The sequence below is a fragment of the Cyanistes caeruleus genome, unplaced genomic scaffold (genome assembly GCF_971803275.1).
Source record: "Cyanistes caeruleus unplaced genomic scaffold, bCyaCae1.hap1.1 HAP1_SCAFFOLD_105, whole genome shotgun sequence".
Classification (NCBI taxonomy): Eukaryota; Metazoa; Chordata; class Aves; order Passeriformes; family Paridae; genus Cyanistes; species Cyanistes caeruleus.
The window spans coordinates 27,620-96,537 of record NW_028255906.1 but is presented as its reverse complement, the minus strand read 5'-3'; the positions used below and the strand labels follow the sequence as shown (position 1 = coordinate 96,537).

Sequence of the window (68,918 nt, the reverse complement as noted above, 5' to 3'; positions counted from 1 at the left end):
TAGAGTTTGATTTTTGACCAATTTAAATTTTCTTTCATCTTGTAAAGAACACACTCTATCAATCACATTTTCCAAATTAAACCAGTAACTTTTCCTGCTTTTCCCCTCCCGGAGAAGGTCTGGCATTGTGTTTTGCTAACAGAGCATAAAATGCAGCTTTAACTTCTGCACTGCCCTTTTCAGTCATTTTTACAAAGGGAAAACCACTACAGGGAGGTATAAACTTCAATTATACACACACCCACACCCACACCCACAGACACACACACACTGCTTTTTGCTTCCCTGTGTGGGTAAAAAGACCAAATCTGCTCGGGAGGCACTCTTTCAGTTTAAAATTCTGATTGTCTCTTTGCTACACCAAGCACTCAAAATTCATACACACAACAACAACAAAAACATTCCCACCCTTTCGCACTAAGAGATCTTTTGTGAAATTCTGCAGACAGAGCCCTCAAGTGAGTGTGGGGTGCTTTTCACCTCGGCGTGTGCAGTTTGTGGGAAATTCGAGTTGCCCCCCTTGCTTTCTAGACACCGCTCACTCTCTTGGGAGTGTCGGGCTGGGTGCGGCTGGAGCAAAACATCTTTCCCCTAATACAGACTGCACAACAAACCTGCAGTCCCTTCTGTCTGTCAGAAATCCTGCCCGTGACTCCAGTTTAAATGTCACGATTCGCTAACGCCAGTGGGAGTCGCGAGAAGTTTCTTTGATCTCAGAGGGCACAAAGGACACAAGGGATTTCAGTTGAAATCACAACAACAATAATGTACATTTATTTTAGTGATAACAAGGTTTATGTGATAGAGGAGAGGGAGTGAGAGAGAGAGAGAGAGGAGAAAGAAAACAAAGTAAAGAAAGAGAGAGGTTATAGCTACCAACAGATGAGACAGTGTCACAGGGGTCTTTTTCCATGGGGAGATCTCACCAAAATCAATTCAGCCTTATGTAATTCTTCCCCAAAGTGACCTTGTTTCCAATGTGCTAAGAAGCACCCCAAAGGAGAAGTACCTGCTATGAGAGCATTGCTGCCCAAAACCCCTTTAAGCTTCTCCATGTCACAACTACAATACACCACAAATGCCGAACCTGCAACGCTTTCGAAGTCGTCTGACGGACGGCGCCCAGGCAATCCCAACAGGAATTCCTTTAGCCCAACCAAGTGCAGCTTTTGCTGCGTCTTATTGGCAGGCACCCAAACCAAAGTGAAAGCACCTTACCTCTTCTCCTGGGGACGCTGTGAGCAGCGCAGACGGTCGCGGCCGATGGGCTCCCCGAGAATCCCTCGGTGCCGGCTGGAGCAGGATCGGGTCGCGAGCTCGCTCAGCAGCACTCACAAGGTCCCATCTGGGTCACCAAAATGTTAGAGTTCAGGAACATACATCATCACACAATGATTATATGCAGGTGCTTTATTGAAGAGCTCTGGGTGTCAGGGGTACACAGACCCAAATCTGACCCATCTTGGTTTTGAGTTGAACATGTTTTATACTCTATCGTTATACAACTTACATATTAATTATTAAACTTACATTGTTCTATTGTATGCATTGTTTTTACCCAAGCATGGATTTCTCGTGATCCCACCCCAGCCCCCTAACATTGTTCCTCATGTTCTTTAAACAATAATTATATCTAATCACATCTAACAATTCTATCATTTATCATATATTGATTACACAGGTGCAGTTTCACATGATCTTTAGCAAGCACAAGGCCTAACATTTCCAGGGCCTACTTTTCCCAGGGCTTGCCAAGCCTAACTTTCTTTCTGAGTTCCCAAATTTCCTAAGATTTTAAAATGTTTTATGATCACCTCCAGACACAAAGAGTCCTGTCTGAACAGTCACAAAGCTACACCTATTTTTAATTTTAACTTTTATAAATTTTTCCAGAGCCTGCTGGCTGTGTTCAAGGTTTTCTCCCTATTTCCTCCCTAGTGCACATTCTCCAGAAACTCTGCTTTTACATCCTTTTGCATTGATTAAAGTTACCTGCAATGACGAGTCAATCCAAACCCTGGGAAAACTTGAACTTAAATGTGTACCTAGGCAAAATATTTACCTCCCACATCTGAAGCCATGAGCTGCCAAGTACTGTCCCCACTGTCATACCCTGTCCCCTGGAGGTGTGCTGATGCCATTTCAAAGGGGTTGCCAATGAAAACAAGTTTGAATATTTTTGTAGGTTCCACATTGGCATTAAAATCCTTGACTAGAAAAATCACAAGTCAAGATTTCTAGGATTCTTCCATACCAAAGCTGTCATTCTCACCCTGGATTTTAGAGTGTCTGAACAGTCAGACAAGGTTTTAGTTTTAGACTCTACAGACAAAGTCCCTGCTGTTCGTCGATCCCATTCCATCAGCATATAGTCCTGATGATTCCTTTAGGCAGGAGCAGCAAAGGCAAGAATGAGCCAAACAAGCTGTCCCTGTGTTCTCATGTCCGGCACAGCAGTAACTGGGAGTTCAAGAATGGATTCAGGAGACAATGGCTGCACAGGGAGCCACCAAGACTTTGGGATGCTGAAATGGACCAGCCTGGTGCCTGTGCCCGGGCTGCACCGCGCTGAGCTCCAACTGGACAATCTAACAATGGTTGAATGGACACACCATGGGCCACTGGAGACTCCTACTCCTAGTTCTGTGAGCCACACTATTCACCTGTCATTCACCAGATGATGTTTTCATCTTTGCTTGAAATCCAGGAGAGGAAAAGGTCAACATGGAAAAGTGTTCTCCCAATTCTAGTGACACCTGTGCCTGCACACCACCTGTGCCCATGGCAGGGTGCTTGGAGACTGGATGATGTTGATGCTACTTTGCAACACCAAGTGCTCAGGGATTCTGGGATTGCCCAAGTGGAGAGCAAAACTGAGCCGTGTAAGTCCCTGCTTTTTTTCAGTGCATGCTGCTTCTTCCTTTGTTCCAAGCAAGTGCAGGATTTGGTTTCATGTGACTTCAAGGTGCCTGGACAGATGAGAGGGAGAGCAGCTGCCCCACCAGACTCTCTCTCTCTCTCTCCCTCTCTCTCTCTCTCTCTCTCTCTCTCTCTCACTCAGGATGGTGCCAATGCCGCTGCCTTGGGACACCTGAGTGTGGAAGGCGAGCTCACCCTCAAGCACGGCCACCCAAGTCAGTCACGGGCACAGGCTACAGCTGAAGCTGGGAAGCGTTGCTGTGAGGCTGCAAGTGAAGAGAAAGCCATTGTGGCCAACTCTGCTGAAGCCTTTTGCCAAAGCAAAGGCAATTGTGCCCACAGCCTCCCCCTGTTTGGCACCCGGCTGCTGCGGACGCCTCAGTGCGCAGGTGCCGACGTTGGGGCTGCTGCTGTTCCTGGGCACACTCTGCTGCTGTTTCTGTGGGCTCCAGAGCCGCTTGGGCAGCAGCCACTGGGCAGCCCTGCCGGAGGAGACATCGCCACCCTCCCCATGGTGGCAGCAGCTCTGTGGGCCCCGAGCTCTGTGTCAGGGGGGCCTCGGTCACAGCAGCGTGGCCTGGGCAGCCGCGAGGGCCCGGGCTGGCCGCCAGCCCTGCCTCTGCCCACTGCCCCTTCCTGGAAGCACCCAGTGGCCGTGGCCTGGCAGCACCCCCTGCCCTCCATGTCCCCAGCCAGCCCAGCCTGGGCACCTCGGGCTGTCCCCACCCTCCCGCTGGGGTGGTGTCCCAGCCTCCAGGCCTTCTGCTGCAGGCCTGGGGGATATTTTGGGGCAGCACCGGAGCAGCCAGGTGTAAGGGACCAGGCGGCTGCCCGGGGGCTGCTTATGGCCTCTGACACCCAATTCCTCAGGGCTTCCCACCACCCCGGCTCCTCCAGGGCCTTCTGTCCCCTTGGAACCTCCTGCCACCCACTCCCTCACACATCCCCCTCGTGCCTTCCCACTGCCTTGTCCCGTCTGGGCCTCCGCAGCCCCTCATCCCTTCACGGCCTCCCAGCACCCCGTGCCCTCAGGGGCTCCCCCAGCCTGGCCCGGCAGCAGCGCCGCAGCCCTACAGGAGCTCCAGCAGCTCCTCAGCCATCACGGCACCAACACACGGGCAGCAGGACACAGATGGCGCTTCCTGCCTGCCACAGGGCTTGTGGCTTCAGCACAACCACCAAAGGCCAAGGGGCTTCTGGCCATTTGCCCTGCACCACTGAACGCCCCGGCAGGTTGCTGAACACAAGAACCCTTTTCCCTCTCTTCCCCTATGCCCCGCACACCCTGGGCAGCAAAAGAAAGGTCTTGGGACTCTTGTGGTTTATAACATATCCTATATTATTTACATACTAGATGGAAACGAAACAAAGAAAAGAACAATCTCTATGAAAAAAAAAATAACAGATGGTCCATGTGGCCCCAGAAGATAGAGCCTCTCAGCCCTAACATATCCTATATTATTTACATAGTAAAAAGAAGAGAAAAATGGAAAAGAACAACCCTTATGAAATAAAAAATCCTGGCTGGCCCATGTGGCCCCAGAAGACAGAGCCTCTCAGGTCAGCTCTGAGTACATCTCCAGCAGTGCAGCCAGCCCAGGCCCGACAGACGAGGCCGTGTCCTCCATGCCCTGAGGATTTGGTCTTGCATCCTCTGGAGAATGGAGTATCGGGCACTCTGGATGGCCCGGAGGACATACAGCGTTTCAAGTGCCAGGTCTGACACGGCACTGCTTCTGTCCTCTGTCAGGCGTTCGAGGGCTGCAAGAGAGACAAACAGAGCCACGGTCAGATCCCAGAGCTGTGGGGCCCAGCGAGAGCCCCCAGCCAGGGCCATGCCAGCCGGCTCTTGCCTTGGCCAGGAGGGAGCAGGGACCAAGGGGGTCAGCCCGAAGCTGCTGGCCACAAATGCCCCACGTGGCCCTGAAATCTCACTGTGCTCTGCCCACGCCGTCCCTCATCGGCACAGGGAGCAGAGCCCTCCACAGCCTGGCCAGGGCCTGCAGCTGCCCCCGACAGCCACCACTGTCAGCCTGCTGCCGTGGCTCACCTCTGCACAAGACCTGGAGCTCTGCCTGCTGCCCCCTCAGCTGCTCCCCGGCCATCCCTGAGAACACAGAGCTTGTCAGGGTCCCAGCAGCACAGCTCCCTGACAGCGGCGCTGCCAGCCCTGTGGCCACACGGCCTCCTGCCCCGGCAGGGCTCAGCCCGGGCCCTTGCCGCATCCTGACCCAGCCCAAGGGCACGGCTGCCAGAGGCCGGCAGCAGCAGCCCCGAGGGCAGCCGGGGCTCCAGGGCGCCGGGCCCGGGTGCCGCTGCCGGGGCAGCAGCCGGGGCTGGGGCCGAGCTGCGGCGGGGCGGGGAGGGAGCCCGGGCTCGGGACTCACCGATGACCCTGATGGCCGCCGCTCGCAGGGTCTCCTGTGGGTCCTGCAGGTACTGCAGGGCCCGGCGCAGGTGCTCGGCCAAGGGGATCCTGTGGTCGGCCAGCTGGAGAGAGCGGCAGGAGGGAAGGGTTGGCGCAGGCTCTGCCCCTCGGCCGGGCGCTGCTGCCTGCGGCCAGCCCCGGCCTCCCGTGCCCGGCCAGCCCTGAGGCCCGGCCAGCAGCCGCTGGCGCCGGGCTCTGGAGGGGGCAGAGGGCCGGCTGCTGCCCGGGGAGCCGCGGTGCCGGCCCGGCCCGCAGCCCCGCTGGGCCGGGGCTCCATCGGCACCCGGCTCGGGGCCACAGGGGGCTGCAGAAGAAGCCGTGCGGCCCCTGGCTGCAGCAGTGGGCAGAGGCACAGCTGCCAGCCCCACACACTGAGCACCGGGGCCAGGGGGCTTCTGTAGCCTGAGGCTGGCACTTCCAGGCTGCCCTTACCACGAGCCTGGCAAACTTCCACAGTTTCTCCTTCCTGACAGCTTTTTCCAGGTCTGTCCTCTTCAGAAAGCCAGCCGCGCGAAGGAGCGTTGTCCGAGAGGCCTGGGGAGCAGCAGAGAGCCGCAAATGGCCCCACAAGGCAGGGCACAGGAGTGTCCCAGTGCCAAGGGCTGGAGGAGGCTGCAGCCTGCAAGCCTGCGTCAGGGCAGGAGGCAGCTGAGCCCCCTGCCAAGGCGCAGCAGCAGCCCAGGAGTCCTCACCTCTGCCACATGCCGATTCTCATCTTGGCAGTGGAAAAAGAGTGGGAGCAGGCTCTGGTACACTCGTTCCTTCAGGGGCTTTCTTCCTTCTTCTTCTGCTGACGACATCATTCTTCGAAGGAGAGACATGGAGAGCAGCTGCACCTGGCTATCGGGCTGTATGAAAGGAAGGAAAAATGACCTCATCATTGGCTTCTTGTGGCCCACATTGGCGCAGGCCTGCAAATGCACAGGGCACAAAGTGTCCGGGCAGCAGGCAGTGGCCGTGGCTGGAGCACAGAGCCTTACATTGTCCAGGAGTTTCAGGAGCGGCTCAGCCAGCTGCAGGGCCCTGCGCCAGGATATTGGGGTGTCTTCTTTCAGGAAAATATAGCTCAGGAGAGCAATGCTCATCCTGGCCACGTCACTGTCCAAGTCCCACAGGAGGTGCACTAGTCTTCCTGTCAGGCTCTGAATTCTTTCGGCCTGTGCAGAACACAAGGGTGTGAAAGCCCGGGCAGCTGCCGCAGGGCCCAGAGGCCAAAGGGCTGTCCCAAAGCACTCGGGCAGCTGAAGCAGGAGGCAGGAGAGCTGCGAGGAGCTGCCTCAGCGCCCAAGGCAAAGGCCAGCCAAGGCCAAGTGACAGCATTGCCCAGCCTCATGCTGCCCACACAGCTTCAGCTGCTGCCCCCTTCTCACCATGGAGGGACGGTCCTTTAGCAGGAGGAGAGCCCTGAGAACCTGGTGATGCATCTCTGTGGAGTTGTACCACAGGTACTTATACAAGATCTCCATTAGGCTGTCACCACAGTCACTCAAGTCCAGGCAATCTAGGAGCTGAAAGGCACAGGGCAGTGAGAGGGGAGCCGGCCGGCAGGAGCCTGGAAGTGCGCAGGGCTGGGCCCAGGCAGTAGCACAGGGCGCAGGTGCCATCCCAGGCAGCTGTGGCTATGCCAGGGGACAGGGCTGGCAGGGAGCTGAGCGAGGTAGTGCTGGCCATCAGGCTCACCTCCACAAGGAATGCCATGGCAGAGACATCCCAGTGTGGCAACGGTTTGCTGAGCACCTCAAGCAGGTAGCTTAAGATGCTTTTGCACAAGTGGGCGGATGCACGGCGCATTACCCTGGAAGGCAGAAAATGGCAGAAAGAGTCTAAGCAAGGGTGCGAAAAACCTCTCCCAGGACTGATTGACACAGTTGTCCTATTGCCCCAGCACCCTGTGAGGCGATTTGGGCCCGTGAGATGTGGCTGCTCCTGGGCACCCTCCTCTCACAGCCTTTTGCAGTCTCCTTGGCCATCCCTCGGTGACGAGGCCCTCAGGCCCATGGCCACGGGGACTGTGGGGGGCATCCCGGGCAGGGGGCACAAATGTCAGAGGCAGTGGGGAGAAGGGGGGCTCACCTGGCCAGCAGACCCACGGCATAGTGGTGGGTGTCAGCACAGAGCAGCGTGTCCCAGCCACGCTTGCGTTCCATTGCCACCACCACATGCTCCAAGTGGAGACTGCAGAGCAGGGCCTTCAAGGTCTGCACTGCAAACCTGTGTGCACAGCAAAGCCCAGGTGACGCTGGGAGTGCTGGCTCTGAGGCTGGGGAAGTGGCAGGGACAGGAGGAGTGGCATGGAGCACCTGTTGGGGCTGGTGGAGAGGCCGTGTTGCTCCTGGCATTCCTTCCAGAAGGTATGGACGTCCTCTGTCATATACAAAGTACTGAAGTACGTTTGGAAGAGGAGATGCACAAAGAGGCGGGGGAAATAGACTGTGAGGATCTGTGGGCAACAGGGCCCCTGGAGGATCTTCCACATCACCAGAGTTGCCTGCAGAGGACAAAGCAGCCCGAGACAGCGCTCAGTGCCGGGGCGTGCGTGTGGCAGGGCTGAGCGTGGCAGGGAGAGGCCGGGGCAGACGCAGGGGGAGCAGCGGGCCTGGTGGCCCTGAAGCTGCCCCTAGGCCAGGTTTGTGGCCAGTGCCTGAAGCAGGGAGATGCAGTGGGGGAAGGAGGCAACAGAGCTGCTGGAGAGGCGGCCGGCCTTGCGGTGAGCAAAGGCCAGCTCCAGAAACTCACAGTCAGGGAAAAGACAGCCGTCTTGTCCCCATCAGAGGTGCCCAGGTTTTTCTGCGGCCAGCTCCCCACCACATTGATGAGGAGCGGTGTCACTTCCTCTGAAATCCAGGGCGAGAGCAAGATGGTCGTCCACATGGCCATAGCAGCTCTGCGGGGTCAGACACAGCACCGTGGGCTGGGCAGCAGCGGGGAGCTGAGCTGGCCGCCAGCTCTGCCTGTGCCCACTGGCCCTGAGCGGCAGCAGCAGCCAGGCAGCCCAGCCCTGTGGGGACAGGCCCCTGAGGGGCAGGCTGGCAGCACGGCAGCGGGCTCGGGGGCCGACTTTGTAGCAGGGCTGGCAAAGGGAGCAGCCAGAGGGCCCTGCAAGTCTGTGTTGCTCACAGCCCTGGGCCGGGCTGTACAGGGTGATGGGCTGGGGAGCCCTGAGGCCTCGGGGCAGCTGGGCCCCATACCTGTCACACGTTGGGGCCACCCGCAGGAGAGTGATGGCCACATCATCGGGCTCTGCCTCGGCCACTTGCATCAGGGCCCAGTCCATCCTGTGCTCAGCAGCCTCATTGGCCATGAGCCACTGGTGGATGTACCTCACCACGCCGGGCACCTGGAGAAGGCACAGGGAGACTTGGAATGCTAGCAGAGGGAGTCAGCAATGTGCCCAGCTTCTTCCCCAGACAAGTGCTTCTCTTCCAGCCCACTGCCATGGCCTCAAAAGCTTCAAGTGAGCAGCAGGCGTGGCTTGGGAAAGCCAAGCAATTGCTGGAGGATCAAAGGCTGGCCACAGGCTGCTTACTTGCTCTGGATTGAAAAGAGCCGTCTCTACAAGCAGATCCAGCTGGGCAGCGCTGCTCTGTTCTACCAAGACCTCTGAGGATGCTTTGACCTCAGTGTCCATAGGTCTGGACTCTTCCTTGCCAATTCTCGTGATGTATTGGTAAAGAAACTGTAGGAGAAGGGCAGGAAGGCAGGGAAGTTGCATGGAGTGCTCCAAGTGCAGTGCTGGGCTGAGCAGTGCCAGCAGGCCCAGCGCAGGTGGGGATGGCTGCAGGTACCTGCGCTGCTCTGCGGAAGCGGCCACGGGCGGTGTCCTGCTCTTGTGTGCCGTCCATGGCTGCATCTGGCAAAGAGCAGCCAGAGCTGAGGGGCTGCGGGAGAGGCCGGAGAGCACAGCCCAGCCCTGCGTTCCCCAGGCAGGGACAGTCCCGGGATGCCCCAGGGGATGCAGCACGGCCACTGCTGCGGGGGCAGCCCCAGCCCCTTTTTTGTGCTGTCCATGGGTGTGTGTCCACAGGACAGTGTGGGATGGGATGAGATGGGATGCAATGGGATGGGATGGGGCCAAGATGGCCGCAGGCACCAGCCCTGTGGCCCAGCTCTGCCACTCACCCTCCTCCAGCGGCTGCAACTGCTGCACCTCTTCGGTCTCTGGTGCTGGGGCAGCTCCAGGGCCTTCTTCCTCGACCTCCTCCTCCTCCTCCTCCACCCAGGCCAGCTTGGGCACTCTTGGGGGTCGCTGCTCCCTGTCTTCTTTCGGACTCTCCCATCCTTTCCATAGGAACAGCACCAGGGGATGGCATGGCATGCAATGGGATGGGGCCAAGCTGGCAACAGGCACTAGCCCTAAGGCCGAGCTCTGCAACTCACCCTCCTGTGGTGCCTGGAACTCCTGCACCTCTTCAGACTCCTGTGCCAGGACAGCTCCAGAGCCTTCTTCTTCCTGCTCCTCAAGCCAGGCCAACTTGGGCACTCTTGGGGGTCGCTGCTCCATGGCAGTGACTGGATTTATGGCTGCTTGCAGGAGAGATGGCTCGGAAAAGCTCAGAGTCAGCAAGTCCTGCAGTCGTGCCTGGAAGGCACCTGCAAGACTCAAGTCCTGGCAAGATTGCAAGACAGCGAGTCCTGCACTTGGGTCTTGAGGGCTCCTTCCACAAGGACAGGAGGCTCCTCGACAGGGACTGTGGTCTGGTCTCAAGGGCAGAGACTGCAGGGATGGGCGACACGTCGGAAAAGCTCCGGGTCACCAAGTCCCACGGTCTGCCCTCAAGAGAACCTTAAGAAGGAAGCCTCGGGAAGGCCACAAGTCAGCAAGACCTGTGGTCTGGCCTCGAGGTCACCTGTAGGAATAGTGCTTCAGAAAAGCTCCAGGTCCGACACAAAGGAGTGCACTGTGCGGGGGCTCCTCACAGCACCGCTCTGGCGCGTCCTGACCCGTCGCGTGCACCGAGCACTGTGGCGTGGCCCTGTCACCGCCAGCTCCTATGGCAGCACGTGTCACAAAGGGCCCTTTGACATCTGCTCCCGTTGCCACCATCCCACGGTGACCGTGCTGCAGCGTGTCACAAAGGGCCCTTGCACACCCTGCCCTCCGCCCTGGGGCCGCCCCCATACCCCCCCAAGTGGCCCAGCTTGGAAGGAATCCCTTGCCCAAAGTGTCTAAGACAGCCTGACGGGATCTTTAGGAACAGCTTGTTAGAAATGAAATGGAGTCAAATTTATCAATAAGAATTTTATTGAAAACTTTGTAAAATTTACTCATGGAAATGTCTCAGTGTTGAGAGACAGGTGTCTGCTAGGGAGGGCAGGAGCCTCCCTTGGAATGAAAAATGTAGACCCCCTCCCTCCAAATTATGATAATCCTGAAATCAAGGGGCTCTCAGGCAGAGATCTGGGGATAGGAATAACAGTTCTTTACTAGTATTTATAACCAGGCAAACAAACAACAATAACTACAGCGTTAGCAAGAAAACAGAACCAGGGACCCCGTGACAGCTTTCTGGGCTGAGACGGGAAAGGATGGAGGAGAGGCTTTGTTTCACAAACCCCCTCGGGTTGGCAGTCAGTGCTGGTGCTCCTGCAGGGCTCTGAGGAACACTCAGCTGGAACAGCAGGGATGAGCTGAGATCCCGGGCCAGTGGCTGAGGTGGATCAGCAGCTCCGTGGCGGTGGCTGGCACTGCCACACGTCCCGGCAGGACAGGGGGTGCGAGGCCACCAACGAAGAGGGAAGAAGGAGAAGAAGCAGCAGCTCCATCTGGGTGATGGCGAAATTCCCTTCTCCCCACCACAACAGCTCTGCACCAAAAGTGTTCTTCTCCGAAGCTGAAGAAGCCACCAAACTGTCCCCACCCTCCCCTTTTCCTGCCCCCTTCCCTCCCTGGGCCCAGCCAAACTCTTTGTTTTTCCTCAAGCAGCCACCAAGTACCCGCAGTTAAGTTTTCCCTGCAAGTCATGAGTAAAAATTCCACAGGCAAGCCAGAACTAAATCGAAAATAAAGGACACCTAACCCCCAACACCTGTAAGTTGTATCTTGAGAGTCAGCCAGGATCTTTGTTTGCCAGAACCACCTCTGAAGTTTAATCAAGGCATTAGTCATCAAAATTATTTTGAAAATTTAAAGATCAAAGTAGCCAAAATACTCAATGTAACTAATTGCTGGGTATGTTCTCAGCTCCGGTTGGGAGGAATGGGGTTCCCTCGGAGGGCTCACCCTGTGGGGTGGCCAAAACTCTGTCAATGGGCTCTGACTCGTAACGGATCCAGTGCAGGGACACTGACAGAAAACTGTGCTGTGGAACACAGGAATGCAATTGTCAGTTTTACAGGATTGACTGAGATTTCCCTTCAGGAGAAACCAAGCCATGTTCTAGTTGGAGGCCACAATGTGAAAGGATTTCTGTGCTTTACCATCACAAGCTTACTCCTTCTTTTTCCTCACTCTCATTCACGTTAGGAACAATAATTCTGTTGTCCATGGAGCTGGCACCTTTTGAATTCCAGAATAATGTCCCCAAGGCCCTTTGCTGTTCAGCTTTACCGCGCTGTCTGTGGCTAACAAGGCTTGCTGGGGTCCTTTTCCCTTCGGCTGGAGAGGTGCCGGGTCCCAGTCCCTGAGGGACAGCCAGGCTCCTGTCTGGAATTGGTGTGGAAGTCCCTCAGGGTCACATCAGCCTTCACATGGAGCCCCGTGGATCTGAGCATTTTCCAAAGGGTCCGTTGGGGCAAACAGGGAGATTTGGTCTGGCAGGGTCTGTAAAACAATATCCCATCCCATCGACTTGTTCTGGCAGAGAACACTTGGCTGCAGGGACATATTCCCATTGTTCCTGCCCAGGTCTCAGGATTCCAACAGTGTTGTCTTTGCCCAGAGCTGTTCCTTCAGCTGGCTCGGGAGGGCCATTTGGCCTCTGGACCCACACTCTGGCTCCTTTATTAGGACTGCTGGGTCCATACCTTTTATCTCCACAAATGGAGGTGATTTGAGGTGGATGTCCTTTTTTTACAATTGTTTTTAAAACTGCAATATTGATAACTGTATTACCCTGCATTGTGGTGGAAAACCAAATCTTGTTCACTATTGTTTAACAGACTTACTTCAATTTCTCCTTGATAATCTGCATCAATTCCTCCTCCCATGACATGAACACTTTGCAAGGCCAAGCTCCAGTGAGCAGTTATCAAACCAAAGTGTCCTGGAGGAATCTGAATTCTTATTCCTGTATTGTAAATTGTCATTTGCTTCTGATTTCTCCTAATGAATTCCAGTGCATGAAGGTCCAGCCCTGCAGCCTCTGGGGTGGCCCTGGCAGGGGCCATCACACCCAGAACAATTTCCCAGGCAGTCCAAGTCTCACTGTCCATGGCTGTGTTTGCAAATTGGGTGCAGCCGTGCACACCCAGGGGTTTCCATTTCCCAGTGGGCCCATTGTTAAGGGCATGGAGCCCATCTGGGAGATGGGTTCTCCACCGGGACAGGTTCCCATCTCCTCGTTTTATCAACTGCTCTTTTAAGAGCCTCTCCAGCCATGGAACCAATCCTGCAGCTTGTGGATAGTGTGGTACATGAAAAACCCAGCAGTTTTAATCTCTGTATTTTTCCCAGGAACAGACAAAGCATTCCACATCACAGCATCAGCAAACCATATAAAAACAGCCAACTTCACCCCTTCCTCCTTTATTCTGTGTATACAATTCACAAAGTTTACCATTGACATTTGGGTCTTTGCTAGTCCTTTTTTGTAGGGTATTTAGTGTTACAGTGAGCAACCAAAGCTCACAAATTAGTATTGTCAACATTATTTCACATTATCAATTTTTAATTTTGGATATAAATATATATTATTGATTATTATTATCATTTTTATAATTATTACTCTTATTATCATTATTATTACCATCATCATCATCATTGTTGTTTTTGTTGTTTCACTTGCACAAACAAACCTGAGCTCAAGACTAAAACCTGCTGTACCTTCACATGGGAGCATTCCAAAAACAATTGTTCCTTCTCTTGGTGCTGTTTCCAGTGTGCTGTTAACAAAATCCATCCTCATCTTCCCAAACCCACAAGTTCTTTTCCTTTTTCCACATGCAATTTTTGGCTGCATTCTAAGACTGATTTACTAAAATATGGATATGATCTAGTATTACTATCCAACTGAGACAGACAAAGACTCTTGAACTGGTTTAGGGTTAAAAAGTGTATGATTATTAGCAGCGCTGGGCCGATGTCAGATCACCCCTTAATACACATGGCCCCGAATACTGGTGAATACAGGCTTTTTATTTCCAGAAATATGGAACACAAATGCATATTCATAACCCCGTTGCCACCCACACTCTGCTTCCTATGCTAATTAGGAAAAAAGCAATTAAGCATGCGTAGTTTGTTCCTTGAAATGAGTTGGTGGTCCTTTTATGAGGAGGGGTGAGAGAAGGGAGGGAAGCGATATGGCTCTTCCTCCTTCTGACCTTTCTACCTTTTCAATGCAAAGTGACAAATGGACCCTTGGCTGGGCTCCTAGTTTCATGTCTTCCAGGAGTTTCTGATTTGCAATTCTCTTCTGTTCTTCAAGTTCCTTACCAGATTCATTGCTTCTCATTATAAGCCCAGCTGAACAAGCATAGAGTTGACAGACAATTAGTTATTAGCCAATGATTAACCTCTAATTTTAGCAAAGCTTCTCTAGCTCCCTTTAATTTTAGCAAGGCCCATCTATTTATTTTATTTAGATTTAGCAAGGCTTCTTTCTAATGAAGGCCTCAGCTTCTCTAAAATCTTAAATTCTTCAAAGTTTATGTCTCAGAGTTTTGACTGCTTTACGGATCCAATGGAACCTCCATAGCCCCTGGCACCCCCAGAGTTCTGTCTGAGATGAAAAGATGAATGGGGAAATAAAGAAACACCTTCTGAAGCTGGTGATAGAAACTAAGATGCTGGCTCTTGCCACTGGCTTGGGCAAGAAGAAGGGCCAGACCCAGTGGGGATACTCAATTATCTCCCTTTGAACTGCTGTTTAGAATTCCTTATCCTGGTAATCCTCAGCCTTGAGAATTACCTGGGGGTAGGGATAAAGGATATCTATTGGAAACAATATGTAGCCTGGATAGTGTCTCTTGTAAAAGCTCTTTGACAAGAAGCTCAGCTAGCACAGAGCCTGCCTTTAGACTTTGCTGTTCACAACATCCAGCCAGGAGATTGAGTCCTAGTGAAGGAGTAGAGAGAAGCAGCAGCAGCAGCAGCAAAGTAGTGTAGACCTGTGCAAGTGTTGCTGAGCACAGAAACAGCCGTCAGGAGAGCTGAACACGGGTAGAGCCATCCCTCTCGAGTCAAGGTCTCTAAGGCCCCAGAAATTCAGACATCTCAGCTAGAGGAGAAGCTCGGCAGGCTGCCACTGATGCTCCACAAGAGGGGACTGGAGCAGTAGCCAGGCCATCAACATCAGGGGAAGCCCCGTGTGCCTCCCACAGCCTGGCTGCTGAAATAGTTTGTGTGGGCATCCCTTCTCTCAAATCTCCAGTCATTAGAGGCCAATCCTCACTGTCATTGTTTTCTTTATGTTAAAGCTCTTTCTGTGCCTTCACTCACCTTTACAGGTCGTGTAAAGACAACATGAAAGTAAAAGTTAAGTTAGGAAATTAAATTACACCATTAAAATGTCTGCCTTAATAATCTTACCTTGATATTGTCAGCCAGTTGAAGTTGAAGCCAAAAGTAGAAAAGTAATTTTTAACCATAAGAGAAGAAGTAGCAAATCCTTTTACCTGAAAAATTGTGAAGTCTGTGGAAGGCCAGGAAGATCTGAAGACTGGCTGTGGGTGGCCAGCCCAGTCAAACCTAACCAGTGAGTTAAGTCAATAATAAACAAGATTTTGAGATGAAGAAGGAAGTCTATGGTGGCTTCATTCTTCTGAAAAAAAGCATTTGTTGTCTAAATAGAACAAGAAGCACATACGTGGGAAAAAGCATTTCTGACTAGACTTTAGGTTCAGAGTGTTAGACCCCCAGCTTCCCTCCTTATAATTGTTTCAGATATCAAGGCAAATAGAATCAAATGTTTGTTAAGTTCACTACCAGCAGCTAAGCAAGGTGTTCCTTCCATAATTAACAAAAAGATTTTGAAGGCTATAAAGCAGAGGGGAAAGAGAAGGTTTTTTTGAGCCCTTATTTTTAAGCTGCCCCCAAAACAATTCCACAAGCAGGACACGTGTTGTCCGTGATGATCAGTAGAAGTAGCAACACTGAAACAAAACTCAAATCCTTTGTAATAGGTTCTGGTCCAGATCCAACAAAACAGATTTAAATGGAACTGCAGGTAGAAGCCTTGTGTGAGAGCTTAGAAATGCAAACACTGTCAGCAGAAGAAGGGAGAGTGTGGCAAATTAAATGATAGCTAAAAGGTGGTGAAAGAAATTACAAAAGCAATAGGAAAGTTAACTCATGTATCAGTCCAAACATAGAAAGAATTGAGAATAAGACATGTTTTTGTGGTTATCTAGTAAACTGTGGGTTTAACAAATGCTTTTCTTGTGCTGTAGCAACTCTTATCTTTTAGCATGCATGATCCCTTGCTTAATACAATTTCTTCAACATTTGATAAAGAGGATGCAGGTAGTAGCCATAGCTACTAATCCAGGAATAGCTACAAAAGGACAGAAATTGATGTCACTGCAAATAATTGCAAAACAAAAAAAAAAATCGAGGAATAGGAAATAAAGTCAATGATAACTAAAGTTTGTAAAGACAATTAGTAAGAAATTTTTTTTAAAAAGAGAGGTTGAGAGGAATGAGAGATTTGTCTTTAGAAACAAGTTGTGGGTCTGCTGGTAAATTAAACTAGCACTGAGAGATAAAAGAAACAATGGGAAGGATTCCTCTGATTGATGAATGGAAAAAAGATATTTGCCTTTACAAACAAACTGTAAGTTTGCTGATAAATGAAATTTGATACTGAAAGATGAAAGAAACAATGGGGGAAAACCATAAATTCCATAAGAATTAAAAATGAAGAAGGAGGGTTATACATTAGAGGGGAATCTTAGGTATCAGGCAGTCCAGGGAGTCTGGACCTCTCAAGTACCTCAGCCAATGGGGAAAGAGACAGGGACGTGGCTGGGAAATTCGGATAAAAAGGAGGCTGTGTCCTCCAAAAATTTGAGAGACCCCAGGAGAATGGCCCATGGCCTCTCCCTTTATTCAAATCAAGTAAAAGGACTCCTCTGTCTCCTTTTTAGACATAAACCTCTGGTGTTTGTAGATGAATTTTCCTGACAAGGCCAACAACAGACTGGAATGGAAAAATCAGCATCAGAAACGTGTGAGATGGAAAACTTTTGGCTGTTTGAGATAAAAAATATGGACTAAAAATCTCTATGGCAAAGAACAACCTTTCTCACAAGGATTACTGTAGAAAAAGTGATGCAGGTGTTGGAATGACAGCCAGTGCCCTCAGCAAAGACAATTCCCTGTCCTGTGGGCTCTATAAACCACACGTGAACGTGGCACTCATCCTGATTAATCCCAAAGCACTTCTCTGCAAGAAGCACTAGAGAAGTGCATGGGGCAAGAGTTCTGCAAGTGCCAGGTTCTCGTGCAGCAGAAAAGTTGTAAAATCTGAAAGATTCTAGCAACCACAAAAAATCCATCATTTATGGCTTGTAAATATTTCAGTGAATCTCAGTTACTTCTGGGTAAAATCAAACACCAAGTAGGTTTCATAACAAAATCCCAGTTTGTCTGTTCCTGTTTGTGGCAGAGGATGAGGTTACAAGCCGGCCAGCTGAAGAAGCCAAGGAGGATTTCCACTTCCCTATCATATTTTCCTACTGGCACAGGAATGAAGACCAAGAATTTGGCTCATTGGAGGGGTAAAACCAGAGGATGGATGAGGGTTTACATCCTAAGACTTCCTTTGCTAGAGTACAAAGAGTTTAGCTGTGCGTGGATCTCCTTGCTAAACCGCTCTGTTTCCAAACTCCATTCCTCCGTGGCAGAACTGAACAAGCTCCGTATGTCAGAGCTTCAAGTTCCAAGCTGTGTGCTGAGTTAATTGTAATGGATCCATTAGCAGTGCGTGGGGTTGCTGCCATGAGGAGCTCAGGTGGCTTCTTGAGATGAAAATCAATGTGCCGTTTGTCCCAGCTCCATGTGTCCTGGGACAGCCCTGGCTCCACGGGAGCACACGGAGTGTTCTCGTGCCATTTCTAAATGAAAATTGAACCTCCTCAAGAAGCCAGGCCAAAGTCACCAGACAGCAGTCACAAAAAGGAATTTAGGCAGTTTGCTGGGTGTTGATCTAACAGCTACCACCTTCCCAAAGTCCTGGCTGCACTAAACAAGGCTCTTTCCTCTGTCAGCAGCCTTGCACTTGGTTGTGTTTGATACACATGCAGAGGAAGAAAAAGCCACTTGCACTGTGGAAACATGAGCTGCAGCTGTGCAGTAAGTTGTGCTCAGTAGCTGACCAGCTGATTTAATTCTGAGTGGGTATTAGACAGAACATACTACAATAAAATTTCACAGGACAGCTATCAAGTATCCAAAAAATGCAGTATTCTGTTACTTTCTACCTCCAATATTGCCAGCACACAGCTCAAGGAAGAAAGGTATTTACCAACCAGCACAAAAGAAAAAAATAAAAATGAAAAAAGGATTTTTAAGGATATCACAGCAATGGCCACCAGGCATTTTCCAGCTTTGCAGGATATCAGTTCAAAGTCAATCTAAACAAGCCAGCATATGTCTAGCAAGAAAGAAATCACATGTGTGCTCCTAAACCCAAGCTTTGCTATATCAAACATGGATGGTATCATTTTCCAGCTCTCAATAGAAGTGTCATAATTTATAAAGTAACAAAACCTCATGCATAGAAATAGATTAGTAAGGTAGGTAGGTAGGTGGAAAGATAGATAGATAGATAGATAGATAGATAGATAGATAGATAGATAGATAGAGAAAGAAAGAAAGAAAAATAGATTGACAAGGCAGATAGAGATATTTGAATGCACTTGCCTGTATAACTTTGTATAGGAAGGGATGGGGAAGTGAGAGGTTCTTCTTTTCCACACATGGAAAACCCTCTTTTTTCCAGTAGAATCAGCTTCCTCCCTCAATGACCACCAGGCTCCCTGAAGACCCCACCAAGAAGGCCCTGTGATCCCCATGGCCTGTGCATGCAGCACTTCAAGAAAGCAATGCCTGCCTCTTAATACTACAGGGGTGTTCAAGAGATTTATTCCCAGCCATGGTGACAAGATGAAGAAACTGAAGTCAGTTACTGTAAAAGGCCTTCACAAGCACCACCACAAAGCACAGCCAAAAGCAGCAGGTCCCACACGGTGTCCCACAATCATGGCCCGAGCGGCTGCAGATCCTCCTTCAACCCCGGCTGCATTGCAGTCCCACTGAGCACCAAGAAGAAAAGGGCCTTTGTGAGAGCAAGCAAACTTAACCCTCTGCCAGGACACAAATTTAGAGGGCAAAAAATTGAAAAACCCCACAGCATCAGCCACACTTCCCAATGAGAAGGGTTGGAACTCTCTGCCCCTCCACACTTCCCCAGCAGGTTTACAAAGGGAACTGAGATCTAAGCTGTGCCCTCCAAACCAAGAGAGCCAGCCTCCCTTCAGGGTGAGAAGCCATGGCCTCAGTTCCAGCCCCGGGTGCCTCCTGTGCCCCAGAGAATGGCTGTGGCTGTAAATGTGTGTTTGGCTGCAGCACAGGGCCAGGGTGAAGCTCGGCAGCCTCATCAGAGCCCACGGCCACGGCCCTTCCCTGCCGGGGCCCTCACCTGGCCCAGCCCAGCCCGGCCCGAGCAGCCCGGACTGGCCTCAAGGGATGGGCTCTGCCTGCCCGCTGTGCCCACAGGCCGGGCCCAAGGGCTCGCAAGAGGCTTCCTCCCAGCTCTGCAAAACCTCAGCCAAGAGTGTCCCCTTTGCTGTGCTGAGAAGAGGAAAAAACCCTCTCAATTTAACCCCGCTGCACACCTCATGGGGGATCCCTGCACACCTTAGCAGAGAGCCCAAATTAGCCCTGGGTGCCTCATGAGGTGCAGGCCCAGGTGATGCCACTGAAGGAAATGTGCCCTCACAGCCCAGGGACGCTCAGCATGGGCTCCCCCAGCCCCTCGTGGCCCCACCACTGGTCATGGCAGCCCCTGCCTGGCTCCTGCCTGCCCACACTGTGGGCACACCCGCCTGCTCCTGGACATGGAGCTCAGCAGGGGCTGGTGCCATGAGGGCTTTGCTGGTGGTACCAGCCAGACACTGAGGTAAAATCTCCATCTCTTTATTTGAACAAAAACCATAGGCCAAGCCCTGCTCTGGTGGACAGGGGCTGCCCAATTTCAGTCCTGGCCAGGGACCAGGGCCAGGGGGCTCAGGGGCAGAGGGTCTCACTTTGCAGGTGTGGGTCTTGGGACGCACTCAAGACGGGGATGGAGCCGTAGCAGAGCAGAGGGAGACAGAGGTGAAGAGCGGGGATGACAGGTCAGCTTCTCGGTGATTAAAGTCTTTGGCTGCTCTTCTGAAGGTGCAGAGGTGCTCCTGTGGAGAGAGGAGGTGGCTGAGGCCCCCAGCTGCCGCTGGCACGCAGGGACCCTCCTGCACAGCAGGGCCCAGAGCGGCCAAGGCTCCCCAGCACGGCTGGAGCTGCTGGCACAGCTTGGCCCAGCTGGACAGCTGCCCCTCAAGGCCCTGGCGAGCAGGGGATGGCTCTGGGCAGGGTCCCTGGCCAGGAGCGGGCCCCAGAGCGCCTCTGCCTTTCAAGGGCAATCTCGTCCCCGCTCTTTCTCCTGCCCACCTTGCTTTGCCTCTGCCCGCTGCTCCTGGGGCTGCTCTTGGCCAGGCAGCCTCAGTGGGAGCCAGCACTGGCTGCAGCCCCAGCGGGCTCCCCAGGACAAGTCCCAGCAATTAAGAGGCCAATTAAAGGCCTGGGCAGCAGCAGAACTCTCGGCAGAGTTATTTGGACAACCAATGACTATCTACAGGTCCACAGCAGACTCACTGGGAATGTTTCCCGACTATGAGCAGCCTTTCAAGAAGCTGTTTGAGGCCGAGATCAGCAAAACACTCACCCTTTTCTCTTCCAGCAATACCAGATTCCAGCATAGCACATCAGCAGGAAAAGTGCTCCACCAGCCACAGTGGCCATTAACTTAATCAAACCATGTGTTCCCTGGTAGAAAACTCTTCTCATGCTCTCCCAGATCTTCTGAGCATGTCTTGTGGTGCCGGCTGCATCTGTGGGAGCAATGGGCAAGCGTGAGCCTGTGCTGTGCTCCACTGCTGAGCTGGCAGCACGCTGGATACGGCCAGGACGTTCTCTGTTTCCCCCAGAGCTGGGGCCTGCAGGCACCTTGGCACCCCTTGGCAGAGGCTGTGCCCCCCAACAGAGCCCAGAAAGCTGAGAGCAGAGTCCGGGGGACAGCAGAGCTGCTTGGGCAGTGGCTCCTTCCAGGGACACGGGCCAAACCCATCCCTGAGCAGCCACTGCCACTCCTGACCCTCCCTTCCCTGTGACAGCTCCCCCAGCCCAAGGAGAAAAAAAAACTGTCCAAAAATTCCTTTGTTTATTCCCATTACCTGGAAGGTCCTGTATGTAGTAATGGTCTTGAGGATCTGATTCTTTTCAATGGTGTTTTGTTGGTTTTTTTTGTTATTGAGACAGATGAGGCAGACTTGTTGTTTTTAGATTTGGTAGGTATGGTTTTTTTCTTAGTATGATTGTTTTCTTATAAATCCACATGTTAAGTTATTTTTATTTAGATATTTTTGATTCCTAAGCAATTATCTTGAAAATCTGTTGTTCACTTCTTAGTTAATGTTCTATCTATAAACAATTTTGACTCTGTTTTTATAGGAATAAAAAGATCTCAGAAAGCTGTATTTTTAATTTTGTTCACATTCTCTCCCCACTCCCAACATTTACTGTGATACTTTTGGAAACATCCCTGAGGATAGCTAGAGTTATTTGGGAAGTGCTTGGCTTAACCTGGGAAATGGATTATTATTTTTGCTGCTCTAAACCTACATTGTTCCAAGCTTCACAGCCACTGTCCTGATGGATACCTGTGTGAATTAAAACAATGTTTGTGAGGCAGCTGAAGAGCTCAGACTTCAGGGATTAAAATACCTTGGAGAAGGAGGAGGAGGAAAGGGTAAAACAGCCTGTTTCCATGGCTGTTTTTTCATTTCTAGTATGCCAGAAGTATGGTAGGCTACACCTGTCTTCAAATGTCATTGAATTAGAGAAAAACTCTCTCCAGGGAAAATGATGCAACACTTTGCCTCACAATCCATCAGCCTTAATTACAGTGAGAGGTAGGTCTTAATTATAATGTGATTAGAGCAAATCAACATTGTGTGAATGGCAAGAATTTGCTTGTCAACAGACGAATATGTCCCACTGAAGAATGAAGAAAATCTGCCTTTACTTGGAAGAAAGGAGACATGGAGCAATGCAGTATTTGGGTTTTATCAGTGGTAAATGGGGCAAGAAGCTGTAACAGCTCACCTGTTTTACAGAACACAAGCACTGATACAGCCAATAGTGCACCCACACTGAAGGGATCTTCAGAACATTGCTTTATTTCTTAACAAGAAATGGGCAGCAAAATGCTGGCATTTATCTGAGCTGGAAGCCCTGTTCCTCTCCTGTTTCTCCTTGAGCACACTGTTCTTTGCAGACTTCACTGTGCAGCCCATCAATCCTCTCTTGGCCAACAGCTAAATGGCACAACTACCGAAACACAGGTGCCAGCATCATCACCCCAGCATTATTCCAGCACTGCTCTACTGGTGCACAGCAGCACAGAATGGCTTGGCTTGGAAGGGACATTTAAAGGCCATCTAGTGCAGTGCCCTGCAGAGAGCAGGGACACCTTTGGATCAGGTTGCTCAGAGCATGAGCTTGAATGTCAGCAGGGATGGATGCCCACCTCTCTGGGCAACCTGTACCAGGGTTTCAAAACCCACAGTGTAAAAAACATCTTCATTAGGTCTAGTCTGAATTTACTGTCTTTTAGATTGAAAACATTCCCCCTCAGTCTTGTCACAACAGGCCCTACTAAAAATTCTGTCCTGTGTTTTCTAAAAGCTCCCTTAAAGTACTGAAAGGTAGCAATCAGGTCTGCGTGGAGCCTTCCCTCTTCCAGGCTGAACACCCCCAGCTATCCCAGCCTGTCTCCAAAGCAGAGGGGCTCCAGCCCTCAGAGCATTCTGTCCCTCCTCTGGACTAGCTCCAACAGGACCATGTCCTTTCTGTGCTGGGCACCCAGAGGTGGATGCAGTACTCCAGGTGGGCTCACACCAGAGCAGAGGGGTGGTGGAATCACCTCCTTCAAGCTGCTGGGCAGCCTCATTTGGAGGCACATGGCTGGCTCATGTCCAGCCTCTCTCCTTGCAGCAGCCACAAGTCCTTCTCAGCAGGGCTGCTCTCCATCCCTTCATCCCCCAGCCTGTGAGATCAGCTGGGCTGGGACCCTGTCATAGCCCTTGGACAGAGCTGCTGGGCAGGATGAGCTCCCTGGTGAAGAAGGCAGATCCCACTCCCCACACAATTCCACGCTGGCCATGAGGTCACAGCAGCCTGTGGGGTGACAGCAGGCTGAGGTGACAGCAGGCTCTGAGGTCACAGAGGTCCCAGAGCCCCGTGGTTGCACAGCACCACGAGGACCGAGCAGTCAGTCCTTGACCACGACTGTTGCGGCAGCAGCGGCGGCGGCAGCAGCGGTGCTGACATTGGGACAGCGGTGTCAGGACAGTGGTGGCAGCAAGAGCTGCAGGACTGGCAGAGGGCAAGGCACCATGGCCTTTGCTCTGCGTCTCCTCCTCCTGCTCCTCCTGGCAGTGGCCCTGCCTGACAGGGCTGCCCAGGCTGCTCCGCAGCGAGCACAGGGAGCAGGTGAGCCCGCGGCCTGGCTTCCCTTTCCTGGGACAGCACTTCCTTCTCCTGGGAAGAGTTGGGGATGGTTTTCCACAGGCCTTTAGGGAGGGTTTCCTCTGTGGGAGGGAGAGAGTCCCCAGGGGCCCTGGGCTGGTCCTGCTGCCTCTGCAGGGATGTCGCACAGGGCCTGCAAAGAGGGTGGAGAGTGACCAGAGCCAGCCCAGAGCTCCCCAGGCCCCTCTGCAGCTCTGGCCATGTCCATTGACATCTGGCTCCCACAGCCTTACCCAAACCCCTCACAGTGCCCAGTTCCCTAAGGCAGAAGGGGATCCCAGCGCACCATGGCCATGGTTCTGATCTGTGCTTCCTTCTAGATTGGGATCATGACTTGAATTATTTGGGATCACTGCTGAATGAGACTTTGAAAATCTTGGAGAATGCTGGAGGTAAGTTCTGAATTGCCACGTGTACTGACAGAATAATCTGTCAAGGTGGGAAGTGCTCACTTAAGTGCCGTTTGCGTTAAGGTCGTGTGAGGGTTGAAGGATTCTGGAAATTTTTCCCTGCTCCCTTCTGCAGCCTTGAGTAATCCCACAGCATCGCTGTCAGTGGGAGGAAGGAGCATTTAGCTGTCAATCTTCTACCTGTGTGCAATGCCAGTGTCTCCTTCCATGTGCTCTGTGCAGCCACGGAGAGGAGCAGAGAGGGAAGGGGCTGGGCCCAGGGCTGTGCCTTGTGCAGCTCCTTTTCCAGCCCCAGTGAGCCTGAGGATCTCCTGCAGAGCCATGGGAGCTCTTCTGTCCTGCCTTTTCTTGCAGCCAAGCCACTTGGTGAAGGTGATCTGGCTTCCCAACCCACGTCCAGGACTGAGGCCCTGGGAGATGGCGAGGGTAGGTGAAGGCCTTTCCCCCTGGGAGAGCTGCCAGCTCAGAGCCCAAAGCTCAGCCAGGGCAGCATCGCTGCAGGTGTCAGGACAGAGCCGTGCACGTGTGTGCCCCCGTCCGGTGCTATCCCCTCACCTCTCCCGTGGCTCAGTGCTGCCTGTGCAGATGAGCAGAGGTGACAGAAGCTTCTGTGGCTGTTGAGTTACAGGTGTGTCTGCAGCGAGGACTTTCCCAGCTCCTGGGTTGGTAACTGTACGCAAGCCCGGCTCCCATCGCAGGGGTGAGTGGTGTGTCCCTCCTGACCCCACAGGCTGAGCACTGGTTTTCTGGGATCCATTCCTGCAAAGGGGAACTATTTTCACTTAAGGTCCTCCAAGTGGAAAGAACAAAGCTGCAGGACACCAGAAACCCCATGTGCCATCCAAAATCACTCCGCAAATGCTGAAGGAAATGCTGCAGGGAGGACAAGGTGGGTCCATGTCCCTCTGCCTTCTCCTGAGACTCAGCAGCCAGGGGCTTTCTTTGCACAGTGGGAAGAGGATCCATGGCAGCCTCGCTGCCCCACTGTTGCTTTCATGGCCCGCAGGGATGTTTCCCAGCCTGGCCTGGCTGCAGCTTCTCCCCAGCCTCTGCAGGAAGGCATTTGGCATCAGCAGGCAGGGAGCCCAAAGTGCAGCAGGGGTCATGCTCACACTGAGATCCCCTGCAATTTCTCGGTCCCCAGGTAGATCAGAAAGGGCAGCTGTTTTGATAGTGTAGGCCCTGGCCAATGCCAAAAAATTTTCAGGGATTCTTGATCCTTAACCATGCCTTTGACAAGCATTGCCTCCTGAAGTTTCCCCAGTGGGGAATGGTTCCATCTGATCCAGCTGCCCCTTTCTGCAGAAGTGGACAGAGCGGCTGTGCTGAAGGCGGTGTTTCCCGGAGGAAGCAGTGGCCCATGGGCAGCCTCTGCTGCAGGAAGGGAGGCCATGCCAGGCACAGTCACAGGAGGTAATTGCTGTGCCTCTGGGCCTGAGCCCTGCTGAGGCTTGAGCTGCCATCTCTGCTGCTTGGCAGTGCAGGCACAGCCCGGCCAAGACCGGCACAGCCCAGAGGAATTATCCCCAGCAGGCTCAGGGCACTCGGCTACTGAGCAGTCCTGCTGGGGTCCATCCATGGGAGACACGTCCCAAAACCTGGCAGCGACTGCAAAGGGGTGCCCGTGGTGGGGAATGGGCAGAGGGGGAGGCCAAGGCTCCAGTGTGTCCTGAGAGGGCCTGGCTCTGCCCCCTTGGGCTGGGAGAGCTGTCCCAGGGAAAAGAGGGATGGAGACAGAGAGGAAGGCAGGAAGTGAGGGAGAGAGGGCAGGAGAGAGGGAGGGATAGTTGTGCAACTGCCTGCTGCAGTTTTTCCCCATTGCTTTAGCAAGCTGTAGCTGTGAGAGAGCCCCAATGGGCCTTGGGCTGCTCCAGCCACCTCTTCCAGGGATGTTGCACAGGGCTTGCAAAGAGCTTGGAGAGTGACCAGACACCAACCCAGAGGTCCTCTGGCCCCTGTGCAGCTTTGGCCATTGTCCTCTAACATTTGGCACCCAGGGTCTTACCTGACACCCTTGCAATGCCCAGTTGTCAAAAGTAGAAGGGGATCTCAGCACACCATGGCAGGGTTCTGATCTGGGCTCCCTTCTAGATTGGAATCACAACTTATATTATCCAGAGGCCCTGCTGGATGACGGCTTGAAACACTTGAGAAATGCTGGAGGTAAGTTCTCAATGGTCCTTTCCTGGCAGAATAAGCAGTTTCAATGTCCTGGCACCACTGCAGGTGTCAGGACAGAGACATACACGTGTGTGCCCTCGCCCATCGCGTTCCCCTCACCTCTCCCATGGCTCAGTGCTGCTTGTGCAGATGAGCAGAGATGACAGAAGCTTCTGTGGCTGTTGAGTTACAGGTGTGTCTGCAGGCAGGACTTTCCCAGCTCCTGGGTTGGTAACTGTACGCAAGCCCGGCTCCCATCGCAGGGGTGAGTGGTGTGTCCCTCCTGACCCCACAGGCTGAGCACTGGTTTTCTGGGATCCATTCCTGCAAAGGGGAACTGTTTTCTCTTAAGGTCCTCCAAGTGGAAAGAACAAAGCTGCAGGACACCAGAAACCCCATGTGCCATCAAAACCCATGAGGCAAATGCTGAAGGAAATGCTGCAGGGAGGACAAGGTGGGTCCATGTCCCTCAGCCTTCTCCTGAGACTCAGCAGCCAGGACCCCTGCTCTGGCCCTGTCACCCCCCACCAGGGATGTTGCACAGAGCCTGCAAAGAGGGTGGAGAGTGACCAGAGCCAGCCCAGAGCTCCCCAGGCCCCTCTGCAGATTTGGCGATGTCCACTGACATCTGGTACTCACGATCTAACCCAAACCCCTTGCAGTGCCCACTACCCCAAGGCAGAAGTGGATCCCAGCGCACCATGGACGTGGTTCTGATCTGTACTGGCTTCTAGACTGGGATCAGGACATGGATTATCTGGAAGCCCGGCTAGATGACAGCTGGCAAGACTTGGAGAATGCTGGAGGCAAGTTCTCAATGTGCTTTTCCTGATGGAATAATGTCAAGGTGGCAAGAGCTCACTCATGTGCCATATCCCTTAACATAATCTCAGGGCTGAAGGATTCTGGAAGCCTTGCCCTGCTCCCTTCTGGAGCCCTGAGTGATCCCACAGCATCGCTGTCAGTGGGAGGAAGGAGCATTTAGCTGTCAATCTTCTTCCCATGTGCAATGCCAGTGTCTCCTTCCATGTGCTCTGTGCAGCCACGGAGAGGAGCAGAGAGGGAAGGGGCTGTGCCCCTGGGCTGTGCCTTGTGCAGCTCCTTTGCCAGCCCCAGGGAGCCTGAGGATCTCCTACAGAGCCACGGGAGCTCTTCTGTCCTGCCTTTCCTTGCAGCCAAGCCACTTGGTGAAGGTGATCTGGCTTCCCAACCCACGTCCAGGACTGAGGCCCTGGGAGATGGCGAGGGTAGGTGAAGGCCTTTCCCCCTGGGAGAGCTGCCAGCTCAGTGCCCAAAGCTCAGCCAGGACAGCATCGCTGCAGGTGTCAGGACAGAGCCGTGCACGTGTGTGCCCTCACCCTGCACAATCCCCTCACTACTCCTCAGAATTGGCAGCTTTTTGGAGGAGGGAGGGCCCTGGCCCTGGCCCAAAAGCCAAGGCATTTTTTGAACCTTATCCCCGTATTTGACAAGCATGAGGTCCTGAAAATGCCAGCACCCAAATCAAGAACTTCTCCATCTGGTTCAGCTGTGCCTCTTCCTTTCTCAAGGGATGGACCAAAAGACCATGCAGGTGGAGACGTTTCCCAGAGGAAGCAGTGGCTCATTGGCAGGAAAGAAGGCGATGCCAGGCACAGGCCCAGACACAGGAGGTAATTGCTGTGCTGGGCTCAGCCCTTGGCGGGGCTGTGTGCCAGCAGCTCTTCCCCTAGGGCTGGCCCTTGCATGACCCAGCAGCAGCCAAAGCTGGAGGCACCTCGGCTTCCAGGCCTCTGGAGCTCGTTTCCAGCTCCTGGGAAATGGGACTCATGCACCAACATCTATCCCAGTGCAGCTGCTCCCAGAGGTAGCCGTGAGCGCCCAGAGGCCCAAGGCACAGGAGCAGCCCTGAGCGGGAGCCCTGCCACGAGCCCAGGGCCACAGCCAGCCCTGGCTCCCAACTGGGCAGGGGCTGCACTGGCCTCTGACAGGGCCTGGCTCTGTCCCCTTGGGCTGGGGGAGATGTCATGGAGAAGGGAGGCTCAGGGGTGGCAGTGGCTGCTCAGGGATGGGTTTGGCCTGTGTCCCTGGAAGGAGCCACTGCCCAAGCAGCTGTGCTGTCCCCCGGGCTCTGCTCCCGGCCTTCTGGGCTTTGTTGGGTGGCACAGCCTGTGCCAAGGGCCAACAAGGTGCCTGCAGGCCCCAGCTCTGGGGGAAACAGAGAACATCCTGGACATTCCCACCATGCTGCCAGCTCAGCAGCGCAGCACAGCACGGGCTCTCACTGCCCATTGCTCCCACAGATGCAGCCAGCACCACAACACGTGTTCCCAATTCCCAGAAGGGCATCAGAAGAGGTTTCTGTCAGGGAACACGCTGTTGGCCAGAAGTAATGGCAGGCCTGATTTGTTTGGTGCATTTACTCGTTTTATGTGGTGTTGGAATCTGGTATTGCTGGAAGACAAAACGGTGAGTGTTTTGTTCATCTTTCCCTCAAACAGCTTCTTTTGAAAGTCTATTGTAGAATAGAAACATTCCCAGTGAGTCTGCTGTGGACCTGTAGATAGTCAGTGGTTGTCCAAATAACTCTGCCAAAAGTTCTGCTGCTGCCCAGGCTTTTAATTGGCCTCTTAATTGCTGGGCCTTGTCCTGGGGAGCCCGCTGGGGCTGCAGCCAGTGCTGGCTCCCACTGAGGCTGCCTGGCCAAGAGCAGCCCCAGGAGCAGCGGGCAGAGGCAAAGCAAGGTGGGCAGGAGAAAGAGCGGGGACGAGATTGCCCTTGAAAGGCAGAGGCGCTCTGGGGCCCGCTCCTGGCCAGGGACCCTGCCCAGAGCCATCCCCTGCTCGCCGGGGCCTTGAGGGGCAGCTGTCCAGCTGGGCCAAGCTGTGCCAGCAGCTCCAGCCGTGCTGGGGAGCCTTGGCCGCTCTGGGCCCTGCTGTGCAGGAGGGTCCCTGCGTGCCAGCGGCAGCTGGGGGCCTCAGCCACCTCCTCTCTCCACAGGAGCACCTCTGCACCTCCAGATGTCCTGCGAAACACATTAGTCTGGGAGACCTGCACCTGTCATCCTCCATCTGCAAGCCAGTGTCCATTGTCCCTGCCACAGCTGCATTATCAGCTTATTGCTGTGCCGCCACCACCCAGAACAGGACCCTCTGTCCCTGCAGGTGCTGGCCCTGGTGCCTGGCCAGGCCTGAATGTGGGCCCCTCCTGCCAGGGAAGGGCTTGAGCAACACCTTTGGGCTTCTGCTCTGGGCTCTGGCTGGTACCACCAGCACTGGCACAGCTGCTTGGCTGGCCACAGCCTTGGCTGGGCAGGCAGCAGCCGGGCATGGGGCACCATGTTGACTTTGTTTTTCATTTGTAGAAATTAGAAACTTTTAGAACTCTTTAGAATTATTATTGGTAGAAAGTAAACCCCAAATATGTCTTCCCAATTTCCATAGTTCTTTAGGATTTTTCAAATTAGTTTTAGAATTCTGAAAAGGCAACCGCGTTTTGTCTTTGCTTTTCATTTTTAGAAATATGAAATTTTTAGAAATATTTAGAAATATTTTTTGTAGAAAGAAATCTACAAACATTTTTTTACTTATTTCCATAGTAGTTCAGGATTTTTCAAGGTAGTTTTAGAATTCAGATAATCTTGGAACATTTTACACTTCTAGAATAAAAACTGAAATTGCATTCAATTGGTGATCTTTATTCTAGGAAGAACTAAGACACCCCAAAACACCCAGCCTACTGGAGAGGCTCTTTTCCCGCTGGAGATTTGTACCTCGTCTCAACAACTAACCTAAGACCTTTTCCCAGATATTTTTCGGGACTTCTGACAAGCTTCCCTCTTAGGCTTCAGAGGGAATCTTTGAGCACAGTGAGAATCCCCCGCTGTGCAGGAGGGTCCCTGTGTGCCAGCTGCAGCTGGGACCTCAGCCATCTCCTCTCTCAATAGGTGCCCCTCTGCAGCTTCACAAGAAAGGCCAAACACCTCCCTCAGGGACACCTGCACCACACATTTCACATCTCCATGCCCATGCCCAATGTCCCTGGCACAGCTGCATTACCAGCTTGCTGCTGTGCAGATGCTGCCAGCACCCACAGCAAGGCCCTGTGTCCCTGAAGGGACCCGCCCTGCTCTGTGGCCTGGACTGAAGGTGGGTCCCTCCTGCCAGGGCAGGGCCCAGCACAGCTCTTCTGTTCCAATAAAGAGATGGAGCTCTCACCCCAGTGTCCAGCTGGTACCACCAGCAAAGCCCACACAGCACCAGCCCTGGCTGAGCCCCATGTCCAGGAGCAGGCAGGGCTGACCAGAGTGTGGGTGGCAGGAGCCAGGCAGGGGCTGCTGTGACCAGCAGCGGGGCACTGAGGGGCTGGGGGAGTCCGTGTTGAGCGTCCCTGGGATGAGGGCACATTTCCTTCAGTGGCATCACCTGGGCCTGGACCTCCTCCAGTGCCATGACCAGGAAAAGAGGAAACCATCAAGAGCATCTCCTGGGACACTGCCTGACCAGCAATGTCAGCAGGTAAAACCAAGGTTTTGTTTAGCAATAACCCTTTGAAGAAGTCAAAGATTGACAGTCAGGGCAGTCCAGTAGTACAGATGGGAGTACTTCCCTCTGGGAAGGGGCTCCTGTGACTTCACAGTCTCCATCCCCCGCCGGGAACCGCAGAACTCTGGCCAGCCCTGCTCCCCCCGTGCCCTTGTCAGACCTGGGGGGGAGGAGGCTGAACCGAAGCCCTGTGACCTCTTCAAAAGCCAGAAACCAAAGAGAAAGAGAAATTCCTGGGATTAAGGTTTAAAGGGTGGTGTTCACAGGTTGATGTCACTCTTCAATGGTTAAGACTACCGTCAGTTCTCAGAAATGGCCAGTTACTGGCCAGGAGGAAAAACTCCCATCAGCCTCCAGCAACCTTAACTTCCATAGCTGTTTCTCTTTTTTTTTAAATGTCAATATATCAAACACCAAAGCAGTAACAGCCCCAGTGTTCCACTCTCTCTGACACCACAGCAGTGACAGCCCCAATTTCCTCCTCCCTGTTACACCTGTCGTGGTTTTAAAGCATTAGTTCAAAAATCACTGGAAAACTTACTCATTTCTTGCTGTGAGATGTGGATTATGAGAAGGGCAAAAGATGCTTAAAACTTAAAAGGAATAGAGTAAGTGTCGTGGTTTTAAAGCAGTAACTAAAAAAAATTACTAGAAAACTCACTTATTTCTTCCTATGAGATATGGATTAGAACAAGAGCAAAACAGGCTCAAAACGTCAAAGGAATAAATAAAGTTTATTAATAAAACTACAAGAATAAGAACACCAGAAAAAACTTCCAGAAAACACTTTTAACCCCCACTACCCACCATTCTCTTGTTCACATGATAACATAGAGACAAAAAACTTTGGAACTTTGGTGTTTAAAAAGTCCCAATTCCTGTTAGAGTCTTTTCATCAGACTTTGTATAGTAAAAGAAGTCTTCTGCTAATCTATGGAGTTTTTCACACGAAAACCATTTCTGTTATAGTTTTCTATTTTCCTGATGCCAGCTGCCCAGAAATCTGTCACCAGTTCACTCCTCCCATTTCACATCACTCTGAGGTGTGTATGGGTCAATGAGTCTAGGGGTGTCATTTTTAAGGATGAGTTATTCAAAGGCAAAAGTTCTTTTCATCTGTCTCTGTGAGCTTCCCTGGAAACAGAAGTTTTCTCTTTGCCTCTCAAAATGCATCAAATCTTCAACTATTACTTCTCCCCGCTCTGTTCCAGCACCTCACTGTATCACAATTACTCCACCTCTTGCTCAAAATCCACCCTTTGAACACTCCATTCCTCCCAATATACTCTGTCATGAATTAAAGGAGTTTTTTCAGGACACTATTGTCCATCTCCATAGCTTTAACAGACAAATATTTCAGCTTATAAAGCATCTCCTTATTCTCTCTTCCCCATCTAAAACTTAACTCTTTTCCTCACTGTCTTTGGTAGTTTTATGATGTCTTCTTCATGTTGATTGTCTCTCTCTCTCTGTCTCTCTGGGAAAAAGGTGTAATCTGTACGTTTTATCCAGGCAGTAAAAGAGTTAAAGTCTTGGAAAGCTGCAGATGTTGATGGTGTCAGGTTTCAGTCCAGCAGCAGAAACTGCAAACCAAGCCAGGCCGGCCGGCTCCGTTTCTCCCCCCCCGCCCTCTGCGGCCTTGTCCGGCCTGGAGGGGGGAGGAGGCCGAGACAGAGCCTGTTACCTCGTCAGAAGCCAGAAACCAAAGAGAACAAGAGAGCCCTGGCTTTACATCTCAAGGTGGTGTTCACAAGTTGATCTCACTTTTCAATGGTCAAAACTGCTGTCAGTTCTTAGAAATGACCAATAACTGGTCACAAGAAAAGACTCCCATCAGCCTCTCGCAGCTCCAACTTCCTCCCAGCTCCCAAAGCTATCTTAAAAGTCAAGTCACTCCATGAAAAAGCCCTACCAAATTCATGAACCATCTCAAAAATCTCCACATATTTCCACAAAATTCAACAAAAATCCCCCAAAATTCCCTAAATCTTTTCAATATCCCACAAAATTCCAGAAGCATCCCAAAAAATCTCCACAAATCTCCACAAAATTCAAGGAAAATGCATCAAAATTCTTCACGTCTCCTCCAAATTCTACAGAATTCAAGAAAAATTCCACAAAAATACAGAAAAATCCCACACAATTCCCTAAATCTTCTCAAAACCCCTCCAATTCCAGAGAAATCCCACCAAATCTCAACAAAATTCCACAAAATCTAAGAAAAATCCCACAAAATTCTTCAAGTCTCTTCAAAATCCCTCAAGATTCCAGAAAAATCCCATCAAATTATTTAAACTTTAGCAAAATCCCATAAAACTCAAAAAAATCTCAACGAAATTGCAAAAACTAAAAAAAATTCCTAAAATTTCCCCAAACTGTACTAAATTCCAGAAACATCCCACCAAATCTCCATAAATTTCCACAAAATCTAAGAAAATACCTTAAAATTCTTCATGTCTTCTCAAAATCCCTGAAAATTACAGAAACATCTCACAAAATCTCTTGAATATCCAAAAAAATTCAAGAAAAATCCCACAAAATTCAAGAATAATTCCACAGAATTGCAGAAATCTTCTCAGAACCCCACTAAACTCCAGAAACATCCCACAAAATCTCCACATATTTCCACAAAATTCCAGAAAAATTCCTCAAAATTCTTCCTGTCTCCTCAAAATCTCAAAAAATTCTAAAAAAATCCCTCAAAATTCAAGTCTCCTTAATATCCCACAAAATTATGAAAAAATCCCACATAGTTCCCTGAATCTTCTCAAAACCCCACCAAATTCCAGAAACATCCCACAAAATCTCCTCAAATTTCCACTAAATTCCACAAAAATCTCACAAAATTCAAGAAAAATACCTCAGAAGTCCCACAAAATATATTTAGAAAGAAAGATCCCACAAAATTATTTAAATCTTCTCAATATCCCACAAAATTTCAGAAAAATCCCACAAAATTTGAGAAAAGTCCCACAAAATTATTTAACCTACATTTGTCTTGGCAGTTTTAGATCCTGGCTGCTCTTGCCCCTCTTCTGCTTGCCACCTGAATTTTAGCAGTACAGCTGCAATTGCCTCTTCCAATCAATGCTACCCACTGTGCTTTTGTGATGGGGAACTCAGGATTTTTGTTTCAGGCATCATGAGTAGCAGACATTAAAATGCTCCCAAGTCCCTGAGCACTAAGTCGAGGGGAATTAAAGCCACACAGGTCACATTTGCAGTGCTCAAACACAGCCCTGTTGCTGCGGCTGAAATAGAATCAACTGACAGAGGCCATCACAGAAATTGCCTCTGCAGTGGCAAATAAAATGAAAAAATCCACCAGGAGAAAGAAAAACCAGAACTTCCCAATTCACTTCATTGTTTCTTCTGAGCAGCAGAAGAAAAAGGAACAGGGCACCTTTCAGGCAGTTCCACAAGCTCAGGGTTCTCATTTCCTGGGGAATCGGAGATGCAATTGGTCTTGTTAAAAGGATAAAAGCAAAGGGAATGAATTGGGAATTATTAGGAAAAAATGACCCCTCTTACACACAAAGTTCACCAAGTCATTCCCTGCATTTCTCCTTTTCACAGTCTTTCTGTCATCCACTGAGAGGTCCAGCTTATCATGTTCTGCTTGCTTATCATCAACTGATTGTGCTCTTGATTTCTACCACTGCAAAAGATATAGAATCATCTAAACTGAACACAGAAACAAACTCTCTCTGTCAGCCCATCTTCATGTTCCAGATCACTTTCAACATGTCCATGGGGCTGTTGGAATGATGAGCTCTCCACTGCTGGCTGCAGGCTCTGGAGATTCTTTCTCCACATTCAGTCAGGCCTGTATTCCCTCACAATTCCTGGCACCTCATCATGTTTTCTTTGGCTAGAAGAGTAACGATGAAAACCTTAGCAATGGCACAACTCCCCAGTGCACAAGGAAAAGAAAGAACAAGTTGTCAAGTTCTTCAACCATTTGTCCTGCTTTGCTGCAAGAGTTGTGCTGCACTCACAGTGTGGGGAGCCAAGAGAAGCTGCAGCTGGGGGCACATCTTGTGACAGGAGCTGCACCTCGTTCTTCAGGACAGGTTTTTGGAAAGAACAGACGGGACTGTGGAGAAAATTCTGGGAAAACTGAAACAGCTTTTTAAAGAAATGAAAATAAAATCAAAAGAGACAACCAATATGTTTTTCTCTATTTTTCTCTATTTATTTTTATGTTCTCCTTTTCCATCTTGCACTGTTTCTCCATCCCATTCATTCCAAGTGGATCTCACCTCTAAGATTTGAGACTTGGCAAGTTTTAGACACTGTAAAATAGCATGAGCTATACCCAGTTTGCCTTCCCCTGTTTTACTTGGTGTCCTGGGTTGCAGTATATTCTATCACCATCCTCATGTACTGTTGAAACCAGGTGAGGCAGTGCTCCCTGCCTCCCCCCCCCCCCCCCGGGCTACCTTCTGTTAATGGGCCCATTAATGCCCTGCCCCATGACTCATAGATAACTTCCCCCTGTATTGTCCCCTGTTAATGGGCCCACCACTGCCTTGCTGCATGACTCAGAGATAACTTCCTCCTGGACTGTTTTCTGTTAATGGCTCATCAAGGCCTTATCTCATGACTCACCATCCCATTGTGAGATGCTCCTCCCCGAGGGAGGAGCCAAGCATTCCACACTGGATATAAGCTGAGAATTCGAACACCACAGCAGCCCTTACCTACGGGACTTCCAGAGGACAGGAGCTACTGCTGGACTTTTCAGCTGAAGACCAGACCCCCTTTCTTCCAGAGGATCACGCTTCAACAAGACCACCTCATCTGGACGACTACCATCACCCTAACAGGGTTCCAGGCTGTATTCTGACTCTGTCAGTGTTTTTGATATTATTGCATTTATTCTTTTTATCATTTTCCTATTAAATTATAATTCTGACTTGCGATCTCTCACTGGTTTGATTTCAAACTAGTACATATTTTGGCGCCCAACGTGGGGCATTAACCTGAGAGAAAGTCAGAATTGCAATTTCATATTAACAGAAACCTATCCACCATGGTGGTTGGCTTGTCTATATGGGTACTGTATCTTGCTCTCTATATTTTCCCTCACATGGGGAACTACTTGCCTGTTGTATTGCTCCTGTTGAGACCAGGGAATGGTATGAGAATTGCTTTATTGGTTTATTATGCTTATGGCATGATAACCTGTGAGGCAATGAATACCATTCGGAATATATACTCAATTTTGTTTGCTTGTCCTAGTCTGGGCTGCTACATCTGGGACCTTCTCAACAATCGCACCCTGCCCTTGGTGGGAAGAGTGGAGAGTGGTTTCTTCCAGCCTTTCAGGTCAGGCACAGCAGTTTTTAAAAATATTGAGTTCTCTCTGGATGCCAAGGACAGCCTAGTCTTGCTGTTTTGTTTTCTCTGCATGGCCTGCACCATGTACACCATGCTTAGAAACAAAGCACTGTTTGGTGTGGTACAGCGTCTTCTTGAGGAGGAAGAGAAAAGAACCAAGAGCAGAGCAACAGCATCCATGACCACACAGACTGCCACAGAGGAGAAAGGAACCAAGAGCAAAGCCACAGCGTCCGTGTCCACTCAGACTGCCACAGAGGAGAAAGGAACCAAGAGCAAAACAACAGCGTCCATGTCTACGCAGACTACCACAGAGGAGAAAGGAACCAAAAGGGCCATGAGCACCTCCACACAAACAGTCACCGAACCAGAGCAGCCTAAACCGGTAGAAGTTGCCCCCATTCAGAAAAAGAAATCAAAAAGCAAATCAGTCCGCATAGTGACTGATGAGGGTGAGGCAGGACCTTCACACGCAGCGGAGGAGACAGAACCAGAGATTATCACTCGCTCTCTATCCCTAGGTGAGCTGCGTGACCTGCGGAGGGAATTCACCCGCCAGACGAACGAGTCCATCCTAACCTGGCTGCTCCGCATCTGGGACGCTGCAGCAAACGACACCATCCTGGATGGAAGTGAGGCCAGGCAACTGGGATCGCTGTCCCGGGATGTGGTCATTGACCAGGGGATTGGGAGAACCCAAGAAACTCTCAGCCTCTGGAGGCGACTGCTGACAAGTGTAAGGGACAGATACCTCTGCAAAGAAGACCTCCAGGTGCACCAGGGAAAATGGAGCACAATGGAACAGGGTATCCGATGCCTGAGGGAGTTGGCTGTGCTGGAGATCATTTTTGCAGAAGATGAGAGATTTCCTAAGAGCCCAGATGGTGTCCAGTGCACGTCACAGATGTGGCTGAGATTTGCACGGCTTGGACCAGAGATGTACTCCCGTTACCTGGCAACACTGCAATGGAGGGAAGGTGAGGACAGGGTGGGTGTCCTGGCCAATAAACTAAGAATCTACGAGGACACTGTCACTGCCCCGTTTCGCACCCATGTCTCATCTGTGGAAACAAGGCTGGCTGAGCAAGTCCGGAGCTTGATTGAAGAGGGCCATCAGAAACTAAAAAAGGAACTTAAGGAAGAAATTTACCACGTCTCCCCAGAACCAACAAGAGTCTCTGCTATTAGGAGTAGGCATTCCCCAGCCAGGGAGAAAGGATACACTCCACGAGGTAACCTCTGGTTTTTTCTCCAGGAGCATGGAGAAGACATGAGGAAGTGGGATGGAAAACCCACCTCCTCCTTAGCAGCCCGGGTACGTGAACTAAAAAGAGGGACAACTACCACAAGGAGCTCATCTAGAGCCAGCGCCGCTCCGGTCTCTCGTGGCCAGAACATCAGAAGGTATAGAAATGATGATATGAGTGATCCTCTTGAAGGGACATCAAGAGCATATTCACCGGAGGAGAGCAACGTGCACCATGACCAGGATTAGAGGGTCCCTGCCTCTAGCCAGGTAGAGGAGAGGGACAACCGGATCTATTGGACAGTGTGGATCCGATGGCCTGGCACATCTGACCCACAAAGATATACGGCTTTGGTTGATACCGGCGCTCAATGCACTCTAATGCCATCAAGGTATGTGGGAGCGGAACCCATTTCTATTTCTGGGGTGACAGGGGGATCCCAGGAGCTCACGGTACTGGAAGCTGAAGTGAGTTTAACTGGGAATGAGTGGCAGAAACACCCCATCGTGACTGGTCCAGAGGCCCCATGCATCCTCGGCATAGATTACCTCAGGAACGGGTACTTCAAAGACCCAAAAGGTTATCGCTGGGCTTTTGGGATAGCTGCTCTAGAGACAGAAGGCATCAGACAACTGAGTACCTTGCCTGGTCTCTCAGACAACCCTTCTGCTGTGGGACTACTGAGAGTTGAAGAACAACAGGTACCAATTGCCAGAGCAACAGTGCACCGTCGGCAATACCGCACCGACAGAGACTCTGTGGTCCCCATCCATACGATGATTCGTGAGCTGGAGAGCCAAGGGGTGGTCAGCAAGGCTCGTTCACCCTTTAACAGCCCCATATGGCCAGTGCGCAAGTCCAGTGGAGAATGGAGACTGACGGTGGATTACCGTGGACTGAATGAAGTCACGCCACCACTGAGTGCAGCCGTACCAGACATGCTGGAGCTTCAGTATGAGCTGGAATCCAAGGCAGCAAAGTGGTACGCGACCATTGATATTGCAAATGCGTTTTTCTCCATTCCTCTGGCAGCAGAGTGCAGGCCTCAGTTTGCCTTCACCTGGAGGGGTGTGCAGTATACCTGGAACCGATTGCCCCAGGGGTGGAAGCACAGTCCTACTATCTGCCATGGACTGATCCAGACTGTGCTAGAAAAGGGTGAGGCTCCAGAACACCTGCAGTACATTGATGACATCATTGTGTGGGGGAACACGGCAGCAGAAGTATTTGAGAAGGGACAGAAGATCATCCAGATTCTCCTGAAGGCTGGTTTTGCCATCAAGAGGAGCAAAGTCAAGGGACCTGCCCGGGAGATCCAGTTCCTGGGGGTAAAGTGGCAAGATGGACGGCGTCAGATTCCCACTGAAGTCATCAATAAGATCACTGCGATGTCTCCACCGACCAACAAGAAGGAAACACAAGCTTTCCTAGGTGCCATAGGCTTTTGGAGAATGCACATTCCTGAATATAGCCAGATTGTGAGCCCTCTCTACCTGGTTACCCGCAAGAAGAACAATTTCCATTGGGGCCCTGAACAGCAACAAGATTTCGCCCAGATCAAGCAGGAAATCGCTCATGCGGTAGCCCTTGGTCCAGTCAGAACGGGGCCAGAAGTGAAAAACGTGCTCTACTCTGCAGCCGGGAACAATGGTCTGTCCTGGAGCCTTTGGCAGAAGGTGCCTGGTGAGACTCGGGGTCGACCACTGGGATTCTGGAGCCGAAGCTACAGAGGATCCGAGGCCAACTACACCCCAACAGAGAAGGAAATTTTGGCCGCCTATGAAGGAGTCCAAGCTGCCTCAGAGGTCATTGGTACTGAAGCGCAGCTGCTTCTGGCACCCCGACTGCCGGTGCTGGGGTGGATGTTCAAGGGAAAGATTCCTTCCACGCATCATGCCACCGATGCTACTTGGAGCAAATGGATTGCCCTCATTACACAGCGTGCCCGTATTGGAAACCTGAACCGCCCTGGGATTCTGGAAATTATAACAAACTGGCCTGAAGGTGAGACTTTTGGATTATCTTCTGAAGAAGAGGAGCAAGTGACACGTGCTGAGGAAGCCCCACCATATAATGAGCTACCGGAGAGTGAAAGACGATATGCCCTCTTCACCGATGGTTCCTGCCGAATTGTAAGCACTAACCGGAAATGGAAAGCTGCTGTATGGAGCCCCACACGACGAGTTGCACAAGCTACCGAGGGAGAGGGTGGATCGAGTCAGGTCGCAGAACTTAAAGCTGTCCAGCTGGCTTTAGATATTGCTGAAAGAGAGAAGTGGCCGAGGCTCTATCTCTACACTGACTCCTGGATGGTAGCTAATGCTCTGTGGGGATGGCTGGATCGCTGGAGAAAAGCCAACTGGCAGCGCAGAGGGAAACCCATCTGGGCCGCTGAGATTTGGCAGGACATCGCCGCTCGGGTGGAGAAGCTGATCGTGAAGGTTCGACACGTGGATGCTCATGTACCCAAAAGTCGGGCTAATGAAGAGCACCGTAACAATGAGCAGGTGGATCGAGCTGCCAAGGTGAAAATATCACAGGTGGATCTGGACTGGCAGCACAAGGGAGAATTATTTTTAGCTCGTTGGGCCCATGATGCCTCTGGTCATCAGGGACGAGATGCAACGTACCGATGGGCTCGTGAGCGAGGGGTGGACCTTACTATGGACAGCATCTCACAGGTTATCCACAACTGCGAGACCTGCGCTGCAATCAAACAGGCCAAGCGGGTGAAGCCTCTGTGGTACGGTGGAAGATGGTCCAAGTACAGGTATGGGGAAGCCTGGCAAATTGACTACATCACCCTTCCCCAAACCCGCCAAGGCAAGCGCTACGTGTTGACCATGGTGGAAGCAACCACTGGATGGCTGGAGACATACCCTGTGCCTCATGCTACTGCCCGGAACACCATCTTGGGCCTGGAAAAGCAAGTCCTTTGGAGACATGGCACCCCTGAGAGAATCGAGTCAGACAACGGGACGCATTTCAAGAACAGCCTCGTAAGTACTTGGGCCAGAGAACATGGAATTGAATGGATCTATCATATCCCTTATCATGCACCAGCTGCTGGGAAAGTTGAACGGTGCAATGGACTACTCAAGACTACCCTAAAAGCACTTGGTGGAGGAACCTTCAAAAATTGGGAAGTGAACTTAGCAAAGGCCACCTGGATGGTTAACACCAGAGGATCCATCAATCGAGCTGGTCCTGCCCAGTCTGAACCCTTGCACACGGTGGATGGAGATAAAGTCCCTGTGGTACACATGAGAGGTATGTTAGGAAAGACTGTTTGGATTAATCCCACCTCAGGCAAGAGCAAACCTATCCGTGGGATTGTCTTCGCTCAAGGACCTGGTTGCACTTGGTGGGTAATGCGGAAAGATGGGGAAACCCGATGTGTGCCACAAGGAGACCTCATTTTAAGTGAGAACTGTGTGTAAGGTTCCATTGTATATATATATATATATGTGTGTGTGTGTGTGTGTGTGGAGTTTAAGGAAGGTACTGATTTGGAATTATGTAGATGGTAATAGAATAAGGGGTGGATTATGTCCTGGGTTGCAGTATATTCTATCACCATCCTCATGTACTGTTGAAACCAGGTGAGGCAGTGCTCCCTGCCTCCCCCCCCCCCCCCGGGCTACCTTCTGTTAATGGGCCCATTAATGCCCTGCCCCATGACTCATAGATAACTTCCCCCTGTATTGTCCCCTGTTAATGGGCCCACCACTGCCTTGCTGCATGACTCAGAGATAACTTCCTCCTGGACTGTTTTCTGTTAATGGCTCATCAAGGCCTTATCTCATGACTCACCATCCCATTGTGAGATGCTCCTCCCCGAGGGAGGAGCCAAGCATTCCACACTGGATATAAGCTGAGAATTCGAACACCACAGCAGCCCTTACCTACGGGACTTCCAGAGGACAGGAGCTACTGCTGGACTTTCAGCTGAAGACCAGACCCCCTTTCTTCCAGAGGATCACGCTTCAACAAGACCACCTCATCTGGACGACTACCATCACCCTAACAGGGTTCCAGGCTGTATTCTGACTCTGTCAGTGTTTTTGATATTATTGCATTTATTCTTTTTATCATTTTCCTATTAAATTATAATTCTGACTTGCGATCTCTCACTGGTTTGATTTCAAACTAGTACACTTGGAAAGCAATGCTGGAGACACAAGTGCAGTGCTTGGCTCAGGTACAAATTCTGCATTCAGGGAATGTGCTCAGACAGTGTTTGACGCTCAGCAGGGACAAGGTACAGCAGCAGCCAAGGGCATTGCTGTGTCACTGTGCAGGAGTCCAGACTCTGGCTCTTGGCTCACCAGGGCAAAGTTCCCGTGTTTGGCCAGGCTCAGGGGCTGCCCGGGGAGCGTGGGGCTCAGCGCGGGGCCGAGCAGGCAACGGACAAACGGACACGGGGACAAACGGCCCCGGTGCTTCAGTTGCAGCGGCAGCAGCGGCAGCAGCGGCAGCAGCTGCAAGAAGAGAATTTAGCAATTTTCTGTCTCTCCTCTCCCTCTCCCGCAGTCCCGCATCCTCTCCCGGTCTCCCTTTCCTGGTGCCCCCTCCTGTCCAAGCTTCCCTCTCCCTGTGCCCGGCTGGGCCATGCCCCCAGCCCGCCCCTGGCCCCAGGTGGGGCTGCCCCGTCCCCGTCCTCGTCCCCATCCCTGCCCGTCCCGCGGAGGTCTCCTCTTTGCCTGGCTCTGGCTGTGCTGGGCGGGCATCAGTGCCTGGGGCTGGGGCGGCATTGCCACCCTTTGGCTCCGCCTGCCCTGCCCTCGGCCCCATCCCCGATGCAGGCTCCGGTTCCGGTTCTGGTTCGGGCCCCGGCCCCGGCTCCTCCTGGGGCCCGCGGAGGACACAGACGGCGCGGCCGCTGTCGCCGCCTCCGCTGCGGCTTCCCGGGCCTGAGCTCCGCCACTGTCGCGTTCCAATGAGGGAACGCCTGCGAATGCCCAGCCCGGGGAGGTCGGGGAGCGCTCGGGGGCCGTTCCTGGCCCCGGGCCGAGCGCTGACGGAAGCGTCTCTTCCCCAGGGAAGGCGCAGCAGGCCCTGCAGCAGCACTACAGGATCGACTCGCTGCTGGGCCGCGGTGTCACTTTGACAGTGACGTGGCCAGGATGAGCATTGCTCTCCTGAGCTATATTTTCATGGATGAAGACACCCCAATATCCTGGCGCAGGGCCCTGCAGCTGGCTGAGCCGCTCCTGAAACTCCTGGACAATGTAAGGTTCTGTGCCCCAGCCACGGCCACTGCCTGCTGCCCGGACACTTTGTGTCCTGTGCATTTGCAGGCCTGCGCCAATGTGGGCCACAAGAAGCCAATGAAGAGGTCATTTTTCCTTCCATTCTTTCATACAGCCCGATAGCCAGGTGCAGCTGCTCTCCATGTTTCTCCTTCGAAGAGTGATGTCTTCGGCAGAAGAAGAAGGAAGAAAGCCCCTGAAGGAACGAGTGTACCAGAGCCTGCTCCCACTCTTTTTCCACTGCCAAGATGAGAATCGGCATGTGGCAGAGGTGAGGACTCCTGGGCTGCTGCTGCGCCTTGGCAGGGGGCTCAGCTGCCTCCTGCCCTGACGCAGGCTTGCAGGCTGCAGCCTCCTCCAGCCCTTGGCACTGGGACACTCCTGTGCCCTGCCTTGTGGGGCCATTTGCAGCTCTGCTGCTCCCCAGGCCTCTCGGACAACACTCCTTCGCGCGGCTGACTTCCTGAAGAGGCCAGACCTGGAAAAAGCTGTCAGGAAGGAGAAACTGTGGAAGTTTGCCAGGCTCGTGGTAAGGACTGCCTGGAAGTGCCAGCCTCAGGCTAGAGAAGCCCCCTGGCCCCGGTGCTCAGTGTGTGGGGCTGGCAGCTGTGCCCGTGTCCCCTGCTGCAGCCGGGGGCCGCACGGCTTCTTCTCCAGCCCCCTGTGGCCCCGAGCCGGGTGCCGATGGAGCCCCGGCCCAGCGGGGCTGCGGGCCGGGCCGGCACCGCGGCTCCTCGGACAGCAGCCGGCCCTCTGCCCCCTCCAGAGCCCGGCGCCAGCGGCTGCTGGCCGGGCCTCAGGGCTGGCCGGGCACGGGAGGCCGGGGCTGGCCGCAGGCTGCAGCGCCCGGCCGAGGGGCAGAGCCCGCGCCAACCCTTCCCTCCTGCCGCTCTCTCCAGCTGGCAGACAACACGATCCCCTTGGCCGAGCACCTGCGCCGGGCCCTGCAGTACCTGCAGGACCCACAGGAGACCCTGAGAGCGGCGGCCATCAGGGTCATCGGTGAGTCCCGAGCCCGGGCTCCCTCCCCGCCCCTCCGCAGCTCGGCCCCAGCCCCGGCTGCTGCGCCGGCAGCGGCACCCGGGCCCGGCGGCCGGGAGCCCCGTCTGCCCTCGGGGCTGCTGCTGCCGGCCTCTGGCAGCCGTGCCCTTGGGCTAAGTCAGGATGCGGCAAGGGCCCGGGCTGAGCCCTGCCGGGGCAGGAGGCCGTGTGGCCACAGGGCTGGCAGCGCCGCTGGCAGGGAGCTGTGCCGCTGGGACCCTGACAGGCTCTGTGTTCTCAGGGATGGCCGGGGAGCAGCTGAGGGGGCAGCAGGCAGAGCTCCAGGTGTTGTGCAGAGGTGAGCCAGGACAGCGGGCTGACAGCGGTGGCTGTCGGGGGCAGCTGCAAGCCCTGGCCTGGCTGTGGAGGACTCTGCTCCCTGTCCCGGTGAGGGGCGGTATGGGCAGAGCACAGTGAGATTTCAGGGCCACGTGGGGCATTTGTGGCCAGCAGCTTCGGGCTGACCCCCTTGGTCCCTGCTCCCTCCTGGCCAAGGCAAGAGCCGGCTGGCATGGCCCTGGCAGGGGGCTCTCGCTGGGCCCCTGCAGCTCTGGGGTGTGACCGTGGCTCTGTTCGTCTCTCTTGCAGCCCTCGAACGCCTGACGGAGGACAGAAGCGGTGCCGTGTCAGACATGGCACTTGAAACGCTGTATGTCCTCCGGGCCATCCAGAGTGCCCGTTACTCCATTCTCCAGAGGATGCAAGACCAAATCCTCAGGGCATGGAGGACACGGCCTCGTCTGTCGGGCTTGGGCTGGCTGCACTGCTGGAGGTGTACTCAAAGCTGACCTGAGACATTTTGTCTTCAGGGGCGACACAGGCAAGACAGGATTTTTTATTTCATAACGGTTGTTCTTTTCCTTTTTTCTCTTCTTTTTAGTATGTAAATAATATAGATAATGTTAGGGCTGAGAGGCTCTGTCTTCTGGGGCCACATGGGCCATCTTTAATTTTTGTTTCATAGAGATTGTTCTTTTCTTCGTTTTGTTTCCATCTAGTATGTAAATAATATAGAATATGTTATAAACCACAGGAGTCCCGAGACCTTTCTTTTGCTGCCCAGGGTGTGCGGGGCATAGGGGAAGAGAGGGAAAAGGGTTCTTGTGTTCAGCAACCTGCCGGGGCGTGCAGTGGCGCAGGGGAAATGGCCAGAAGCCCCTTGGCCTTTGGTGGTTGTGCTGAAGCCACAAGCCCTGTGGCAGGCAGGAAGCGCCATCTGTGTCCTGCTGCCCGTGTGTTGCTGCAGTGATGGCTGAGGAGCTGCTGGAGCTCCTGTGGGGCTGCGGCGCTGCTGCCGGGCCAGGCTGGGGGAGCCCCTGAGGGCATGGGGTGCTGGGAGGCCATGAAGGGATGAGGGGCTGCGGAGGCCCAGACGGGACAAGGCAGTGGGAAGGCACGAGGGGCATGTGTGAGGGAGTGGGTGGCAGGAGGTTCCAAGGGGACAGAAGGCCCTGGAGGAGCCGGGGTGGTGGGAAGCCCTGAGGAATTGGGTGTCAGAGGCCATAAGCAGCCCCTGGGCAGCCGCTTGGTCCCTGACACCCGGCTGCTCCGGTGCTGCCCCAAAATGTCCCCCAGGCCTGCAGCAGAAGGCCTGGAGGCTGGGACACCACCCCAGCGGGAGGGTGGGGACAGCCCGAGGTGCCCAGGCTGGGCCGGCTGGGGACATGGAAGGCAGGGGGTGCTGCCAGGCCACGGCCACTGGGTGCCTCCAGGAAGGGGCAGTGGGCAGAGGCAGGGCTGGTGGCCAGCCCCGGCCCTCGCGGCTGCCCAGGCCACACTGCTGTGACTGAGGCCCCCCTGACACAGATCTCGGGGCCCACAGAGCTGCTGCCACCATGGGGAGGGTGGCGATGTCTCCTCCAGCAGGGCTGCCCAGTGGCTGCTGCCCAAGCGGCTCTGGAGCCCACAGAAACAGCAGCAGAGTGTGCCCAGGAACAGCAGCAGCCCCAACGTCGGCACCTGCGCACTGAGGCGTCCGCAGCAGCCGGGTGCCAAACAGGGGGAGGCTGTGGGCACAATTGCCTTTGCTTTGGCAAAAGGCTTCAGCAGAGTTGGCCACAATGGCTTTCTCTTCACTTGCAGCCTCACAGCAACGCTTACCAGCTTCAGCTGTAGCCTGTGCCTGTGACTGACTTGGATGGCCGTGCTTGAGGGCGAGCTCGCCTTCCACACTCAGGTGTCCCAAGGCAGCGGCACTGGCACCATCCTGAGTGAGAGAGAGAGAGAGAGAGAGAGAGAGAGAGAGTCTGATGGGGCAGGAGCCCTGTGCTGCAGCTGCCCTCCCTCTCTTCTGTCCAGGCACCTTAAAGACACATGAAACCAAATCCTGCACTTGCTTGGAAGCAAAGGAAGAAGCAGGATGCACTGAAAAAAAGCAGGGACTTACACGGCTCAGTTTTGCTCTCCACTTGGGCAATCCCAGAAACCCTGAGCACTTGGTGTTGCAAAGTATCATCAACATCATGCAGTCTCCAACCACCCTGCCATGGGCACAGGTGGTGTGCAGGCACAGGTGTCACTAGAATTGGGAGAACACTTCTCCATGTTGACCTTTTCCTCTCCTAGATTTCAAGCAGAGATGAAAAAATCATCTGGTGAATGACAGGTGAATAGTGTAGCTCACAGAACTAGGAGTAGGAGTCTCCAGTGGCCCATGGTGTGTCCATTCAACCATTGTTAGATTGTCCAGTTGGAGCTCAGCGCGGTGCAGCCCGGGCACAGGCACCAGGCTGGTCCATTTCAGCATCCCAAAGTCTTGGTGGCTCCCTGTGCACCCATTGTCTCCTGCATCCATTCTTGATCTCCCAGTTACTGCTGTGCAGGACATGAGAACACAGGAACAGCTTGTTTGGCTCATTCTTGCCTTTGCTGCTCCTGCCTTATGGATGCTAAATCTGAGCCACAGTGCCTGTACAAATTACAGGCCGCCTGGCTCCTCGGGCTGCCTGAGAAAATAGCCTGGGAAAAATATGAGAAGGAATTAAAACAATTCTCAGAGATACTAAACAGCCTTGCAGGTGTTGTTTTGCAACCTGCTGTTTCTCCTTGCAAGAGAGAGTCAAGGGGGGCAGAGTGCCCCTGACCAATGATAGTGACGTAGTACTTTGTTAACCAATAAGAGTTTCCTTTCTGTACTTTTCCACGTATATGTCTAGAGACAGAGCTGAAGCAATAAACTGGGAATTCTCCTGTCGTGTCTCCCTTGAGAGTCCATGGTCGTTCCTTAAAGCCGTTCCCAATCGGAGCGACATGCCTAAAGGAATCATCAGGACTATATGCTGATGGAATGGGATCGCCAAACAGCAGGGACTTTGTCTGTAGAGTCTAAAACTAAAACCTTGTCTGACTGTTCAGACACTCTAAAATCCAGGGTGACAATGACAATATGGAAGAATCCTAGAAATCTTGACTTGTGATTTTTCTAGTCAAGGATTTTAATACTAATGTGGAACCTACAAAAATATTCAAACTTGTTTTCATTGGCAACCCCTTTGAAATGGCATCAGCAGAGCTCCAGGGGACAGGGTATGACAGTGGGGACAGTACTTGGCAGCTCATGGCTTCAGATGTGGGAGGCAGATATTTTGCGTGGGTACACATTGAAGTTCAAGTTTTCCCAGGGTTTGGATTGACTGGTCATTGCAGGTAACTTTAATCAATGCAAAAGGATGTAAAAGCAGAGTTTCTGGAGAATGTGCACTAGGGAGGAAATAGGGAGAAAACCTTGAACACAGCCAGCAGGCTCTGGAAAAATCTAAAAAATTAAAACTAAAAATAGATGTAGCTCTGTGACTGTCCAGGCAGGACTATTTGTGTCTGGAGGTGATTGTAAAACATTTTAAAATCTTAGGAAATTCGGGAACTCAGGAAGAAAGTTAGGCTTGCTAAAGATTATGTGAAACCGTACCTGTGTAATCAAAATATGATAAATGATAGAATTGTTAGATGTGATTAGATATAATTATTGTTTAAAGAACATGAGGAACAATGTTAGGGGGCTGGGGTGGGATAACGAGAAATCCATGCTTGGGTAAAAACAATGCATACAATAGATCAATGTAAGTTTAATAATTAATATCTAAGTTGTATAACGATAGAGTATAAAACATGTTCAACTCAAAAACAAATCGGGTCAGATTTGGGTCTGTGTACCCCTGACACCCAGAGTTCTTCAATAAAGCACCTGCATAGAATCATTCTGTGATGATGTGTGTTCCAGATCTCTAACAATTTCATCAGATTTTACTGGAATTGTGTGGGACATTTCTGGAATTTTGTGGATTTTTTTTGTAGAATTTTGTGGGATATTGATGAGATTCAGGGAAATCTGGGATTTTTCTTGAACGTTGTGGACATTTGTAGACATTTTGTGAGATGTCGCTGGAATTTTGTAATGTTTTGAGAAGATTTAAGGAATTTTGTGTCATTTTTCTGGAATTTTGTGGAATTTCTCTAGAATTTTATGGGGTATTGAGGAGATTTTGTGAGATGGTTCTGGAATTTTGTGGGATATTGAGTTGATTTAGGGAAATTTGTGGGACTTTTCGTGAATTTTGTGGACATTTGAGGAGATTTTGAGGGATGTTGCTGTAATTGTGTAGGTTTTGAGAAAATTTAGGGAATTTTGCGAGGTATTTTCTGGAATTTTGAAGATTTCTCTGGAATTTTGTGAGATTTGGAGGAGGCCTGAGGAATTTTGAGGAGTTTTTCTTAGATTTTGTGGAAATGGATCGAGTTTTTTTGAGATGTTGCAGGAATTTAGATGAGTTTTGAGAAGATTTAGGGAATTTTGTGATATTTTTCTCGAATTTCAATGGGCTTTCAAGAATTTTGTGGGATTTTTCTTGAATTTTGTGGAAATCTGTGGAGATTTTCTGAGATACTGCAGAAATTTGGTTCGGTCTTGGAAAGTTTAAGGAATTTTGTGGGTTGTTTCTGCAATTATATGGAATATTGTAAAGATTTAGGGGAATCTGTGGGATTTGTCTTGAATTTTGTGGACGCTTGTGGACATTTTGTGGGATGTTGCAGGAATTTGGTTGGGTTTTGAGAAGATTTAAGGAATTTTATGGAATTTCCTGGAATTTTGAGGATTTCTCTAGAATTTTGTGGGATTTGGAGGAGATTTGAAGAATTCTGAGGGATTTTTCTAAGATTTTGTGGGAATCTGTGAAGATTTTGTGAGACATTGAAGGAATCTGGTTGGGTTTAGAGAAGTTTTTAGGAATTCTGTGGTATTTTTCGGTAATTCTGAAGGGCTTTTCCAGAATTTTGTGAGGGTTTTCTGGAGTTTTGTGGAAAATTGTGAAGATTTTGCGGGATGTTTCAGGAATTTTGTGGGAATGTGTGGGATTTGGAGACTTGAAGAGTTTTGAGGAATTTTTCTTAGATTTTGTGGAAATTAGTGGAGATTTTGTGAGAAGTTTCAGGAATTTGGTTGGATTTTGAGAAGATTTAGGGAATTTTGTGGGATTTTTCTTGAATTTGCTGGACATTTGTGGCAATTTTGTGAGATATTTCTTGAATTTGGTAAGGTTTTGAGAAGATTAAGGGAATTTTGTGGAATTTTTCTGGAATTTTGTGGAGCTTTTCCAGAATTTTGTGGGACTTGTAGGAGACCTGAAGTATTTTGAGGGACTTTTCTTAGATTTTCTGGAAATTTGTGGAGATTTTGTGGGATGTTTCAGGTATTTGGTTGGGTTTTGGGATGATTTAGGGAATTTTGTGTGGTTTTTCCTGTATTTTGTGAACATTTTCTGGGATTTTTCTGGAATATGGTAGAATTTCTCTAAAATTTAGTGAAAATTTGTGGAAATTTTGAGGAATTTTGCTTAGATTTTGGGGAAATCAGTGGAGATTTTTTGAGATGTTTCTGGAATTTGGTAGGGTTTTGAGAAGATTTAAGGAATTTTGTGGTGCTTTTCAAGAATTTTGTGGGATTTTTCTTGAATTTTGTGGATATTTGTGGTCATTTTGTGAGATGTCTCTGGAATTTGGTAATGTTTTGAGAAGATTTAAGGAATTTTTTGGCATTTTCCTGGAATTTTGAGGAGTTTCTTTTGTATTGGTTTAGATTTGCTAATTTCATTTTTCCGGCTAATGCACCCAATAAATGTCGTGGTTTTGAGGCAGTAACTAAAAAATTACTAGAAAACTCACTTATTTTTTGCTGTGAGATATGGATTAGAGCAGGAGAAAAACAGGCTTAAAACTTAAAAGGAATAAAGAAATTTTATTAACAAACTACAAGAACACCAGAATAAACCTCCAGAAAACCTCTTTCTCCCCCACTACCGAACCATTCCCTTGTTCACATGGCAACATAGAGACAAAAAACCTTGGAACTTTGGTGTTTAAAATGTCCTAATTCCTGCTAGACTCTTTTCATCAGTCTTTGTAGAGGAACAGAAGTCTTCTTCTGCTAATTTGTGGAGTTTTTCACAAGAAAACCATTTCTGTTACAGTTTTCTATTTTCCTGATGCCAGCTGCCCAGAAATCCTGTCAGCAGTTCACTCCTCCCATTTCACATCACTCTGAGGTGTGTATGGGTCAATGAGTCTAGGGGTGTCATTTTTAAGGATGAGTTATTCAAAGGCAAAAATTCTCTTCATCTGTCTCTGTGAGCTTCCCTGGAAACAGAAGTTTTCTCTTTGCCTCTCAAGGCTGCAAATCTTCAAGTATTACTTCTCCCTGCTCTGTTCCAGCACCTCACTGTATCACAATTACTCCACCTCTTGCTGAAAATCCACACTTTGAACACTCCATTCCTCCCAATATACTCTGTCATGAATTAAAGGAGTTTTTTCAGAACATTATTGTCCATCTCCATAGCTTTAACAGAAAAATATTTCAGCTTAATTAAAGCATCTCCTTATTCTCCACCTCTTCTGAAGCTTAATTCTTTCCTTTACCGTCTCTGATAGTTTATAAAGTCTCTTTACATGTTGATTCCTCTCTTTTTCTCTCTCTGGGTAAAAGGATTAATCTGCAAGTCTCATCTGGGTAATGAAAAGGTTAAAATCTTGCCCAGGCTTTGTAGATGGTTCTGTGATCTCTGCCGGAGCAGCGGCTGGAGCTGTGTGCGCTGGAAGATTCTTCATGGCTGCTCTGGAGAGTGTGGTCACTGTCTCAGCCCGCCGCAGCTCAAGAGCTTTTTCTTTCTTTCCTGGGCAGTCTGTGGTGAATTCAGTCGCAGCAAAAAGTGCAGCCGAGCCAGGGAGCGGCCTGGCCCGGCCAGAGCCCGGGGCAAGCCCCGCAGGCCCCATCTCCCGGCCGGGAGCCGCGGCAGGCCCAGCCCAGCCCCTGCCCGGGCCGCATGGGCTGGGCCGGGGACGGGAAGCCAGCTGGAGCTCAGTTACCTTTCACAGCCAGCAAACCAAGAGACAAAGAAATTCCCAGCCTTAGGGCTTAAGCTGCTGTTCACAGCTTGATCTCACTTTGCAGTGCTTAAAACTGCTGTCAATTCTTAGAAATGGCCAGCTGTTGGCGAGGAGACAAACTCCCATCAGCCGCCAGCAGTTTGAACTTCCTTAGGTGTTTCTCTTTGTTTTCTTCAATGCCAATCTATCACAAAACCCTACCAAATTCCAGAAACGTCCCACAAAATCTCCACAAATGCCACAAAATGCCAGAAAAATCCCTCAAAATCCCACAAAATCCCACAAATATCCCACAAAATTCCCTAAATCTTCTCAAAAGTCTACCAAATTCCAGCAACATCCACCAAAATGTCCTCAAATGTAAAAAAAAATCAAGAAAAATGCCGTAAAATTCCCTAAATATTTTCTTTATCCCACAAAATTCATGAAACATCTCACAAAATCTCCACAATTTTCCACAAAATTCCAGAAAAATCCCACAAAATTCTTGAAACATCCCACAAAATTCCCGAAGAATCCCAAAAAATTACCTAAATCTTTTCCAAACCCTTCCAAATTCCAGAGACATTCCACAAAACCTACACAAAAATCCACAAAATTTCAGAAAAATCCTACAAAATTCCCTAAATTTTCCCAATAGCCTAACAAATTCCAAAAACATCCCACAAAATCTACAGAAATGCCAATATTTTTGAAAAATCCTACAAAATTCCCACAGCTGCTCAAAATACCAAGAAATTCTTGAAAAGCTTTAGAATATTCCAGAAAAAATCCTACAAAATTCTCTAAAGCATCTCATTATCCAAAAAATTTCCAGAAACAACCCAGAAAATCTCCACAAATGTCAAAAAAATTCAAGAAAAATCCTACAAAATTCCCTAAATCTTCCCAGAACCATACCAAACTCCAGAAACATTCCACAAAATCTAAACCAACTCCCACCAAATCTAAGAAAAATGCTTCAAAATTCTTCAAGTCTCCTCAAAATCTCACAAAATTCTTGAAAAGCCCCACAAAATTCCAGGAAAATCTCACAGAATTCCCTACATTTTCCCAAACCCCTACCAAATTCCAGCAACATCCCATAAAATCTCCACAGATGCCCATAAAATTGAAGAACAATCACACAAAATTCCCACAGCTCTTCAAAATCACACAAAATTCTTGAAAATCCTTAGAATATTCCAGAAAAAATTCACAAAATCCTCTCAATTTTCTCAAAACCCTACAAAAATCCGGAAACATCCCACCAAATCTCCACAACTGTCCACAAAATCTAAGAAAAATCCCTCAAAATTCTTCATCTCTTTTCAAAATCCCTCAAAATCTGTTAAAGATCCCAAATAAATTCCAGAAACATCCCACAAAATACACTAAATCTTCTCAAAATTCTACCAAATTCCAGCAACATCCACAAAATGTCCTCAAAAGTCCACAAAATTCAAGAAAAATCCCACAAACTTCCATAAATCTCCTCAATATGCCAAAAATTCTTGAAACATCCCACAAAATCTCCACAAATGCCCACAAAATCCAAGAAAAATCCCTCAAAATTCTTCAAGTCTCCTCAAAATCCCACAAAATTTTGGAAAAGTCCCACAGAATTCTAGAAACATCCCTCAAAACTACCTAAATCATCGCAAAACCCAATCAAATTCCAGAAACATCCCACCCAATCTCCACAAATTTCCACAAAATCTAAGAAAATACCTCAAAATTCTTCATGTCTCCTCAAAATCCCTCAAGATTCCAGAAAAAGTCCCACAAAATTCCCTAAATCTTCTCAAAACCCTACCAAATTCCAGAAACATCCCACAAAATCCCCACAAATTTCCACAAAATCGGAGAAAAATCCCTCAAATTTTTTCAAGTCTCCTCAAAATCCCACAAAATAGCAGAAAATTCCACAACATTACAAAAAAAATCCCACAAAATTCCTGCAACATCTCACAAAATCTCCACCAATTTCCACAAAATTCAAGAAAAATCCCTCAAATTCTTCAAGTCTCCTCAAAATCCTACAAAATTTTGGAAAAGCCCCACAGAATTCCAGAAACATCCCACAAAACTCTCGAAATCTTCTCAAAACCCAACCAAATTCCAGAACCATCCCACCCAATCTCCACAAATTTCCACAAAATCTAAGAAAATACCTCAAAATTCTTCATGTCTCTCCAAAATCCCTGAAAATTGCAGAAACTTTCCACAAAATCTCCTCCAATTTCCAAAAAATCTAAGAAAATCCTACAAAATTGAAGAAAAATCCCACACTATTCTCTAGATGTTCTGAAGTCCCTACCAAATTCCAGAAACATCCCACAAAATCCCCACAAATTTCCACCAAATCTAAGAAAAATCCCACAAAATGCTTCAAGTCTCCTCAAAATGCCTCAAGATTCCAGAAAAAGTCCCACAAAATTCCCTAAATCTTCTCAAAACCCTACCAAATTGCAGAAACATCCCACAAAATCTCCACAAATCTCCAGAAAATTCAAGGTAATCCATCAAAAATCTTCACGTCTCCTCAAAATCCCACAAACATCCCACCAAAATCCCACAAAATCTCCTCAGTATCCCACAAAATTCCAGAAAAATTCCACAAAATTCCAGAAAAATTCCACAAAATTCCCTCAATCTTCTCAAAACCCAACCAAATTCCTGCAACATCTCACAAAATCTCCACCAGTTTCCACAAAATTCAAGAAAAATCAATCAAAATTCTTCCCGTCTCCTCCAAATTCCACAAAATTAAAAAGAAATTCCGCAAAATCTAAGAAAAATCCCACAGAATTCTTCAAGTCTCCTTAAAATCTCACAAAATAGCAGAAAATTCCACAACATTAGAATAAAATATCCCACAAAATTCGAGAAACATCCCACCAGCACTCCACAAAATTCCACAAAATCTAAGAAAAAATCCCACAAAATTCTTTGTCTCCACAAAATCCCTCAAGATTCCAGAAAATTCACACAAAATTTTCTAAATCTTTCAAAACCCTACCAAATTTTAGAAACATCCCACAAAATCCCCACAAATCTCCACAATATTCAAGGAAAGTTCATCAAAACTCTTAAAGTCTCCTCAAAATCCCACTAACATCCCAAAAACATCCCACCAAAATCCCACAAAATATATCCAATAACCCACAAAATTTTATAAAAATTCCACAAAATTACAGAAAAACCCCACACTATTCCCTAAATGTTCTGAAGTCCCACAAAATTCCAGAAACATCCCACAAAATTTCCTCCAATTTCCAAAAAATCTAAGAAAATTCCAGGAAATTAAAGAATAACCCCACACTATTCCCTAAATGTTCTGAAGTCCCACAAAATTCCAGAAACATCCCACAAAATCTCCACAAATCTCCACAAAATTCAAGGAAAATCCATCAAAATTCTTCACGTCACCTCAAAATCCCACAAGCATCCCACCAAAATCCCACAAAATCTCTTCAATATCCCACAAAATTCCAGAAAAATTCCACAAAATTCTCTAAATCTTCTCAAAACCCTAGCAAATTCCAGAAACATTCTACAAAATCCCCACAAATTTCCACAAACTCTAACAAAAATCCCTCAAAATTCTTCAAATCTCCTCAAAATCCCTCAAGATTTCAGAAATAGTCCCACAAAATTCCCTAAATCTTCTCAAAACCCTACCAAATTCCAGAAACATCCCACAAAATCCCCACAAATCTCCACAAAATTCACGGAAAATCCATCAAAATTCTTCACGTCTCCTCCAAATCGCACAAAATAGCAGAAAATTGCACAGCATTACAAAAAAAATCCCACAAAATTCCAGAAACATCCCACAAAATCTCCTCCAATTTCCAAAAAATCTAAGGAAATTTCAGAAAATTGAAGAAAAATCCCACACTATTCCCTAAATGTTCTGAAGTCCCTACCAAATTTCAGACATTCCACCAAATCTCTACCAATTCCTACAAAATTCCAGAAAAATCCCACAAAATTCACTAATTCTTCTCAAAATTCCTCAAAATGTCCACAAATTTCCACAAAATCTAAGAAAAATCCCCCAAAACTTTTCAAGTCTCCTCCAAATCCCACAAAATTCCAGAAAATCCCACAGAATTTCAGAAAATCCCACAAAATTCCAGTAAAATCTGCTGAAATTGTTGGCATTCAGGAACACAGATGATTTTTCCCCATGGCTGCTGTGGGGAGTGTGGCCATTATCTGAGCACAAAGCTGCAAGCTGCTATCTTTCCCTGCCTTTAGTGGCAGCCTGTGGTGAAACTGAGCAGCGGCACAAAGTGCAGGCCAGGCAGGGAGCGGCCTGGCCCGGCAGCCCCGCTGTGCAAGGCCCAGCCAAGCCTCTGAGAAGGGGCTCCTGGCACTTGCCAGTCTCCATCCTCCCCGGGAAGCGCAGAGCTGCGGCCAGCCCCGCTCCCCTCCCGTGGCCTTGGCTGGCCTGGGGGGAAGGAGGCTGAAGCCGAGCCCTGCTACCTCTTCAAAAGGCGCAAAGCAAAGAGAGCCAAGAGAAATTGCCGGCCTTAGGGCTTCAAGTGCTGTTCCCAGCTTGATGGCACTTTGCAATGGGCAAAACTGCTGGCACTTCTCAGCAATGGCCTCTTATGGGCCAGGAGAAAAACTCCTCTCAGCCTCCAGCAGCTTCAACTTCCTTAGGTGTTTGTTTTTTGAAATGTCAGTCCATTAGACGTGGGATTTTGAGAAAATGTAGGAAATTTTGTGGGATTTTTGGGGAATTTTGTGAATTTTTTCTGGAATTTTGTGGGATTTTGATGAGATTTAGGTAATTTTGTAGAATTTTTCTGGAATTCTAGAGGATTTTGAGGAGATTTAAATAATTTTGTGGGATTATTCGGGAATTTTCTGGAATTTTTAGGAGATGTATGGAATTTTGTAGAAGTTTTGTGGAATTTCGTGGGATCCATCTGGAATTTTGCAGGATTTTGGGGAGATTTAAATAATTTTGTGTGATTTTGAAGAGGTTTAGAGAATTTTGTAAGATTTTTGTGAAATCCTATGGGATATTGAGGAAATGTATGGAATTCTGGGAATTTTTCTAGATTTTTGTGGAAATTTTCTAGATTTTTGTGGAAATTTTGAGGATATTTAAATGATTTTGTGGGATTTTTGTGGAATTTTGTGGAATTTTGTAGAGATTTTTGACAGAGTCAAGACTGCTGGCACTTCTCAGCAATGGCCTCTTATGGGCCAGGAGAAAAACTCCTCTCAGCCTCCAGCAGCTTCAACTTCCTTAGGTGCTTCTCTTGGTTTTCTGAAACGTCAACCCATCAGACGTGGGATTTTGGGAAAATGTAGGAAATTTTGTGGGATTTTGGTGGAATTTTGTGGATTTTTTCTGGAATTTGGTGGGATTTTGATGAGATTTAGGTAATTTTGTAGAATTTTTCTGGAATTCTAGAGGATTTTGAGGAGATTTAAATAATTTTGTGGGATTATTCTGGAATTTTCTGGAATTTTGAGGAGATGTATGGAATTTTGTAGAAGTTTTGTGGAATTTTGTGGGATCCATCGGGAATTTTGCAGGATTTTGGGGTGATTTAAATAATTTTGTGTGATTTTGAAAAGGTTTAGGGAATTTTGTAAGATTTTTGTGGAATCTTATGGGATTTTGAGGAAATGTATGGAATTTTTGGAATTTTTCTAGAATTTTGTGGAAATTTTCTAGATTTTTTGTAAAATTTTGTGGAGATTTAAATGATTTTGTGGGATTTTTGTGGAATTTTGTGTGATTTTGTGGAGATTTTTGACAGAGTCAAAACTGCTGGCACTTCTCAGCAATGGCCTCTTATGGGCCAGGAGAAAAACTCCTCTCAGCCTCCAGCAGCTTCAACTTCCTTAGGTGCTTTTCTTCGTTTTCTTAAATTCCAATCCACCACACATAGGATTTTCAGAAAATGTAGGAAATTTTGTGGGATTTTTGTGGAAGTTTCTGGAATTTCTCTGGATTTTTTGGGGATTTTTGTGGAATTTTGTGGATTTTTTCTGGAATTCAGTGGGATTTTGAGAAAATTTAAAGTATTTCGTGGGATTTTTTATGGATTTTTATAGATTTTATGAAAATTTTGAAGAATTCTGTGAGATTTTTGTAAAATTACGCGGGACTTTTGTGGAATTCTTGGGATTTTTGTGTCATTTTATCAGAGTTTACTGCAATTTTGTGGAATTTTTCTTGAATTCTGTGAGATTTTTGTAGAATTTTATCAGATTTTACTGGAGTTTTGTTAATTTTTGGTGGAATTTGGAACATTTTTTGTGGAATTTTGCGGGACTTTGAAGAGACTTAAGGAATTCTGTGATATTTTCCTGGATTTTTGTGGACTTTTGTGGGATTTTTGCGGAATTTTTCTGGAATTTTGTGGAATTTTGAGAAAATTTAAATATTTTTGAGGAGTTTTTCTGGAATTTTGTAGGATTTTTTTTTAAATTTTAAGCAATTTTGAGAAAATTTAGGGAATTTTGAGGAATTTTGAAGTGATTTGGGAAACCGTGGGATTTTTCTGAAATTTTGTGGTTTTTTTCTGGAATTTTGAGGGTTATTTCTGGCTGCCTTTGAAAACTGGAGGAGATTTTGTGGTATAGTTCTGGAATTTGGTAAGATTTTGAGTAGATTTAGGGAATTTTGTGGAGCTTTTCTGCAATTTTGTGGGAATTTGAGGTAATTTAGAGAATTTAGTTACTTTTTGTAGAATTTTGTGGATTATTTGTGGAATTTTTTGAAAGTTTTCAGAAAATTTGTGGAATTTTCTGAAATTTTGTGGGATTTTGAGGAGATTTCAAGAATTTTGAGGGATTTTTGTTGGATGGAGTTTGGAGTTTAGTTGTGGGAATTTGAGGAGATTCAGGGAATTTTGTTGGGGTTTTTTGCTGAATTTTGTCCATTTTTTCTAGAATGTTGTGGGATTTAAAGAAAAATTAAAGAATTATGAGATTTTTCATTAATTTTTGTGGAATTCTTCTGGAATTTTGTGGATTTTTTCTGCAATTTCGTGGATTTTTTTCTGCAATTTGTGGGATTTAAACAAAATTTAGGGAATTTCGTGGGATTTTTCTGCCATTTTGCGGGATTTTTGCCAGATTTTACTGGAATTTTGTAGGATTTTTTTATTAATGGAGAAGACAATGGATATTTTGCCAAACCTCCTTTCAAACAACAAAACTTGGGGCAGCACGACAGAAAAGAAGAAAAGAAAATATTCCCCAGTTAGAACAGAGCCAGAGTCCCACCATTTTCCCCTCCACTTTCATTTCTTTTCTCCATTTAGAGGCAAACCTTCCGTCTCCAAAAGCTTCCATCTCTCACTTCCTGATGCCGTTTGCCACCCTTTAGCCTCGACCCCCACGGATCTGAGTGCTGTCCATGTGGGGCTGGGGATGCTCAGCCTGGAAAGAGAAGGGGCTGGGGAGGCCTCCCTGCAGCTCTAGGAAAGATGGGCACAGAGAGGAGAAGGCTTTCAACTGCAGGAGTGAGATTGAAGTTGGATCTAATGCAGCTGCTCTTTTCCACTCAGGCTGCTGGGCCACTGGCCCAGGCTGGGCACAGAGGCTGGGGATGCTCCATCCTTGGCAACATCCAAGGCCAGCTGGGAGCAGGGCTCTGAGCAACCTGTTCTGGGGGAAGATTGCTCAGCTTGGAACAAGATGGTCTTTAGGGTCCCTTCCAAGCCCAAGCACCCAGGGATTCCATCATTCTAGCATCTCCCTTGTCCACTTCAGCCTGGGCCTGGGCTCCTGGCACTGATGTCACAGTGCACGCTCCAGCTAGAACTTCCAGCATCCAGCAATGGCCACAACACAACCCTTGGCTCCTTGTGTCAGCACGCTCTTCACCCTGCTCCAGGCCTACCCCTGTGTCATGGAGTTACTTTACCTTTAAGGGAGTTGGAGTTGCTGGGAAGTGCTTGGAGTCTTTTCTCCTGACCAATTATCGGTCATTGCTGGGAATTGACAGCAGTTTAGGCCATTGAAAAGTGAGATCAACTTGTGAACCCTACCTTAAAATGTAAAAGCAGAGCTCTCTGAGTTCTCTTTGTTTCCTGGCTGTGGAGGGTTGCGGAGCTCCAGGCCTCCCGTCCCTGCCCAGGCCATGCGGCCGGGCGGGGATGGGGCCGGGCCTGCCCCGTCTCCCGGCCGGGAGATGGGGGGGCCTGGGGAAGGTTTTCCTCGGGCCCGGGCCGGGCCGAGCCGATCTCTGGCTCGGCTGCAGGTTTTGCTGTAACTACATTCACTAGAAACTGCCTAGTGAAAGAAGAGGGAAGCCTTGGACTTGCAGCAGGTTGGAACAGCGACCACACGCTCCAGAGCAGCCATGAGGAACCTTCCATCACAGACGGCTCCAGCTCCTGTTCAGCAGAGATCCTCGAACCATCTACAAAAGCCTGGGCAAGATTTTAACTTTTTCATTATCTAGATGAGACTTGCGGATTAATCTTTTTATCCAGAGAGAGAGAGAAAGAAAGATCAACATGAAAAGAGACTTTATAAACTACCAGTGACAAGAAGGAAAAGAAGCTTCAGGAAAGGTAGAGAATTAAGAAGATGCTTTAATTAAGCTGAAATATCTCTCTGTTAAAACTATGGAGATGGACAATAAAGTCCTGAAAAGAACTCTTTTAATTCATGATATAGGATCTAGAGAGGAATAGTGTTCAAAGTGTAAATTTGAGTAAAGAGTAATTATAGTATAGTGAAGTACTAAGAGATTAAAAGCCTTGAGAGGCCATGAGAAAACTGTTGAGAGATTTGAAGCCCTGAGAGGCCATGAGAAAACTGTTTTCTAGTGAAGCTCACAGAAACAGATGAAGAAGACTTTTTTTTGCCTTTGAATAACTTATCCTTAAAAATGTTATCTCTAGACACATGGCCCATACTTACTTCAGAGTGATGTGAAAATGGGAAGAGTGAACTCTAATAATAGCAGCTCTGAGCAGCTAACATTAGGGCAATAGAAAACTATAACAAAAATAGTTTTCTTGTGAGAAATTCCATAAATTAACAGGAAGAAACTTCTGTTTCTCTATAAAGACTGGTGAACATACTAGCAAGAATTGGGACTGTTTTAACCATCAGAGTTCCAGAGTTTTTGTCTCTGTTGTCATGTGAACAAGAGAATAGTGAGTGGATAGGAGATGGAAAGGTTTTTCTGGAAGTTTATTCTGGTGTTCTTATTATTGTGGTTTGTCAATAAACTTTTTTTTTTTTTTCCCTTTTAAGTTGTATGCCTGTTTTGCTCTTATTCTAATCCATATCTCACAGCAAGAAGTAAATAATTTTCTTAGTTAGTGGTTTAAAACCACGACATTTTTTGGTGGAGAATGCGGGCAAACAAAATTAACAGATCTAGACCACTACATTAATAGTGTTTCTGTGAGATAAAAGGTTAATTAAGAGCAAAGCATGATTGTCTTAAGTTTATATATAACAGTGATAATGAAAGTCTAGGGGTGGAAAGTAGTGAATGTTCTGTTTCTTCTTTTCTGTCAATTTATTGTGTTAAGTTGTATATTGAATATAATTGATAATTTTTTAGGTAAGAGTTCACAAGTTGAAGGGGTGGAATGTCATGGAGTTACTTTACCTTTAAGGGAGTTGGAGTTGCTGGGAAGTGCTTGGAGTCTTTTCTCCTGACCAATTATCGGTCATTGCTGGGAATTGACAGCAGTTTAGGCCATTGAAAAGTGAGATCAACTTGTGAACCCTACCTTAAAATGTAAAAGCAGAGCTCTCTGAGTTCTCTTTGTTTCCTGGCTGTGGAGGGTTGCGGAGCTCCAGGCCTCCCGTCCCTGCCCAGGCCATGCGGCCGGGCGGGGATGGGGCCGGGCCTGCCCCGTCTCCCGGCCGGGAGATGGGGGGGCCTGGGGAAGGTTTTCCTCGGGCCCGGGCCGGGCCGAGCCGATCTCTGGCTCGGCTGCAGGTTTTGCTGTAACTACATTCACTAGAAACTGCCCAGTGAAAGAAGAGGGAAGCCTTGGACTTGCAGCAGGTTGGAACAGCGACCACACGCTCCAGAGCAGCCATGAGGAACCTTCCATCACAGACGGCTCCAGCTCCTGTTCAGCAGAGATCCTCGAACCATCTACAAAAGCCTGGGCAAGATTTTAACTTTTTCATTATCTAGATGAGACTTGCGGATTAATCTTTTTATCCAGAGAGAGAGAGAAAGAAAGATCAACATGAAAAGAGACTTTATAAACTACCAGTGACAAGAAGGAAAAGAAGCTTCAGGAAAGGTAGAGAATTAAGAAGATGCTTTAATTAAGCTGAAATATCTCTCTGTTAAAACTATGGAGATGGACAATAAAGTCCTGAAAAGAACTCTTTTAATTCATGATATAGGATCTAGAGAGGAATAGTGTTCAAAGTGTAAATTTGAGTAAAGAGTAATTATAGTATAGTGAAGTACTAAGAGATTAAAAGCCTTGAGAGGCCATGAGAAAACTGTTGAGAGATTTGAAGCCCTGAGAGGCCATGAGAAAACTGTTTTCTAGTGAAGCTCACAGAAACAGATGAAGAAGACTTTTTTTTGCCTTTGAATAACTTATCCTTAAAAATGTTATCTCTAGACACATGGCCCATACTTACTTCAGAGTGATGTGAAAATGGGAAGAGTGAACTCTAATAATAGCAGCTCTGAGCAGCTAACATTAGGGCAATAGAAAACTATAACAAAAATAGTTTTCTTGTGAGAAATTCCATAAATTAACAGGAAGAAACTTCTGTTTCTCTATAAAGACTGGTGAACATACTAGCAAGAATTGGGACTGTTTTAACCATCAGAGTTCCAGAGTTTTTGTCTCTGTTGTCATGTGAACAAGAGAATAGTGAGTGGATAGGAGATGGAAAGGTTTTTCTGGAAGTTTATTCTGGTGTTCTTATTATTGTGGTTTGTCAATAAACTTTTTTTTTTTTTTCCCTTTTAAGTTGTATGCCTGTTTTGCTCTTATTCTAATCCATATCTCACAGCAAGAAGTAAATAATTTTCTTAGTTAGTGGTTTAAAACCACGACACCCTGTCACCTTGTTGTCACCTGCTCCCTCATACCCCCAGCAGTCCCAAAAGCTCCCCGTTGAGTGCATTTTGCTCTCCATCCCTGCAGGATGTCTGCATTTGCTCCAAAGAAGGTATGGTACTATTCCACGGAGGTGGACACCCCACAGCTGCCTGGCTGGGCTGGAGCTCTGTGGGATAGTGTGGGAAAAGGACCCCACTGGGAGATTTTGCTACCTCTGCAGGCTGGCACAGACACAGAGGAGGAGATGGAGGTGGATACACAGATGGATACTGAAGAGAAAATGGAAGTGGATGGAGAGGAGACGGGAGAGGACGAGATGGATGTGGATGTGACAGAGGAAGAAATGGAGGTGGACGTGGAAGACAATATTGAGGAGATGGATATTGATGTAAAAGACGAGGAGGAGGACATGGTGTAGGGATGAAGAGCGATGCCAGCAGCAGAACAGGCAGGTGCTCCCCACAGGCAGAGTGGGTCCCCTGCTGCCAGGCTGGGGCTGGGCTGGGCACTCCCTGCTCAGGGACACGCTAGCCCATGCACTGGATTCTGCTGGCCATCCCTGGCCTGGCCTGGGCTTGCTTTGGGCCACACAAGCCCTGTTCCAGTGCCTGGGCCACAGCCCCCAGCCCCAGCCAGCCTCACTTCTGGCAGCAGAGTCCCACTGTGCCAGTGTCCCAGCCTGGCAGCACATGGAACACCCCTCCATGCCTGACTGCACTGACTGTGCTACTTGTTTTTCTTCCAGGACTGAGGCACATCCCGGACACAGATGCCACCCTGCTGTATATACGTTTTACAGTTGTTGTGTTCTGATAGACGTTTTAGGGTTTGCTGTAGTGTTCTGTAAATACGTTTCATGTAGTTTTGTTAGATATGTTCTTAGGTAAATAGGTTCTATAGTTTGTTGTTGTTGTTGTTACCAAGGCTTGGATGTCCCTGCGGGAGCTGGCACAGCCACCCCAGGAGTGGGCTCCCTGTGCACAGGGGGTCCCACTGACAGAGCTCACCCTCTCCTTGCAGTTTCTCTGCACACACTTGGTAGCTGGAGGGGCAAATCCCAGTGGGCCCTGTCCCATGGCATCCCACATGGGAGCAGGGCTCAGCCTCATCCATGGCTCTTCCCTGGCTAGCCCCAGGGCTAAGGAGGCTGCACTGGGCTGCGGGCAGCCTGCTTCCTGGGCACCCTGAGGGGCTGGAGCCAGCCTGGAGGGAGCCTCAGCACAGGGGCCTCTGGCCCACATGCACCAAGATTTCCTTTGGAAACCCCCTCTCTCACCACACTCTGCTACAAGCACAACATCAATTGTTCCTCCTAGTTAAAGGGGAGACCTTAATTGGCACAAATTTGTCCCTTGGACTTTCTAGCCCAGCAAATGTCAGCACTTGTAATCCCTGTTCTGCACTCCCTGCTCGGGCACCAAAACATTGGAACCTGCCAGAACATCTTGAATTAGCACCAACCTGCAGAGAGCTACAGGGGGAGAACAACCCCCAACCACACAGGGACATTGATGGGCTGGGGCAGAGCTGAAACTAAAGTATTTTAATGCCAAGAGACAGGATTTTTTATTACTGAATTCATTCTCCCAGGACAAGAATGAAAGCTTTGTCTCCTCACCTGCCACACGTCTATTGCCAAGGTTTGCTTCTGGGTTATGACTGATTTTTATTCATCTCTTCACAACTCTGATGCTCTTCCTGCCTAAGGTGCAGAGATGATATTTCAGATATTTCAGAGCCAGGTGAGCTCAGCACAGCTTGTGCAACACTCAGAATTTCCAGACCCACAGATTCAGGCCATGCAAACTGATACTTTTTCATCTCTGTGCAAAGATCACTGCAAGGATGTCAGTGATGTGCCACACACTGCTCAGAGCTGTCCCTTCTATCCAGCTCTCCCCAGTCACTTCACACACTTCACTCCAAGCACTTTCTGATAGAGTTCAGTGGCACATGGGATTTCATCCTGGCCTTTCTTCCTTTTCTCCTGAGCTGTCTCCAGACACAGTGTGTGGGCACTGCAGCAGCATGAACGTGGCACCTCCCTGACACTGAGATTCATGTCACAACTTTTCATCCAAAGCAGCAAAGAAATGATTCCCACTGGCTCCCACACGGCTCCCTGGCAACTTTGTGCTGCTGCAGCTCCAGCACCAGCCCTGGTGCACAGCAATTTCAGGAGGAGACACACCAAAGGAATCAGCCATTCCCAGAGAAGAAACATCTGTTTGCATGGCCCAAATCCCCACAACACTGCAGACTGTGCTGACCCTGCACACTCTGCATTTGCACTTCAGCCTCTGTGCCTCACTTTTCCTCTCACTAAAGTCCCCCCAGTTTCCCTCATGCTCACATTCCCAAGAGAATTCAAAGCAGCATTAGGAGCAGGGATAGATGATGGGAGCTGTCCCAAGGCTCAACAAAATTTCTCAGGCCTGACAATTCTTGTCAAGGACAGAGGAAAAACCTGCATGGAAGAGGTGTGAAATCAAAGCAGTCATCAAATTTAGGTAGAATGAGAGAAGCTAAAGAGGTTTTCAATATTTGCAACAAGATTAGCAGCTCCAGGCACAGGAGGGATGCGACATTTTCCCCACTCTAACAACTCTGGGATGCAAATTGCATCTCAAATCCTTCTCCCCAGCTCTGGGACTTGTTCAGCCCCCACCATGGTGCTGAATTTTTCAAGCAAAGTGGAAGCTGGTCAGAGAGGTGGCTTGCAAATCCAAATCACAGAGGACAGCTTGGAAGCAGCAGCCAGAGCCAAGAGAGGCAGAGCCTGGCCCTGGGGTGCAGCACAATGTTGTGGTTTAGATTTGCTAATTTCGTTTCCCGGCCAATTTACCAAATAAATGTCATGGTTTTAAAGCAGTAGCTAAAAAATTACAAGAAAACTTACTTATTTCTTGCTGTGAGATATACATTAGAACAAGAGCAAAGGAGACTTAAAAGGAATAAAGAAAGTTTTTTAACAGAACTACAAGAATAAGAAAACCAGAATAACTTCCAGAAAACCTCTTTCTCCCCCACTACCCAACCATTCCTTTGTTCACATGACAACATAGAGACAAAAAACTTGGAACTTTGGTGTTTAAATCAGTCCCAATTCCTGTTAGAGTCTTTTCATCACCCTTTGTTGAGAAACAGAAGTCTTCTTCTGCTAATCTATGGAGTTTTTCACAAGAAAACCATTTCTGTTATAGCTTTCTATTTCTCTGATGCCAGCTGCCTGGAAAAAATCTGTCAGCAGTTCACTCCTCCCATTTCACATCACTCTGAGGTGTGTTATGGGTCAAATGAGTCTTGGGATGTCATTTTTAAGGATGAGTTATTCAAAGGCAAAAGTTCTCTTCATCTGTCTCTGTGAGCCTCCCTGAAAAGAGAAGTTTTCTCTTTGCCTCTCAAAAGGCCACAAATCTTCAAGTATTACTTCTCCCTCTGTTTCAGTATCTCACAGCATCACAATCGCTTCACTATTTGCTCAAATTCCACACTTTGAACACTCCATTCCTCCCAATATACTCTGTCATGAATTAAAGGAGCTCTTTTTCAGAACACTATTGTCCATCTCCATAGCTTTAACAGAAAAATATTTCAGTTTAATTAAAGCATCTCCTTATTCTCTCTTCCGCATCTAAAACTTAACTCCTTTCATCACTGTTTTTGATGGTTTTATGATGTCGTCTTTATGTTGATTGTCTCTCTCTCTCTGTCTCTCTTGGAAAAAGGAGTAATCTGTATGTTTTATCCATGTAGTAAAAGAGTTAAAGTCTTGGAAAGCTGCAGATGTTGATGGTGTCAGGTTTCAGTTCAGCAGCAGAAACTGCAAACCAAGCCAGGCCGGCCGGCTCCGTTTCTCCCCCCCCGCCCTCTGCGGCCTTGTCCGGCCTGGAGGGGGGAGGAGGCCGAGACAGAGCCTGTTACCTCGTCAGAAGCCAGAAACCAAAGAGAACAAGAGAGCTGTCATAGGGTAGCTTTACTTTTAAGACAGCTTAGAAAGAAGAGAAGTTGAAGCTGCTAGTGGCTGATGGGAGTTTTTCCTCCTGACCAATTATCAGTCATTTCCAAGAATTGACAGCAGATCTGACTATTAAAAAGTGAATTCAACTTGTAAACACCCCCTTAAGAAGTACAGACAGAATTCTCTTATTCTCTTTGGTTTCCGGCTTCTGAGGAGGTAACAAGGCTCTGTCTCAGCCTCCTCCCCCCCTCTCCAGGCAGACCAGGCCTCGGGGTGGAGGAGGGGAGAGGGAAGAGAAGCAGCGCTCGTCAGCCAAGCTTGGTTTTCAGTTTTAGCTGCTAGACTGAAACTTAACACCATGAACTCTTGCAGTTTTCCTAAAGCTTTTAATTCTTTTACTACCTGGATAAACATACAGATTACTCCTTTTCTCAGAAAAACAGAGAGAGACAATCAACATAGAGAAGACATCATAGAACCACCAAAAACAGTGAAGAAAAGAGTTAAGTTTAAATAAGAAAGAGAGAATAAGGAGATGCTTTACAGCTGAAATATCTTTCTGTTAAAGCTATGGAGATGGACAATAATAGTATAAAAAGACTCCTTTAATTCATGATGAGTGTTGGGAAGAATAGAGTATTCAAAGTGTAAGTTTTGAGCAAAAGAGAGAGAGTACTTGTGATACTGTGAGTTGCTGGAATTGAGTTGAGTGAAGATTTTGAAGCTTTGAGGGGCAAAAAGAAAACTGTTTTCCAGGAAAGCTCACAGAGACAGATGAAGAAGACTTCTGCCTTTGAATGATTTATCCTTAAAAACATCGGAGAGATGTGAAATGGGAGGAGAAGATCTAATGACAGATTTCCGGGCAGCAGGCATTAGAGAAATAGAAAACTATGCCAAAAAATAGTTTTCTTGTGAGAAACTCCGTAAGTTAACAGAAAGAGACTTCTGTTTCTCTACAAAGACGGATGAAAAGACTGTAGCAAGAATTAAGACTGTTTTTAACCACTAAAGTCCTAAAGTTATTTGTCTCTATGTTGTCATGCGTACAGAAGAATAGTTAAGATGTGGAAGATAAGGGGGTTTTCTGAAAGTTTATTCTGGTGTTCTTATTCTTGTAGTTTGTTAATAAACTGTCTTTATTCCTTTTAAGTTTTAAGCCTGTTTTGCTCTTGTTCTAATCCATATCTCACAACAAGAAATAAGTAATTTTTTACTTACTGGTTTAAAACCACGACACCTGGCAGCCTCAGTGACTGTGGATTTATTGACATCTCAGCCCTACAAGATTCCCACGGGAATTATGGGACCAGTGATAATAAATGGAAAAGCTATGGGTGCAATAGTGTTGGGACGTTCATCTGCTAGTCTAATGGGACTGTTTATTTTACCTGGAGTAATTGATGTGGACTATTCTGGTGAAATATATATCATGGCATATACACTGGCACCACCAGCCAGAATTGATAAGGGACAGCAAATTGCACAACTGGTGCCACTACCACAATATACCCATCAATTGACACCATTGCAAAATCAATTACAGGGTACAGGTGGATTTGGTTCTACAGGAGGACTTACATTGCTTACCCTGGGCTTAAACACTCGACCCAAGCGAAAAGTTGTTCCCAATTATAACGGAGAATCCCACCAATTAGAAGGACTATTGGATACTGGGACAGACTCAAGTATTGTTGCTCCACAGTATTGGCCCCAGGAATGGCCTTTGTTGTCCAGTATGGTTACTGTTACAGGGGTGGGAGGCTTAACTTTGGCAAAAAGGTCTCCTCAAATCCAGACTCAATTAGATGGGAAGGTCATTAATTCTGTTTTGTCAATTGTTCCATTACCAGACAAGGTTCAATGTCTAATAGGGCGAGATATTTTGTCACAACTTGGTGTTATTTTGACCAATGAGCACCCTTTAGAGTAGAGGCCATTGTTTGGACTTTCCCATTCCCACTTAAATGGATAATTCAGGAACCAGTATGGGTTGAACAGTGGCGTTTAAAAAGGGAAAGTCTGCAACAAGCTCATCTATTAGTGCTGGAACAATATCAACAAGGACATTTAAAGTTGTCAACAAGTCCTTGGAATGCCCCTATTTTTGTAATTAAAAAGAAATCTGGAAAATATCGATTGCTGCACGACTTACGTGCAGTAAATGAACAAATGGAGCCAATGGGGGCGCTACAACCTGGTTTGCCCAATCCTGCAATGTTGCCAAGAGATTGGCCCTTGTTAATAATTGATTTAGAGGACTGTTTTTTCACTATCTCACTGCATGAACAGGATACTTGCAGATTTGCTTTTACCTTGCCCTCATTAAATCGAGCAGAACCAGACAAGAGATTTGAATGGACAGTTTTACCACAGGGTATGCGTAATTCTCCTACCTTGTGCCAGCTTTATGTTGATAATGCTTTGCAGCCACTACGTGTTCGATGGCCTACAACCATTATTTATCACTATATGGATGATATTCTTTTTGCTCAGTTACAACCTTTTGCAGATTAACAAGTTAAAGACATTCAAACACAACTACTTCAGAATGGACTGATTGTTGCACCTGAGAAAATACAGCTGTCATCCCCATGGAAATATCTCGGGGGGACTTTAACTGAGCAGTATGTTGCCCCTCAGAAACTGTCATTGAACATGTCACTTCATACTGTTCATGATGCTCAGCGATTGCTGGGGGATTTGCAATGGCTTAAACCTGTTGTGGGTATTCCTAATGAACTTTCACAACCCTTATGACCTTTGTTAAAAGGTACTGATCCTACAGCACCTATACAGGTCACCAGTGAACAACAAGAAGCTCTCAATAAAATAATGGACGGTATCCAGACAGGTGTTGTTCATAGGCCAGATCCAGACTTGGACATTAACTTTACTGTATGGTTTGGACCTCAACATCTCATCGGTGCTTTAACACAGCAACAAAAGAAAACAGGGGAGATATGGGTATTAGAGTGGTTGTTGCCACCACTACAGCAGAGACATACCTTAATTCAAAAAATTGAAATTTTAGCAAATTTAATAAAACAAAGGTAGAAGCGATTGTGACAAGTTATGGGTGCAGATCCAGCTGTCATTCAGGTACCAATAGAAAAGGACACTTTAGACTGGTATTTAATTCACAGCTCCACACTGCAAGAAGCATTGCTTGACAACAGCAGTGTGGTCAGTACTGAGGAGGTGCCTCGAATACCACTACGATGGATAGGCCAGCAGAATTGGATTGAAAAGCCCAAACGATCATTTGTGCCGTTACCAG

General features: G+C 48.6%; 3 protein-coding genes across 5 annotated transcripts; 2 read left to right on the top strand and 1 right to left on the bottom strand.

The window, feature by feature from the left end:
• Window positions 1-4,237: 4,237 nt before the first annotated feature.
• LOC147646253 (maestro heat-like repeat-containing protein family member 7) lies at window positions 4,238-10,370 on the bottom strand. Its single transcript, XM_086873707.1, has 16 exons — window positions 9,725-10,370; window positions 9,467-9,625; window positions 9,133-9,197; window positions 8,874-9,023; window positions 8,536-8,684; window positions 8,084-8,231; window positions 7,648-7,835; window positions 7,421-7,558; window positions 7,028-7,142; window positions 6,718-6,855; window positions 6,328-6,504; window positions 6,040-6,195; window positions 5,780-5,881; window positions 5,307-5,409; window positions 4,970-5,026; window positions 4,238-4,680 (listed from the first exon to the last, which is right to left on the bottom strand). The coding sequence occupies exons 1-16, from the start codon at window positions 9,846-9,848 to the stop codon at window positions 4,481-4,483; spliced, it is 2,169 nt and encodes a 722-aa protein (XP_086729833.1). The 5' UTR covers window positions 9,849-10,370; the 3' UTR covers window positions 4,238-4,480.
• A 12,623-nt stretch (window positions 10,371-22,993) lies between these two features.
• On the top strand, window positions 22,994-29,529 carry LOC147646252 (uncharacterized). Of its 2 annotated transcripts, none has more exons than XM_086873706.1 (14): window positions 22,994-23,258; window positions 23,615-23,686; window positions 24,059-24,130; window positions 24,333-24,404; window positions 24,492-24,593; window positions 25,010-25,117; window positions 25,823-25,867; window positions 26,058-26,129; window positions 26,217-26,318; window positions 26,527-26,670; window positions 27,040-27,111; window positions 27,415-27,516; window positions 28,147-28,312; window positions 28,844-29,529. In XM_086873706.1, exons 1-14 carry the CDS (start codon window positions 23,162-23,164, stop codon window positions 29,067-29,069), a joined length of 1,452 nt encoding a protein of 483 aa, XP_086729832.1. In that variant the 5' UTR covers window positions 22,994-23,161; the 3' UTR covers window positions 29,070-29,529. The 2 variants fall into 2 exon arrangements, with proteins under 2 accessions (XP_086729832.1, XP_086729831.1); XM_086873705.1 differs by having other exon boundaries at window positions 25,796-25,867.
• Window positions 29,530-41,393: 11,864 nt separating this feature from the next.
• On the top strand, window positions 41,394-47,466 carry LOC147646251 (uncharacterized). Of its 2 annotated transcripts, XM_086873703.1 has the most exons (7): window positions 41,394-42,208; window positions 42,345-42,500; window positions 42,657-42,758; window positions 43,129-43,231; window positions 43,512-43,568; window positions 43,859-44,090; window positions 45,353-47,466. In XM_086873703.1, exons 1-6 carry the CDS (start codon window positions 42,104-42,106, stop codon window positions 44,056-44,058), a joined length of 723 nt encoding a protein of 240 aa, XP_086729829.1. In that variant the 5' UTR covers window positions 41,394-42,103; the 3' UTR covers window positions 44,059-44,090; window positions 45,353-47,466. The 2 variants fall into 2 exon arrangements, with proteins under 2 accessions (XP_086729829.1, XP_086729830.1); XM_086873704.1 differs by lacking the exon at window positions 43,512-43,568 and having other exon boundaries at window positions 41,410-42,208.
• Window positions 47,467-68,918: the final 21,452 nt, after the last annotated feature.

What these genes read in the sequence shown, in the direction of transcription:
- LOC147646251 (XM_086873703.1), top strand. Translation starts at nt 42,104, where the DNA reads ATGAGCATTGCTCTCCTGAGCTATATTTTCATGGATGAAGACACCCCA. An exon ending in TCCTGAAACTCCTGGACAAT is followed by an intron (nt 42,209 to 42,344) that starts GTAAGGTTCTGT and finishes TCTTTCATACAG; the next exon opens with CCCGATAGCCAGGTGCAGCT. An exon ending in GGCGGCCATCAGGGTCATCG is followed by an intron (nt 43,232 to 43,511) that starts GTGAGTCCCGAG and finishes CTGTGTTCTCAG; the next exon opens with GGATGGCCGGGGAGCAGCTG.
- LOC147646253 (XM_086873707.1), bottom strand. Translation starts at nt 9,848, where the DNA reads ATGGAGCAGCGACCCCCAAGAGTGCCCAAGTTGGCCTGGCTTGAGGAG. An exon ending in AGAATCGGCATGTGGCAGAG is followed by an intron (nt 5,882 to 6,039) that starts GTGAGGACTCCT and finishes GCTGCTCCCCAG; the next exon opens with GCCTCTCGGACAACGCTCCT. An exon ending in GGCGGCCATCAGGGTCATCG is followed by an intron (nt 5,027 to 5,306) that starts GTGAGTCCCGAG and finishes CTGTGTTCTCAG; the next exon opens with GGATGGCCGGGGAGCAGCTG.
- LOC147646252 (XM_086873705.1), top strand. Translation starts at nt 23,162, where the DNA reads ATGGCCTTTGCTCTGCGTCTCCTCCTCCTGCTCCTCCTGGCAGTGGCC. An exon ending in GGCCCTGGGAGATGGCGAGG is followed by an intron (nt 24,131 to 24,332) that starts GTAGGTGAAGGC and finishes GTTGAGTTACAG; the next exon opens with GTGTGTCTGCAGCGAGGACT. An exon ending in TATTGCTGGAAGACAAAACG is followed by an intron (nt 28,313 to 28,843) that starts GTGAGTGTTTTG and finishes CTCTCTCCACAG; the next exon opens with GAGCACCTCTGCACCTCCAG.